The 71,668-nt window shown below is 44.0% G+C and overlaps 1 protein-coding gene across 1 annotated transcript; it reads right to left on the bottom strand.

Annotated features, from left to right (window-relative positions):
- Positions 1 to 27,124: 27,124 nt before the first annotated feature.
- On the bottom strand, positions 27,125 to 54,130 carry LOC119253926 (HLA class I histocompatibility antigen, alpha chain G-like). The gene is made up of 6 exons (XM_037521160.2): positions 54,070 to 54,130; positions 53,484 to 53,753; positions 52,982 to 53,257; positions 52,128 to 52,403; positions 51,800 to 52,006; positions 27,125 to 27,327 (listed from the first exon to the last, which is right to left on the bottom strand). Exons 1-6 carry the CDS (start codon positions 54,128 to 54,130, stop codon positions 27,125 to 27,127), a joined length of 1,293 nt encoding a protein of 430 aa, XP_037377057.2.
- Positions 54,131 to 71,668: the final 17,538 nt, after the last annotated feature.

The following is a 71,668-nucleotide window of genomic DNA, read 5'->3' as shown; positions in this document are numbered from 1 at the left end:
CACCACATGACATGCACCTCAAAGACATCTTTACAGACACATCACCCAAAGCAGTGATAGTGAAGGCAAAGATAAACAGCTGGGACTACATCAAATTAAAGAGCTTTTGCACAGCAAAAGAGACAATAACCAAAACAAAGAGAAACCCCACCGACTGGGAGAACATTTTTGCACACAACACTAATGATAAAGGACCGATCACAAAAATCTGCAAAGAGGTGATGAGACTCAATAAAAACAAAGAAAATAACCCAGTCAAAAAATGGGCAGAAGAGCTAAAAAGAAACTTCTCTGAAGAGGAAATGCAAATGGCCAACAGGCATATGAAAAAATGTTCAACATCACTTGTAATCAGGGAAATGCAAATCAAAACTACAATGTGATACCATCTTACACCAGTGAGAATGGCACATATTAAAAAAAAAAAAAAACTAGCAACAAGAAATGTTGGCGAGGTTGTGGAGAAAAAGGAACTCTTCTGCACTGCTGGTGGGAGTGCAAACTGGTCCAACCACTATGGAGAGCTGTGTGGAGATTTCTGGACCTACTAAACATAGAGCTTCCATATGATCCAGCAATTCCACTCCTCGGTAATTACCCAAAGGACATAGAAACAGTAATTCCAAAGTGCACCTGCACCCCTATGTTTATAGCAGCACTGTTTACAATAGCTAAGCTATGGAAACAACCCAAATGTCCAAAAATAGATGACTGGATCAAGAAGATGTGGTACATATACACAATGGAATATTGCTCAGCAATCAAAAAAAAATAAACACATGAACTTTGCAGCAACATGGATGGAGCTAGAAGGGATCATGCTCAGCGAAATAAGTCAGAAAGAAAAAGAAAAATACCGGATGGTCTCACTCATAGCAGGAATTTAAAAAACCTAAATAAGAGACCAGGAAAAATATTAATCAATACAAAGTAATAATAAAAATCAACAATCAACTATAAACCAGAGACACACTGGGGAGGAGGGAGGGAAAGGGTGAGGAAGAACTAGAGTTGATTTAAGGGGGGTGTGCAATTGTATGGGGAATATAATCAAAATGAAAATGCATACATTGTGCAAAGATGAAAAATGATGTAAGAATTACATAAAATAAAATATTTTAAAAAACAGGAATTAAAACATTCCTTGGGCTTTGTCACCTATGAAATATATAACATGTAAGACCAACATCATTAAAGATACAGAGTACAGGTGTCTAAATAGTTGCAAGATTCCTACACTTGTGTAAACCTATATGTTAGTACTAGGAAATGAACTATATATTCGTAACAGAAAGTTAAGGATGTGTAATTCCGAGGACTATAAAAACAGTTGTGCCTTTTCCTGGGCACTGCCTGCAGGGTCAGCAGGTGTCTCCTACCCATGCCATGGCTGCCTTTAGACCCCTCAGGAAGCCCGGTTTTGTCAAAGGAAACCAAAAAGTTCAGGCTGCACCAGGCAGACTGACAGGTCAAAATAAGGGTAATTGGAAAAAAAAAAAAATAAGGGTAATTGGAAGCAAGCGCCAGGGGCATGTATGGAACCGAATAGATAGCCTAGAAATAAGCCACACATAAATGGACAACTAGTCTTTGACAAAGGAGCAAAGAATATGCAATCGAACAAGGACAGTTTATTCAATAAATGGTGCTGGGAAAACTGGACCCCCACATGCCAAAGAATGGAACTAGACCACTACCTCTCACCGTGCACAAAAGTCAACTCAAAATGGATAAAGGATCTGGACATGAGGGGCCTCCCCGGTGGCACAGCAGTTGAGCGCTGGGTTGTGAAGCTGCCTGCAGCCTCTGCAGTGCTGGTTCAATCCCCGGCTGCTCCCCAGCCACTGGAGGAGGGTCCCGCATGGCGCGCAGACCTCTCCTGCCGCCCGCTGCTCCCCTCAGCAGTGTACTTCATCAGTCTGCCTGTTCTGTTCTCCGCTCTGGCTCTGGTGAATTCTCTCATCCTCCCATGCTTCTGACTGTACCCAGTGCTTGTATAAATAAATAAATAAATATTTTTTAAAAAAAGGATCTGGACATAAGACCTGAAACCATAAAATACATGGAATACAGGTAAAACACCACAAGACATACATCTCAGTAATACCTTTAAAGACTCATCACCCAAAGCAAAGAAAGTGAAGGAAAAGATAAACACCTGGGATTACATCAAACTGAAAATCTTCTGCACAGCAAAAGAGACATTACCCAAAACAAAGAGACTCCCCATTGATTGGGGAAAAAAAATCTTTGCCCTCCATACAACTGATAAGGGACTGATCACAAAGATGTATAAGGAACTCACACGACTGAACGAAAACAAAGTAAACAATCCGGTCAAGAAATGGGCAGAAGAACTTAAAGGACACTGCTCCAAAGGAGAAATGCAAATGGCCAAGAGGCATAAGAAAAAATGTTCAACATCCCTTAAAATCAGAGAAATGAAAATCAAAGTTACAATGAGATACCACCTTACAACAATGAGAATGTCACATATCAAAAAAAGTAGCAACAACAAATGCTGGCAAGGTTGTGATGAAAAAGGAACTCTCCTACTTTGCTGGTGGGAGTGCAAGCTGGCCCAACCACTATGGAAAGCTGTCTGGAGTTTCCTCAGTCTACTAAAAATGGAGATACCATATGACCCAGCAATCCACTCCTAGGACTCTAACCAAATGACACAAAAACATTGATTCAAAAGAATACCTGTCCCCCTACGATTATTGTAGCAACCACCCAAGTGCCCCAAAACAGATGACTGGATCAAGAAGATGTGGTATATATACACAATGGAATACTATTCAGTAATCAAAAAGATAAACTCATGCCATTTCAGCAATGTGGATGGAGCTAGAAGTAATTGTGGTCAGTGAAATAAGTCAGAAGGAAAAAGAAAATTATCGGATGGTTTCATTTACAAGAGGAATATAGGGGAACCAAATTAGACACTGGGGGGAGATAATAATAATACAAAACACACACAAAAATAAAACAAAAGAAAAACATACATACCAGAGACATCCTGCAGGCAAGGGGGAGGAGAGGGATCGGAAGGAGGGAGGGAGGAGCACAGGGGACTGAGGTGATGGTGCACAGGTGCATTGCTGGAGGAAATTCTATGGGGACTACACCTGGGAGGGGGGGGTGGAAGCAAACATTGTTTAAAAATGGAAAAATGATGTAAAGTATGTATAAATAAATTAATTTTAAAAAATAAAAATGAAAGTAACTTTACAGTAAAAAAAAAAATCTTACCTCCAATCCTGGTAACAAATACAGCAATAACATTATCTGTCTGTGCTCTCCCAGTGTGTCCATGGCTACAAGGAGATTCATTCTGACACTATAGTGGGGAGGAAGGTGGGGGAACCAGCCTGGGTTTATCGGAGATGCTCTCCCTGCTGCACATGGAGGGTTACCCTGGGGAGGTGGGAGAGCCCCAGAATGAGAAAAACAATAATTTCACCCACTCTAACATTACATCTTCTGAGGTAGAAGGAGCTGAGGTAGACCCTACTCCATCTCTCCCTCCCTTCCTGGACCTTAGACAAAGGCTCAACTCAGTAACTGGTGTGACCTGGGCTAATCCTGACCCTGGGCCAGGCCAGCAGGGCACATACTCCCTCCTTCCCCTGTGTGGCTCCCTCCAGCTCCATTCTAGAGAGAAAGTAGCTACAGCCCACAGAGGAAGTGAAAGAGAGGGGGTGCCAGGATGGAGCTCCCTGACTCTGAGGCCAGTTGGTTGTCCACAGTGACTCCAAAGGAGAAGAGCTTGAAATGAACGTTGGAGTCTGGGGGAAGGAAATGTCAGGTGCAACCACATCCCAGCAGGGACCATGAGGGGTCCCCACCAGCTCCTTCAGCTCAGTCCAACAATGACATATTTCTAAACTTCCTTCTATTCTGAGACCCAGTGCTTCTTCACGTCCTGCTCAAAGACAGCTTCTTCATGGAACTGTACTTATTGAGGTGTTGTGCTGACATTCTCCCACTCTGTGGGATTTGAATTTATTTATGCTGGGACTTGATGTATAATTCTCCCCCATTTTCTGATGTTGTGTGTCCCTTCTCGTCTGTAATAAACACACATGCACACACACACACACACACACACACACACACACACACACACACTCCCCTCTCCTTGGGAACCAGACCGTCACTCAGCACTGGGGTTACTCTGACCCTCTGTCTCTGGTTCCCCTCAGAGGCGCCCTCTCTGCAGTGTCTCTACTCAGTGGGGTCCGAGCAGCCCCAGGAGTCCCTGTACCTCCTGCCTCTGACCTTGTGGGAAACCAGCCCCTCACCCTGCATGACAGTGAGGAGGTGAAGGCAAATTCCTGAGGTCAGTGAGTGATGGGAAAGACAATTTATCTTTCTTTTGCTGAAGATAGTTTCTTTCCCTGGCCCCCATTATTGTATTATTTCTATTGAGGTAACATTGGTTTACACATTGTATATGTTAGAGGTCCAGGGTCACACCTCTTCAGGTGTTCGTTACCACTTCACATCCACCCTAAGGGCACCCACAGTCCTCACCACCATCTACCGGGCCCTCTTCCTACTTTGTTTCTTACATCAAACTCGCTCCCTCCCCTCCCACATAGCCTCAGTTCTGCAGTCATATTTCTAGAGTATGTTTGGTTTAGTTTCATCTGACCCTGCTTTGTTTCTTTATATTCCACTGAGTGACATCACTCAGGATTTGACTTTCTCGTTCTAACTTAATTAACTTAGCACAATCCCCTCCACATCTATCCATGTTGTTGCAAATTCAACTTTTTCACAGCTGAGTAGTATTCCATTGTGTCTGTCTACCACCTCTTCTTAACTCATCTGACATTGGGCACTGAGGTGTTTCCATAGTTGGTTATTGTGCACAGGCTGCAGGGAGCACAGGAGGTGTATATCCTTTAGAATTAGTATTTTTGCCTCCTTTGGATAAATACCAAGGAATGGAATGAATGCTTGACCATATGGAAGGTGTATTTTGGATATTTTGAGAAATCTTCCTTTTTTTTTGCTTAGGGGCAGGACTGTAACAGTGTGGTATCCACAGTAAAGGGAGGTTCTGTTACCAGGCAGAGTGAGGGAACCCAGGACCCCCAAACCTGCCCACACTAAATGGGTTCTGCCATCAGCCACATAAAACCAAACATACTCTAGTGCATAAGACATTTAATGGAAAAGAACTTTAATGCAATTACTGTGCAGAAAGAGAATGAAGGGAAAGAACAGAGACTATGGTTTTCCCAATCAAGCACCCAAAGTTACCCATCCCCTTGTGGGTCACCTCAGCCATACATTTTGGCCCAAAACAGGGACATTGAGGCCCAAAAACCTGTCAAAAGTCTAATGCACCTTCTGGTGGAGACCCATGGGAAAGGAACAGAAAGAGCGGGACAAGTCAGGAAGGAAAAGAGCAAATTCAAAATCAAGATAAATGTTGCCACTGTAATCTCCCCACAGGTCTCTCACCCACATCTGTTCCCAGTGTCTCCTTCCATGTCCCCTAAGTCTCTGGCACAAGCCCAAGGCTGAGACTCAATCGCAGCTTCTTCACCTGCTCCCAGCTTTGCTGCTTTTAGAGCCTGGAAGGGAAGGTGACGACCTGGAACTGAGCGCCTCCCTGAGCTGTGTGTGATGTGGGCAGTTTGTCAGGCCATTTGGCTACTGCAGCTGCGGTTTCAATGCTGATTGTCTGGTGCTGTGCTGGCTCCTCTCAGCAGCTCCACTGACCATCTCGTGTTGTGCCTTCTGCTGACTTAGCGAGCTGGATACTGGCCTATTGTCTGGATGCCACAGGCTCCAGGCCGTCAGTGGCAGGAAGATATTCTTTTGGGAGTGATGCCTTTTTTCAGGATAGGTTTGAACATCTTCATGGCAGATGGACGCCATTTCAGATGCCTTTTGTTCAGGACTTCAAAACTCTGGACACTGCTTGGGGTGAGATAAATCACCCTTCTGGCCTCAGTTATTCTTTGTTTTGCCTTTTTGTTAAATAAATCCCATTATTGTAGTTCCCTGAACATGAGTGCTGTTGCAATTGTGCATGCAGATGAATAGCTCAGAGAGTGACTCTACATTATTTGGGCAGGGTCCTTGGCCAGTTTTAGTGCCCCTTGCTGTATCATTTTTATTTTGCTCTTTTCCTTCCAGACTTGCCTGGCCCCTTCTGCCCTTCCTATGGGTCTCCACCAGAAGGTGCTTTCAGGCCTCAGGGGTCCTGCTCTGGGCCAACTCTATTTGGCTGGATATTTACATGCAATGGGATGGTAACTCTGGGTGTTTCATTTAGTAACTACTTTAACTATAGTCTTTCTGTTCTCTTTATTGCTCACTAAGTGTATTAAAGTCTTTTTCTTGACGATCATACACATTAGTGTATATCTTTATGTAATGGGTGGTAGAGCCCATTTAAATGTGCAGGTTTGAAAGTCTGGGGTGTCTCTCATGTAGCCCACTATCATATCTGCTATAGGCAGCAAGGGGCACTAAAGCTGGCCAAGGACACTGCGCAAATAGTTTACCAGTCTATCTGAGTTCTTCCCCCGTGCACACAATTACAAGACCACTCGGATTCAGAGGACAATAATAATAGGATTTATTTAAAAACCAGGGAAAAACAAAGAGTTACTGAGACCACAAATGGCTGATTACCTCACTTGAAGCACTGTCCAGATTTTTAAAGTCCTAAACACAAATGTTCCCAAGATGGCATCTTCATGCCACTGAGGGCCTGGAGCATGTGGCCGCCAGACTGTAGGCTGGGATCCAACTCATGAAGACAGCAGAAGACACAACAGGAGATGCTCAATGTTGCTGCCAAGATGCCCCAGCACAGCACCAGACAAGCGACAATCAAAATAGCAGCTACAGCAGCCAAAAGACCTGACAAATGGCCACACTCAAAGCTTAGAGAGGTGCCCAGCTCCAGGTCCTTGCCTTCCCTGCCAGGCTGTAACAGCAGCCAAACTGGGAACAGTTTTAGTCACTCAGCTACTTGCAAAGCCTCCAAACATTTCCTCTCTGAGGTTGGCTGCAGAAAGCTTCTCCAACATTCTTCAGAGGCCCACAACAGACTTCTGGATGATCAATATGGTGGGGGCAGAAATCGCTGACCCCAGAATCACTGAAGATCCAAAAATGCTGAAATCCCAATTGTTGTCCCGGAACACTGACTGCCCAGGGCTGCTTCTGCAGTCTCTGATGTTCCTCATCAGAGTCTCTACCCCCACCCATACTGTTCACATTGCGCCTGGGCCACCCATCCTCACCAGCTCCGGTAACAGTCTTGGGCTTCAGCCACGGGTTACAGGACCAGTCTCCATGCCCACCATGATGCATGAGAGTCCTTTTCCCCATGCCCTTGCAATGCCATTTGTTTTTGGTCCTTTTGATACAGGTCATTGTCACAGGTATGACATGGTATCTCACTGTGGATTTAATTGGCATTTTCCTGATGGAGGTAGAGAGTAGAAAGTTTGGAAAGGAGGCATCACAAGACCAGAAACTGGATCACACAGAGCCAATAGCTAGAGGAGGGGGTAAAAGTGATTAACAGAGTCGGTAAACTAGCTATAGAAAATATCCAGAGAACAGACTGGGGGAAGAGATACAAAAATTGAGGGCCACTGTAAAAAAAATCTCTGGTCTTTTTGAATCCACTTAGTGAAGTCAATTAAAGAAATTCTTTAGTTGCCAACTGATAGCCAACTTCAGGCTGCTATAAATCCCAAAGCCATCTGCTTAGCCAAACCAACTGACGACATTCTCTAAAAGGCCAACTGATAGCAAGTGTCAAACTGTTGTAATTTCAAAGCCCAGATCAGAGAAGGGGAAAGAGATCAGAGGAGGAGAAACAGATCAGAGGAGGGGAAATGAGGACTGAGAACCATCAGAGAATCTCAGGTTCTTTCAAATTCCTCCTAGTTATTCAAATTTTCAAACATTAACATCTCCACAAAGGAGTGAGCCCTCCCAAAGAGAAGACTAGATGAGTGCAGTCTCTGCACTGGCACAGGCCAGCCCTCCCTCTGCCCACCTGTGACTATGCAGGTACATCTTTTCAACAACTCTCTCCCTCCCCAGGGCAGCAGCTTCCTGCCTGCCTGTTACCTGCACCTGCCGGGGCTTCTCCTCACTGACCTCCCTCAGCAGGGACAGCTCTCCTCAAGGCCACCCGCCTGTGACCACGCAGGCCTCGCTCAGCAAATGCCCCTTTCTGGCACCTCCTTCTGCCTGCAAGTGTCTATGCACATGTCCTCTCCTTCCCTTCCCTTTTTGTAATAAACCTGCCCTTTTGAGTAGAACTAAAAATCTCTGCCTCCTGGGGAAACTCCCCGTGTGCCACTGAAAGGGGCGCTCTGATGCAACTTTGCTCAGAGGTAACCCAAGGACCCCACTATCTGAACCCAACACCGCTCCAAACCACATGAGCAGTAAGAAATCTGGTAAACTCCACCTTAGATAGTGTGGAAGGCCAACACCATCAGTGATCAGTCAGGTGGACATTGTCAGGGTACAGTTTATTAAGGTTCAAAGCTAAGTCCCCACTCCTGGCCTAGCAGGTAGGTGTCGGAGGCGGGAATAGATGAGGGAATGGATAAGGCTGCCTTGGGGACAGACCATAAAATGGACCTCTAGGACCAGCAATACCAGCCCAGCTCCATCCCAGCAGACAGCTGGTCCAAAGTGGCACCCCAAGTTAAAGAGCCCCTCCCGTCTTGTCCCTGCTCCCCTTAGCAGTGAATTTCAATAAATCCTCCCTTCTGTTCTCCATTCTGTCTTTGGTGAAACTTTCACCTCAGGGCCTCCAGCCTCACCCTGATTTTCTCCCCACGACAGGCATTATGTGCACTTATGTGTTGAATGGAGACTGTCACTCTCCTCTGCGGTCTTCTTTCCCAATCCCACAGTCCCATTCAAAAAAATCTGAACCTGAGGGACAATATACCTGCGAGTACTCCTTGATGGAGGCTAAGAGCACAAAATTTAGCACGGAGAGGTCACAAGACCAGAAACTGGAGGTGGGGTAGAAATGATGAACATTCTTGTTAAGGCAGTATAGGAATAAAAAAAAAATCCTTAGGCATCAACTGCTATAGCAAGAATCAGCACCTACTGCTATAGAAAGTATCTGGAGGCTCAGACCAAAGGTGGGGTTTGGGGGTGGAGGCCACTCAGAAGACTCACCTGTCCTTACAAATGAACCTAATCACTCCCTAGGCTCCCCATGAAAGAACCACATTCCCTAGAAGTAATTAATTTAGCAACAGGAATGAGCCCTCCCAACTAGAACAATACCTCAGTGCCCTTTCTGCCCCAGAAAAATGCAGCTCTGCTCCCAAGGTTGCCGCCTGGGCCTGCAGGCTTCTCCTCACACACCTGCCCTCTCCAGGGGCAGCTCCTCCTGCCTGCTGGTGTCTGCACAAGCATCTTCTTTCCTTTCTTTTTTTATTTTTCCATAATAAACCTGTACTTTTGGCTATAACTGAAGTTCTCTGCCTCAGGGGGAAACATGCTATGTGCAACTGAAAGGGGAACTCTAGTTAAACTTTTCTCAGAGGTGACCCAACACCCTGAAACCAACCCCTCTCCACAACAACATGACTCCTCAGCATTGGTGCAGTGCCAGCAAGCACAGAGCTGGTTCTCTATGAACCGAGTAGATGGGTAAAGGAGAGTCCGGGAGACTTCAGTGCCTTTTTTGGGCTTTTATTGAGTTTTACAGGTAGTGCAGCAACCAGGTACACGACAGGCAGGGGTGGTGGTGGGGGGGTGGGGCAGGTGGCTGGCAGGCCCCCCAGCCCCTGGCGAATCTTCACTCCTTACTGGGCTCTCTCCCATTCCCTCCTGGCCTCTGCTTCACTGGTTCCATCCACGATGCCGCCACGGCCCGCCCGTTGGCTGAGTGGCAGGTGCCGTGGGAGAGCTGAAAGCCTGGTACTTTTTTACTCACCCTACACATGGCGATGGTAAGAAGCGCATCAGCGAGAGAGGTGAGGAGACATGGTGGGAACTGGACAAGCACCCTGCATGGGGTTCATCATAAAATGGACATTGGAAAGAAGTCATGAAATTAAGTATGGAGTTTAGCAATTGTGTCAAGATTGCTTCATGACCTGTAAAAAGCAAACGTGTTAGTCATGTTCTAAGATGTTAACCAAGCGGAAATGGTGTGGGGGTAACAAGAGTTCTACTACCTTTCCAACATATCTGTAAATCGAACAGTATTCTTTAAATGTTATTTTTTTAAATACTCTCAATATTTAATAGGTTATAGAAGGAAATTTTTTTTTCTTTTCCAGTTTTCCCAGGTATCACCATCCAGGGACGGGAGAGAGGGGTTCTGGGAGAAAAGCTGGAAACCTCACACCCAGGGCAGGCTCCGGAGTCTCCTCTCCTCTGAGCCCTGCTGCTCTGACTCCTCACAGAGCATCTCACCCCCAGGTCGCCACCCTCCAGCATCCCCAGCTGTGCCCACCTCAGCCCCCGCCCCGTCCTGGCAGCGCCACCAAATCCGGAGCAGCGCGGCAGCGCCCCCGTGTGGCCACAGGGCTGAGCACAGGAGCCCAGAGCCGCCCTTTCTCCTGCTCAGCCAGGCCCTCCCCAGGCTCCCTGGGCCCCCAGCGGCAGGACAGGGATCTGCACACAAGGGGGCGCCCAAGTCTGTCAGTTTCAGTGTCTTTATTTTTAGTTTCCATTGAGTGACTGGACTCAGGACACAACCAGGTTTCCAGGACATAACAGCTGGTTCCTAGGTTCTGGGCATCCCAGATCCCCAAATGTAAAGGTTCACTCAGCCTCTTAGGATGGAAACTTGGACTCCAACATCCCTGTAATTTGTTTCTTCTTCTGTTTCCAGGGATGAAAAAACCTCCTCCTGGGAATCAACCTTAAATTCTCCATGTCTTTTTTTTTTTTTTAAGATTTATTTATTTATTCATACAAGCACTGGGTACAGTCAGAAGTGCGGGAGGGTGAGAGAATTCACCAGAGCCAGAGCGGAGAGCAGAGCAGGCAGAAGGACCGAGGTACACTGCTGAGGGGAGCAGCGGGCAGCAGGAGAGGTCTGCGTGCCATGTGGAACCCTCGCCCGGCTGGGCATCGAACCGCCGCTGCAGAGGCTGAGGGCAGCTTCGCAACCCAGTGCTCAACCGCTGCGCCACCAGGGAGGCCCCATGTCTTTTTTACTAAGCTTTATTTTATTTATTTATACATACACTAGCTGAGGGGTAGGCCAGACGTGCTGGGTTTGGGGATGAGAGGATTCACCAGAGACAGAACAGGCAGACTGACTGAAATACACTGCCGAGAGGAGCAGCAGGTGAGACAGGAGAGGTCTGCTGCTCCATGTGGGTTTCTCCCTGGCTGGGGATAGAACTTGTGCTGCAGAGGCCGGGGATAGCTTCATAGTGCTGCGACTTAACCCCTTGTGCCACCAGGGAGGCCCAAATTCTCTATGTCTTGAATGAGGGAAGGGGCCAAGGAGAGTCCCCAGTCTTAGAAGTATACAACCTTGTGAGGCCGAATCAGGAAGAAATAGAAAACCTGAACAGACCAATTACAAGGACATTGAAACAGTAATTAAAAGTTTCCCCAAAAAACAAAACCCGGGAGCAGACATTTTCACTAGTGAGTCTATCCACACATCATAGATGATCTAATACTTGTTCTTCTCAACTCTTAAAAAAATGGAGGACAAGGGAATGCTTCCCAACACATTTTATGAGGCCAACACTATCTTGATACCAAAAACAAAAGGATATAGACAAAAAGAAAGCTACAGACCAATATCCCTGATGAACATAAACACAAAGATCCTCAACGATATCTTACAAACCAAATTAAATAATACATGAAAAGGATCACATATCATTATTAAGTGGGATTTACCCCAGCAACACAGGATGGCTCCAAATTTAAAAATCAATCAATGAGATTTCTGCTCATACAAGTTAGAACATCTGTTATCAAAAAGTCACAAAATAATAAATGTTGCTGCTGATGATTAGGGGATAAAGGACCTTTGTTCAAAGGTGAGAATGTAATTGGTGTCACCATTTTGGAAAAAAAGATAGCAGGTTCTAAAAAAATAAAATAGAATTACCAGATGATCCAGTAATTCCACATTTGGGTATTTACATGAAGAATAGGAAAACCCAAGTGCTGGAGGACAGATGAATGGAATGACAAAGTATGAAATATAGATAGATAGATAGATAGATATGATGTACATATAGATATGATGTACATATAGATATGATGTACATATAGATGTGATATGCATATGATGCATATCACATCTATCTATAGATATATATATATAAACACAAGGAATGATACTCAGAAATTTTTAAAAAGATTAACAAAAAGTGATACACACATACACACAATGGAATAGTACTCAGATTTTTTTAAAAAAGATTAAATCTTGCCATTTTAAACAACATGGAAAGAATTTGAGGGAATTATGCTAAGTCAAATTGAGAAAGACAAATACCATGTGATTGCACTCATTTGTTCAAAAAATGGCAGTCACAAGAGGGGATGGATGGTGGAGGAATAGCTTGGTGGGGGATTATGAATGGGTTTTTGGTAGCAGGTGTCTGGAGAATCTGTACACCTAACATCTCTTCAGTGTGTAAATTAATGTTCCTTTAATTAAAAAACAAGTTTCCCCAACCTGTCCCCTAGTCAGAGCCCTTGACTGCAGAGGCCTAGGAAAGACAGGGCAGGACTGTGCTATCCTCAGGAGCCCCCTACACTTCCAAAGAGCCGCTTCTCACCTGTGCTGCCACAGCTTGGCCTGAACCCCTCCTCTCTCACCTGGAGACACACAGACTAGTCTCTCCTGCCACCCCCAGTCTGGGTCCCTTTCACCTGGGAGCTGAACCAGTTCTTGCTCAGCTCACAGCCTGGCAGGGGCTCCCCAGACCCACAGTCACCCCCAGCCCCACAGGGTGACCCCTTTCCAGGCCTCTGACACCCACTCCTGTGTCCCTCCCTTTCCCTCTGCTCCAGCTGATCCTCACCCCCTCTGTCCTTGCACACCCGGCACCAGCCAGCACTCCATGGGCAGTTCCCTCCATGGGACCCTCACCCTCCAATACCCCCTACCCATGACTTTGCTCCCATCCCACCATCACACTGACCCCCTTGATGGACACAGCTGCCCCCACACCGCTCCTTCCCCTGCTGCCCGACTTCCCTCCCCTGCTCCCTTCCTGTCCCTCCTCTTGTAACAGGGTGGTGACCAGGAAAAGGAGAAGTTCCAGGCTCCCTGCCCCACCCAAAGGAGGGTGGAGCTGAAGAGAAGAGAAGAAGCTGCAGAGGAGACTGAGGAAGGAAGGAAGCAAGATGGAGCCAGGAGGAGACCTGGAAGAGGCACATGGACCAGAGAGACACATGAAGAAACTGCGCTTGCCTCTTGGTTGTGGACTGGGTGACACAGATGTGAGTGAGAGACCCATGGGGAGGTGACAATGGTGGTTTTTGTCTTGATTTTGATTTTACTCTTTTCCTCCCAGACTTGTCTGGTTGTTTCTGATCTTTTTCTGTGGGTCCCCGCCAGAAGGTGCTTTAGACCTGTGGCAAGCTTTGGGGTCTTGCTCTGGGCCAATCCCATTTGGGTGGATTTTACCCATGAGGGGATGGGTGACTTTGGGTGCTTGATTTAGAAACTATATTCTTTGTCTTTTCTGTATTGTTCCCTAATTGTATTAAATTTCCTTTCCATTAAAGTCTTATTGTTTATTTTGATGCGGCAGATGGCAGAACCTATTTAGAGCAGGCAGTTTTGTGGGGTCTGGGCTTCCCCTCTCCCTGCTCTGTATCAATACCAACATAGTATTAAGCCTGGCTGACCTGTCTTCTCTCAAGGATTCTGAGCCTTTGTGCTTCTAGACCATGAGGTTTATTTATTATTACTGTTATTCTGTAAGTGAAACCGTCCGATATTTATCCTTTTCTCTCTGGCCTATTTCAATGAGTATAATTCCTTCTAGCTCCATCCATGTTGCTATGGATGGTATTGATGGGGTTCTTGGAGTTTTGAGTGCAGGGTCCTTGCGTTCACTCTGGGAAAAGTTTCACCAGAGCTTCGGTTTCAGCGGCACCAGTGAGTTTCCCAGGCGACTTTCTCTATGAGACAGAGACAGTAATTATATTTAAAGAGCAGGTTTATTAGAAAAAGGATAGGACAGTAAAAGACACTTGCGTAGACACAAACAAACAGGATGAGCTGCCCCAAAAAGGACAGGTTTGCTGAGAGAGGCCTGCATGGTTACAAGCAGGCAGCCTTGAGGAGAGCAGTCTTCACTGAGGGAGGTCAGTGAAGAGAAGTCCAGGCAGGTACAGGTCATGGGCAGGCAAGAGGCTGCTGCCCTGCGGAGGGAGAGAGTTGGTGAAAGGAAGCACCTGCATAGTCACAGGTGGGCAGAGGGACTGCTGCCCTGGTGTGGGGGCAGCATTAGGTTTTATCATCTTCAGGGAGGGGCTCATCTTTGTCGGGGGATGGTTTGTGCTCCTGACACTCCCCATAGCAGTCTCATAGTTTTTGGGTGTTGTGCCTCCTGATCCAGGTGTTGATGCCTAAGGGTCTTGGTTTCTATAACTGGGTTAATGGCTTACACTAATCCCCTCTACCTCTACCTCCTTGTGTGAGTTGGGTTCTTGGCCTTGTATCAAAATCTTTTCCTCCATCATTATGACTTTTATATTTTTGATTGCTGAATAGTATTCCATTGTGAATATATACCACATCTTCTTGATCCAGTCATCTATTTTGAGCTTTTGGGTTGTTTCCATATCTTACCTATTGTAAATAGTGCCACAATAAACATAGGGGTGCACAATAAACGTAGTGCCACAATATATGTAGGTATTCTTTTGAATTAATGCTTTTGTGTCCTTTTGGATAGATTCCTAGGAGTAAAATTGCTGAGTCATATGGAAGCTCCATTTTTAGTAGACTGAAGAAACTCCACACAGCTTTCCATAGTGGTTGGACCAGTTTGCACTCCCACCAGCAGTGCAGGAGAGTTCATTTTTCTCCACATCCTCGCCAATATTTGTTGTTGCCTGTTTTTTTAATGCGTGCCATTCTCAGTGGTGTAAAGTGGTATCTCATTGTGGTTTTGATGTGCATTTCCCTGGTTATAAGGGCTATACCTGTTGGCCATTTGCATTTCCTCTTTGAAGTGGCACTGGTAGCTCTTCTGCCCATTTTTTGACTGTTCATTTTTGACTGTTTTTTTTTTTTAAGATTTATTTATTTATTCATACAAGCACTGGGTACAGTCAGAAGTGCGGGAGGGTGAGAGAATTCACCAGAGCCAGAGTGGGGAACAGAACAGGCAGACTGATGCAATACACTGCTGAGGGGAGCAGCGGGCCCAGCAGGAGAGGTCTGTCGTGCCACGTGGGACACTCGCTGGGGGCCAGGGATCAAATCTGTGCTGCAGAGGCTGCGGACAGCTTCTCAGCCCAGCGCTCAACCGCTGCGCCACCAGGGGAGGCCCTTTGACTGTTCATTTTTGATTGTTCATTTTTGTTGAGTCATGTGAGCTCTTTGTAGATCTTTTTAATCAGTCCTTTATCAGTTGTATTGTGTGCAAAAATTCTCTCCCAATCAGTAGGGTGTCTCTTTGTTTTGGTTAGTGTTGTAACAGTGGTGCCCAGGAAAGGAGGAGGTTCCAGGCTTCCTGCCCCACCCAAAAGGAGGGTGGAGCTGAACAGGGAGAGAAGAAGCTGCAGAGGAGAATGAGAAAGAAGGAAGAAGAATGGAGCCAGAAGGAGACCTGGAGGAGGCAGATGGTGCCGAGACACACATGGAGAAACTGCGCTTGCCTTTTAGTCGTGGACTGGGTGACACAGATGTGGGTGAGAGACCGGTGAGGAGGTGACAATGTCAATTTTTGTCTTCATTTTGATTTTGCTCTTTTCCCTCCAGACTTGTCTGGTTATTTCTGATCCTTTTCTGTGGGTCCCACTGGAAGATGCTTAAGACTTGTGGTGGGCTTTGGGGCCTTGCTCTGGGCCAATCATGCTTGGGTGGACTTTTACCCACGAGGGGACGGGTAACTTCGGGTGCTTGATTTAGAAACTATATTCTTTGCCTTTCCTGTATTGTTTACTAATTGTATTAACGTTTGTTTTCATTAAAGGCTCATATATTTTGTGTTGATGTGGCGGATGGCAGAACCTATTTAGAGCAGGCCGGTTTGTGGGGTTTGGGGTGCCCCTTTCCCTGCCTTGTAACAGTGTCTCTCTTGCTGTACAGAAGCCTTTTTAGTTTGATGTACTCCCAGATGTTCATCTTTTCCTTCACTTTCTTTGCTTTGGGGGATGTGTCTTTAAAGATGTTACTAAGGTGTATGTCATGTATTTTCTTCCATATATTTTATGATTTCTGGTCTTACAGTCAATTCTTTTATCCATTTTTCTTGCATCAGCAACAATGGAGTAATAAAGAAAAGAAACAGGACTTGTTGAGCAGGCTGTAGGATGCAGGATGCTCCTTGATGCAAGATCCTTGCCTTTTTATTGACAGAAAAGGGTGTGTCAAACTGAACACTGGATTTTGGGCTTTAGGGAGGGTGAATATATACCCAACTATCACCCATGGCTCCAATCTTATTAACAAGGTGTTCCACTGATGAGTCTTTGGGGCACCAGTCATGCTTATTGCCCCAAGGCGATCAAGTCTGCACTTGTCTAGCTTGAAAGGAGGCTATACTTACTCATTGAGTTGGTTTTATGCATGGTGTGAAGCTAGTAGTCTAGCTTCATTTTTTGCATTTAGCAGTCCAGTTTTCCCAGCACCATTTATTGAACTGCCCTTGTTCCACTGCATATACTTTGCTCATTTTTCAGAGATTAGTTGTCCATGACTATGTGGGTTTATTTCTGGGTTTTCTATTCAATTCCATTGGTCTGCACGTCTGTTTTTTTTTTTTTTTTCCAGTACCATACTGTTTTAATTATGGATTTATAGTATAGTTTTGTTACAGGACAACCCTGATATGAAATGGGTTGTCTGTCTGTGGGTCCTCACCTGTGCACTTAAAAGGACTTATAAGACTCAACTGCAGGCACACACAAAAGGTTAATAAATGGTTTATTTACAAAAGAAGGGGAAATGAAGAAATGAATGACTCAGGGAGAAAAAGAGGGAGATAAATTGGTGAATGCTTCCTACCAGTTCTGCTGAGCTAGAACCCCAATAGCATGCTGAGAGCCAGCAAAAAACCAAGAGACCCAAGGCCCACATGTCTGGTTTTATACCAAACCTGGCTGCTTAACTCCACCCTCAGTTCCTAGCAATCCTCCCTTAGGTGATAATGACATTATGGGATTTGTAATTCTTGTTGTCTTGGATCTCTCTGATCTGGAGTGGGGGTGGAGTGTGTGGAGTTCATTCAGGTCATCCTTTCCCCCAATATACTTATGGTGAGGAAGGTCAAATGTGTGGATTCTGGGGTACAGCCTCAGATAATAATTTTTCAGGGTTCCAGTTTGAAAGAAAAACTACAGTCAGTCTCCAGGTATTGTCCAGTGTGGCAAACAAAAGTCTTCCATTCCTGGAGAATAGTTCATCAGTTCCAGCCAAAAGAAAATTAAAATCTGGAGGCATTAGCCGAAACAAAACAGCAAATATATCAAACTTGCAAGAAGAAAAATCATAAAACCGGTTCAACTTATCTAAAAACAGATTCTCTCCACCTTGATCACAATTTTATCCAATAGTACAGCAAAATATTTGCAAACTAAATCTACTTCAGACTTTTTTGCTTATTTTTGCATAAAATCACAGGGCAGAATAAACAAGCAGCATTTTTAGCTGGCTTTGTTGGAATACTCCACATAGGATCAGAGTGAACTCTTGACATTCAGTCTGTGCAGGCTTCAGGAACGAGGTGGGTCTCACCAGGCTCCTACTGGGCTTTCCTTTTCTTGAGGTTAACAGGACTTTTTCTTTTTCTAGGTTGTTCAGTCCTGCCATTGGAGGCAGCTTCCTCACCTTCTTTGGAGTTCTCTGGAACCCTAAAAACAAAGCAGCACTTTCTCCTTCTTTGTTCAGGTCAAAATCAACTCCCTGGAAGAATTTCAATCAAAGCCATACAATGAAACACATTTCCAATTCTCCATTTTAAACGACAAATTTCCCTATTGAAATTATACAAAAAGTAGACTACCACAAATAGTAAATATAACTACGTCATTTTTAATATTATGTTGGTATTGATACAGGGCAGGGAGAGGAGCAGCCCAGACCCTGCAAACCTGCCTGCTCTAAATAGGTTCTGCCATCTGCCGCATCAACATAAACAATAAGACTTTAATGGAAAGGAACTTTAATACAATTAGAGAACAATACAGAAAAGATAAAGAATATAGTTTCTAAATCAAGCACCCAAAGTTACCCATCCCCTTGAGGGTAAAAGTCCACCCAAACGGGATTGGCCCAGAGCAAGGCCCCAAAGCCTGCCCCAAGTCTAAAGCACCTTCCGGCGGGGACCCACAGAAAAGGGTCAGAAATAGCCAGACACATCTGGGGGGAGAAGAGCAAAATCAAATTCAAGATAAAAGCTGCCATTGTTAACCTCTCCACAGGTCTCTCACCCACATCTGTTTCAACCAGTCCATGACCAAAAGGCAAGTGCAGGTTCTTCACGTGTCTCTCTGCTCCATGTGCCTCCTCCAGGTGTCCTTCTGGCTCCATCCTGCTTCCTTCCTTCCTCAGTCTCTTCTCCTTTTCTCCTCTTTGCTCAGCTCCACTCTCCTTTGGTTGGCACAAGAAACCTGGAACTTCCCCTTTTCCTGGGCTCCACCCTGTTACAGTATCAAGGGGACAGCAAATGCAAACACAAGTTAGCTCTACTGGGAAAAAAAAAATGCAACATCTCTGCAGGTCCTGGTTATTCAAAACAAGAAAACTTTCTTTGAATCAAAACAAGATGCAAAAAAACCCACTAGTATTATTTGAAACAAAACTTATCAAGAATCAGGTTTATCTCATAGTCTACTCAGTCCTTTGTAGGAAATTTTCACTGTCAGAAGTTCCATCAATTGGGGCCTCCCTGGTGCCGCAAGGGGTTAAGACGCAACCTATGGAGCAGTCCGCAGCCTCTGCAGCATGATTTCGATGCCCAGTTGGGGAGCTACCCACATGGTGCAGCAGACCTCTCCTGACTTGCCTGCTGCTCCCCTCAGTAGTGCATTTCAGTCAATCTGCCTGTTCTGTTCCCCACTCTGTCTCTGGTGAATCTTCTCACCCCTGCACACATACACCTCTCGCCTGTACCCCAGCACCCATATGTGTAAATAAATAAATCTTAAAAAAAAAAAGTTCCATTAATTGGAATCAGTTGAGCTCTTTTTCTAGAAACAATTTCTGTAAATACAAACCACTGAAGTATATAATATTGTAGGACAACAATTAAAATTAACAATGTGCATACATATCAGGTACTGAAATGTTTTCTACAAGTTTCAGAAAAGCAATGTTAACATTTCTGTACATGCCAAAGTTTTACTTTTTCCCCAAGTGACAATGCTTCCCTTTCAGTTTTACTTCATCAGGTAAACCAAAGAGGACAAATTTATCTAACGCCTTTTGCAGGAGGAAAGGGAGAACTTTTAGGGAGTGTCTCACGAGCCCTACTGAGGTTCCACAAAATTTCCTTCTATCAGCCAACCAAATGACAGACTACCAAATTTTACCTCACTTTAAATTCCTGGGGAGCTTTGTCATAAATATCAGAAAACACAGCAGCAACAATATTCCCTTTTTAAAGCTCTGGCTCAGTTCAGCTGTACAACGTTGAGAGTCAAACCATAACCTTTCATTTTTCCTCATAACTGAAGTCTTCTTTTTTCCCAAGAACCTTAAATTTTCCAAACTCCCATTATTTCCGACACTTAAAAATGATTATGTACCCAACATAGTTAACCCAGGCAAGATAAAATTATACAGAAAATACAACCTTATACTTAATACTAAAATCAAGATGAAGGCCTTTCTGTATAATGAATTAAATTAGTAAAAAAAAAATGTACTGCCAGTATAATTGCATGATGCTAGATGTTATTCCACATCCCCTAAACTTTGAAAGGGAGAAGATGGGTTAGAGCATGTTTGTCCCCTCAGGGTTTTTTTTTAGAAAGTGAATCCCGGGTCATCCTGCTGCAGTAGCTGAAAAGAAGAAAATTCAGTAACATTTAAGTTTTTCTCTTTTTTCTTGAATAAATATCTCAGGTCCTCAATGGTTTCACAACTCCAATGGGTTTTTGATGTCTGGGTCAGTTCCTTCTAGGGCTTTCTTAACTCTGGAATGATGTACCCAGGGCTTCATGCCCGCAAGTTTTAAAGAAGTGTTTGTGCTTAGTAAAACGTCATGTGGACAGTCCATTTTTCTGACAGCTGGTTTTGGGCATCCCCGCTCTGCCAACTCTTGAGTAAGACCTGATCTCCAGGTCTGAAGGGATGCAATGGTTGATCAGGAGGCATAGAGATCCTTGAGGTTGCAAAGTTGTGAATTACTGACAGAACCTCTTGGATATGTTTCACATATTGTGTGATCTGGCAATCTTGTGCTATTTCTGGAGTGACTTTCAGAACCGAGGCCTGGAAGGGTCTTCCAAACACAATTTCAAAGGTTCTTAATCGTAGCCTACTTCTACGCGCCGCCCTTATCCAAAGGAGTACAAGGGCTAGTACCTGGTCCCAACATAGGTGTGTTTCTTGGCACAGTTTTGACAAGGTCTTCTTTAAGGTTTGGTTCATTTTTTCAGTTTTTCCAGAAGACTGCGGTCTCCATGCAGCATGCAATTTCCAGTTGATCTGTAACGCACTGCTTACTGCATGAGTAACGTCAGAGACGAATGCCGGCCCATTATCACTCTGGATGGAGTCGGGCAATGCGAGGATTATTTCCTTTACAGTTGTTTTGCAACCTCTGATGCTTTTTCCGTCCTGGTGGGGAATGCTTCCACCCATCTTGAGAATGTATCCACAAAACCAGTGGTATTTGAACCAGTGGTATTTGAAAACCAAAAACCAGTAGGTATTTGAAATTGTCTGTTGTCCTAGGCATTTATGTAAAGTCCACATGCCAGTCCTCAAAAGGGCACTTGCCCCAATATTGAACCCCAATGGCGTTAGGGTGTGAGTCAGTCTTGGGGTTATTCCTGGCACATAGTAGACAACTCCGGGTGATCCATTGTGCTATTTTATGTAAATATGGGCTCTTCAAATATGGGTGCACTGTTTCTAATAAGGCATTGCTCCCACAGCAGGATCTTTCATGCAGATGTTTTAGCACCAGATATACCAGGGCCTCTGGGAGGAATATCATCCCATGGGAATTTACTCTCCCAGTGGAGCTGGGGTCAAACTCAGTGAATCCCCATGCACGAGCTCTCTCCTCATCCTGCTCGGTGTATTCAGGAGCATGCTGAGTCAGGTCCACAAGAGGGATGAGTGCACCCTGGAGGGCAGAACAGGCAGCGGCCTTAGCCACCCATCAGCTGTCCTGTTACACTTTGCCATGTCAGACCCACCCTTTTGGTGGCCAGGGCAATGCATCACAGCAACAGCTGATGGTAAAGCTACTGCCTTTATCAAGGCCAGGATTTCTAATGGGTGTTTGACATCCTTGTTACTGGCAGTAAGGAGTCCTTGCTCTTTCCTCTTTCCAAATGGCCCCATGCGTGTAGAGAATGACAAAAGAGTACTTTGAGTCAGTAAATACATAGACTCTCTTCCTTTTAGAGAATTCCAAGGTGCGGGTCAGGACTATTCGGATTTCTGTGCTGATATAACTGCTGGAAGAGCCTTTGCTTCTATGGTGTCCTGGAGCGTCACCACTGCGTATCCCACACATTGACAGCCTTGCTCCATGAAGCTGCCGCCATCTGTAAATAGCTCCCACTCTGGATCTGGCAGAGGCTGGTCAGTCAGATCTGGTTGGCTGGATTACACTGTGTCAATGGTTTCTAAGCATTTGTGGTTTAAATTTTTATCCTCAGGTCCGTCTACATTGCTTGGAAGCAGTGTGGCGGGATTCAGGGAATTGGAAACTTTTAGTTTCACATTAGGTTTGTCTAACAGAGCTGCTTGGTATTTTCCAATTTGCCCAGCAGTCAACCAGAGTCCACCCTTCTGCTCCAGCAATGTCAAGACCTGATGTGGCACACACAGTAATGGGCTGACCCAAGGTAAACTTCTCAGTCTCGTGTAGATCACAAGTGGCAGCTACAGCACACAAACATAGAGGCCATTCCTTAATGCAACAGGTTGCATTTCTGGTCCTAACAATTGGATTAGCACTCCTAGGCCAACCCCCTGTCTCTCATGCAAATTCTCAATGGCTTCCTGAGATCTGGCAGCCCTAATTCTGTGCCGAGATCAACTTTCCCTTTATTTCATCAAAGGCTTTTTGACATTTTGGAGTCCAAGACAAAGCTTCAGAGTCCAGGCCTTTGAGAGCACCATATAAGGGTTATGCTATTAATCCAAAGTTAGGAATCCAAATCCTGCAAAATCCAGTCATTCCCAAAAATATGCGCAATTGCTTTCGGTTGCTGGGGATTTTAAGGGCTGAAATTACCTGTTTCCTTTCTGTCATCAGGCTTTGTTTGCCTTTCTTAATCTCAAATCCCAAATATGTTGCCGTTTGTTTACATATCTGTGCTTTTTGAGGTGACACCTTGTAGCCACATTCTGCCAGGTGGTTCAGTACCACTATGGTATTTTCCAGGCAAGATTCATAGCCTATACTTGCAATCAATAAATTGTCTGCATACTGTAATAAGATGCCCTAGTTTAACTGAATCTTCCTGAGATCCCTGGCTAGCATTTCCCCAAAAATAGTTGGGGAGTTCTTAAAGCCTTCTGGAAGCACAGTCCAGCAATACTGGAGAGTGCTCTTGGACTTAGGGTGTTGCCATTCAAAGGCAAGAAGCAGTTGATCCTGGACATCTATTGGGATACAGAAAAAGGCATCCCTAATGTCTAATATGGAAAACCACCCAAAGTCACCAGGTATGGCAGTTAATAAGGTGTAGGGATTAGGCACAATTGGATGCATGTCTTGGACAATTTCATTAATAGCCCTTAAATCTAGAACAAAATGGTACTCACCTGTATGGGGTTTTTTACTGGCAAAATTGGGAGTGTTGTATGGTGAGCGTCAGGGCCGAATGAGTCCAGATCAAAGGGACTTTTTATACTGGCTCAATTCCCCTCAAGGCCTCCTCTTTTAGGGGTTATTGCTTCCTCCTTGGGGTTTTGCTCCTCTCTATCACCTCTATCTTTACAGGTTCTGCTTTTTTCACACATACTGGGGTCCCATCACCTTATATGCATTTACTTACTCTTTTAATGATTTCTGAAGGTAAAACTTCATCTTTTGGTGGAACATTCTGAGTAAGTAATATCTGGAACTGCAGAGCATGTTCTGAAGGTACATGTAGGTGAATCCTCTGATTTTGGGGTAAGAACGTAATTTGTACCTTTAGCTTGCTTAAAAGGACACAACCAAGTAGAGGGATTGGACACTCTTCCATGTACAGGAAGCTGTGCTGGAGCTGTGTGGTGCCCAGCCGGCACTCCAGAGGTTGTAAGAAGGCTTTCTGTTGTGGCCTTCCTGTGATCCCAGTGACTACTGCGGTCTCTTTGCTCTTTAGTCAAAACGGAGTATGTCCCTCCAGTGTCCACCAAGACATCAATCAAATGGTCCCCCACAGTGGGTGCTACCCAGGGTTCTGAGGGGGTTTTCTAATGGTCTTTTTTAGATCTAGTGGAGCCCCTCGGCCCCCCTATTCTTCATCTGAACAGTCTGTCTGTACTATCATTATTTCTCCTTTCCTATGTACTTGACTCTTGATTTCATCTTCTCTGTCCGTATTCCCTCCTATCCTCATCTGAGCCTCTGCTCTGTGCTATCATTTCTCTCCTTTCCTCTCTCCTTGGTTCCAGGTCCCTTGTACTCCATCTATATTCCGTCCAGTAACCCCTGCGTGAATCATCATGTCATGGTGTCGTTGCCTTCTTTCCTGCCTTCTGTCATTGTTTTCCCGCCTATTTACCTGTGACCTGGGACAACTGTACTTCCAATGTCCCTCTTCCCTGCATAAGCACACTGATCACTCCCTAAGGGTTCGCTTCTCCTGGGTTCATGTCTCTTTCTGTTACTGTTTCCCTGAAGCCCTGTCCTATGCTCCCTCTGTACAAAAACAGTCACAGGATTTAGTCTCCTGTCATCTATGTAATTATAAACCCTAAATGCCAAGTCTGCTATCTGGGACACACTCATCTCTGTGATGCCATCCACCTTTGTTAACTTTCTCCCTATGTCTGGGGCACTAAGAGTAATGCATGCCATAGTGATCAGATGGGCATTTTCTGGGGCATCTGGATTTATATGTTTGCATAATTGGTTCAGGGAACTCTGATGGATCCTCATTAGCCCTCTGTTCAAACTGTAGAATTGTATTGAAATTTCTTTAGGAATTCCCTGCTGCAGTCCTACCAGTAGATACTTTTTTTACAGCTCCAACATATATATTCCCTCACTGCTGGGGTCCCAGTTGGGATATACCACTGACTGGGGCAGCCACCTCCTGTTCTGGGGATTCTGTTGGTAGAGATGATGAGCCTCCTCCCTGACTTTCCTGAAAACCATTCTCTGCTCAACCAAAGTCAATAAAGTTTGTAGCATTGATTGTATATCTAGAAAATAAATAAAATTAAATAAACCAGAAGATCCTGAAGTTACAAAATGGGGGTGAGAGAAATCCTATAACACTCAGTCCCACACAAAGTAGCTCTCTCACTCTATGAAGGAAAATAATATTGAAGAAATTCAAGTGAATGACCCTAAGTGTTGACCTTCTCCATAGGCCACTGCATCCTCAGAATGTCCCACCCACAGCTTCTCCATAACCCGGTCCCATCCTCTCTGCCCCAGCCCCTTCCACTGCAGGCCTCCAGGGTCTCACCTCAAGGAGCTGAGAGACACAAAGCAGCCCTGGGCACATCGCTGTCGGAGGAAGAACAAAAGAAAACCTGGTCAGAGCCCAGAGATGAGACCCTCATAGGAACTGATTAGGGTGACTCTCCCTACAGTTCCCTCTATGCTGTCCTCAGGGGCTCAGGGATCCAACCCCTGATCCAAACTTACCCGCACCCTGAATGTAGCTCCTTCCTTGTCCTCCTGTGGGAAGAAATAAGATGTGAGACAAGTGAGGAGTCAGCCCATGGAATCCTAAAGGAATCCCCTAGTTCAGGGCCACAGGGAAGTTTCTAGAACTGTGACTGTAGACCCAGATCAGGACTGGGATATATGAACAATGGATGTAAAGGGAACTGGAGTCTGTCCTCAGCAGGGTCCATCCCCTATGACATTTTCTGGAAAACAGATCCCCATCATCAGAATTACAACATGAACAATGGGTGATTCATTTTCATAAGTGCTTTACAAAAGAGTGAGTGTTAGCAATCAGCTCCAGACTGGGCAACACAAATGTGTGGATTAAACACTTCCTACTATCCAGGAAGGGCAAGTTCTCCCTGGGATACCAAAGCCCCCAGTGGACAAGATCCCCCACTCCCTTCCCTACCTAAGTGCTTCTTCCTCCACATCACAGCTGCAGCCACCGCAGCTCCAGTGAGCACAGCTCCAAGGAGAACCAGGCCAGCAATGATGCCCGCGGTGGGGATGGAGGACTGAGGAGGGGGCACTGGAAGGGAAGGGAAGGGGAGACCCTGAGCTCCAGGCTTCATCCTGACTCTTTGAAGTTCTCCAGAAGGGCTCTTGATTCCCCTGTGAAGAAGCTCAGTGCCCACATCCTCCTCATTACCCCATCTCAGGACTCAGGGCTCCAGTAGCCCCTCATGCTGCACATGGCACGTGTATCTCTACTCCTCTCCAGAAGGCACCACCATACCGCCCACTTCTGGAAGGTTCTGTCCCCTCCACGCCTAGTGTCCACCAGCAACGTGTCCTGGGTCAGGTCCTCCCCATCTCCCTGCCAGGTCAGGGTGATGTCCGCAGGGTAGAAGCCCAGGGCCCAGCACCTCAGGGTGACCTTATGCTCAGAGGTGGGGTGGTGGGTCATGAGTGTCTTTGGGGTATCTGAAGGGGAACAAATCATAAGTATCACACTTCGGGTTTCCTCCATTGACACTGAAGCAGGCTCACTGACCATCCTCAGAATGGACATGACAATAGGTTTGGAGGGAGGAAGCACAAAACCCAGAAACCAGCCTGGTCTGGAGAATCTGGGATAATCAGGTGAGAGTCCAGGGTAGGAGGATGCAGGTCTCTGAGAACACAGACTTTTGCTCCTGACCTGGGTGGAGGGTGAATGACACAGAAAGGCAGGAGTCAGATCCAGAAATGTTCTCAGACCAAAAACAAGACCTTGAAAGAGAAACTCATGGTTCCCAGGATGGCTGCCGGGTCAAAAGACCCAGGAAGAGTTATTTCCGGATTGGCCTCCCCTCCCTCAGGAGAAACTGGATTCCTTAAATGTCCAGAAAAGTGGTGTCTTCTGGGCGAGTCTCTCTCTAGCACAGAACATGAAACCCAGGGGGACTCTCCCTCTCTGCCCAGAAAGCAGCTGCTGTTCTGCCCATGATTCCATGTTCCCTGTGGGGCGCCAGGAGAGGGGAGGTCTGAGGCCTCGTGGCCCCTCTTACCTGTGCGCTGCAGCACCTCCTTCCCCGTCTCCAGGAGTCTGCGGAGCCGCGGGAAGCACCTGCTCTGCACACTGTGCCTGACGCGCTCGGCCCTGCCCGCCGCCTCCCACGCGCGCTGGGTGATCTGAGCCCCCGAGTCCGCGGGGTCCAGGAGCGCAGGTCCTCGCTCAGGGAGATGGAATCCGCGCCGTCGTAGGCGAACTTTTCATAACAGCCAAGGAGGTTCCCGTGATGCCCCACTTCACAGCCACACATTTTCTGGAGGGTGTAAGACCCTGAGCCCTGCCCTGCGGTCCGCCCAGAGGTCACTACGAAATCACCCCGCCCTCTCACCCTGAATAAACCTAAACTGAAAATGAAAGGGCAGGCGGGAGAGTCCCTTGCGGGTGGAGGGTCCTGGCAGATCCACCAGCCTCAAGGGGTCAGTGGACCCTGAGACTCGGGATACCCCGGCCTTAGGTTGGGAATGGGGAGGTGACCTGACCCTGGCACCACTCCTCGAAGCTCACCGTCCTCGCTCTGGTTGTAGCGGCTGCGCAGGTCCTTCACAAGCACTTTGAACCACTGAGCATTGTTCCTTTGGTTCTGAGTCTCTTCCTCCTTCATGCCTTTTTCATCTGAGAGAGACTTGGTATGATTTCAGTCCTCATTTATTTTTGATGTTTTTGTTGTGACCCCTGGGCATGGTTCATCCTGGAGAATGATCCACTGGTACTTGATAAAATGTATATTTAGGTTTTCTTTTTGGGGGGGGTAACAGTGTCCTATAGATGTTTATTAGTTCCATGTGGTCTAGATTTTCATTTAGGGCTATTGTGCCCTTGCTTATTTTCTGTCTTGTTGCTCTGTCCTGTGGTGAGAGTGCAGTATTGAAGTCTCCTACCACATGTGTTTCCAGAGCTGATAGTAATTGTCTAATGTATTTTGGAGCTCCCTTATTGGATGAGTATATACTGATGAGTGTTATGACTTTCTGGTGTATTGTCACCTTGATTATTATGTAGTGTCCTTTGGTGTCTCTTGTCACCCTTTTTAGTGTGAAGTCTGTTTTATCTGCTAGAAGAGTGGCTACCCCCGCCTTCTTCTGGGGTGTTTGTTTGTTTGTAGAATTGTTTTCCAACACTTTACTTTCAATCTATGCTTAATTTTAGAACTTAAATGTGTTTCCCGGAAGCAACAGGAATTTGGATTCTATGTTTGAATCCAGCATGCTACTGGTGAGTTTAGTCCATTAACACTTAGATACATGGAGTCTGTTGTTGCCATTTGGAGATTTTTTCATGATTTTCTTCATTACCTTGTTCAGTTCTTCCTGTTCATTTCTCTGTTGGTTTAGATTTTAAGGCTCCTTGTAATATTTCTTGGAGTGGGGGTTTAATCATAGTAAATTTCTAAGATTGTGTTTTATAAGAAAGTCCTTATTTTTCCCTCATAAAGGAAGGAGAGCTCTGCAGGATAAAGTATTCTTGGCTCTTTTCCACCATGTTGTTGACATCATTCTCCCAAACCTAATAAATTTAAAAGAACATAAATAATATAACACATGTTCATGCACAGGGCAGGAAATGCAACAGCTAAAAGAAATATGGGAAACTCACATATATGTGGAAATGCACTTCTACATAACCAAAAGATCAAAAAGAAATCAAAATGGAAATTAAAAAATACTTTCAGAATAATGATAATGAAGAAACATGATGTCAAAATTTATTGGATGTATTAAAGTCTGTAGAGGGAAATTTATAGCTCCAGGTGACTAAATTAATAAAGAAAATTCTATAATTAATTACCAAAAGATCCTCTTTAAACAAAGGAAAAAGAGGAGAAAGCTGAACCCAGAACAAGCAAAGGAAGGAAAAAATTAAATAAGTCAGAAATGAATGAAGTAGAGAAAAGAGACACAATACATTAAAATAACTAAGTCAAAGGTGGTTTTTTGAAAGGTCAATGCAACTGACACATTTTCAAGTAGACACACTAAAAAAAGAAAAAAAAGAATCAAACTTTTCATGTATGTAGTGAAAGAGGGACTTTATGTGACCACACAAAAACAAAGAGAATTATGAAAGAATGCCAAGTATTAGAGAACTTAGATAAAAGACAGATTCATAGAAAATATCAACTACTAAAATAGTTCAATATGAAACAGGGAATCTAAACATACCTATAATAATTACAAGATTGAATCAGTTATTAAAAACTACCCACATATAAAGCTCTGGCCCAATTTCCAAATATTTCCAAAGTGCAGTGGTGGTAAAACTACCCAATTCATTATATGGGGTGAATATTGTGCAGGTACCAGAACAGATCAAGACGTCACAAGAAAAGAAAACTGCAGGCCAATATCTCTTATGGATATAAACTCAAGAAATAATCAACAAAATATAGTAAATCCAGTCCAGGAACATATAAAAGGAATTATGTGGAATAAATAAGTAGTATTTATTTCAATCAATCAAGCCTGTGTTAACATCCAATTCAATTACTGTAATACACCAAACCAATGTAATAAAAACAAAAACCTCAAGCTTATCTCAGAATGTGTTATAAATGATTTGACAAGAAGAGTCTGGGAAGTTGGCAGCACAGTGAAGATACGGGGCTCATCTCCTTCTTAAACTCATACTAAATTGCAGCAGAACAAAATCATAACCGCTGAAAGAGAAACAACATCTGCAGCATGCAAGGAGCCAAAATCCAGCAAAACGGGATGGGGAAATATTTAATTGAACTGCGTGTGCAGTGATACAGGAGATACAACTCATGAGGGGGACCCTCCACAGGGCTTAACAGGTCTCCACAGAGACCTTCCACAGGGGCTAAACCAAGTGGGGACTGTGGAGATCCAGTACTGGGGACTTTGGAGGGGTGCCCAGAGTTGGCCTCCAGGACAGGGATGCGCTGTTGAAGAACCACAGGGGCAGGGGCAGAGTGATGACTGATGACACTGATGCTCCCAATAGAGAACAGCTGGAGCCCAAACTGGAGAGAAGTGCCAGGTGGATTCACTTGTCTCTCCTAGAAGAAACTGTTATTTGTAGTGAGAGGTTGTGATATTCTAAACAACAGCCATCACTCAACCTCCTTACTCCCCCTGCCCACCAACTCCCCACCCTCCCATACCCCCACTCTCCACACCCCCTCCCAGCTGCCCCAAACAGGGTCAAAACACAACTAAATACAGCCACTAGCTGGTTAATATCAATGGATTTTAACCCCAGCAGAAAGCAACCCGGGAGAAAGCTGTGCAACAGAGAGCTCAGTTTGTGTCCAGTGTTGAATTAAGTTCTCACACTTAGCATAGGGGTTGAGGGTGAGGAGTTGACCTAGAGGCAGGGATTACTGTTCACCCCTCCCCACATCTCTGGTACCTACAGCACAGGAGGAAGCTTGAGTCCCTGACTCTCACTGGAGCTGATTCTTCAGGCTTCCTGCCCTGGGTCCTTTCCACTAATACTCCTTGTCAGTGACAGCTCTCCAGTCACCCAAACAGTACAAAGGGGGCAGTCTGCAGTTTAGTCCTGGTACCTGCTATAAACACTACAATGAAGAAACAGAAGAACAAATCACAAATGCTGGCTCAAGCAACAACCAAAACCCTGAGAGAAGCCTCAGTCCAGCAGAACTGCGGCATCTGCCTGAAGAGGAGCTCAAGTGAACAGTTGTAACACCACCACTGAACTTAAACAAAAAAATGCATGATGTAAATCAGGAACAGAATAAAGACTGAGTAAATATGATACTATTACAGTTTGAAGCAGGATTAAAAAAATAACAACAAATTAAAAAATACAGGGCTAAAATAACAGGCAAACACAAGTAATGGAGAAAATGAATGAACTAAAAAAGGATAACATCACAGAAAACACAAATAGAACAACTAGTGAACAAAATTTTATTCTTTTTTTTTTTTTTTAATTTTTTTATTTATTTATACAAGTACTGGGTACAGTCAGAAGCGTGGGAGGGTGAGAGAATTCACAGAGCCAGAGCGGGGAGCAGAGCAGGCAGAAAGACGAAGTACACTGCTGAGGGGAGCAGCGGGTGGCAGGAGAGGTCTGCGCACCACGTGGGACCCTCCTCAGGTGGCCAGGGAGCAGCCGGGGATTGAACTGGCGCTGCAGAGGCTGGGGGCAGCTTTGCAATCCAGCGCTCAACCGCTGCGCCACCGGGGAGGCCCGCCAGTGAACAAAATTTTAAATGTAAACAGTGTAAGACTGGTAGAGTGTAGCCCCGGAACCATTGTTGTTGGAAGTCAGGGACCTCATGATTCCCCTTGAGTTGAGAGAGGGTGGGATCAACAAACAAAGGTGAGAAGGATGCTGTGCATGCTGAGCAAGGCTGCTGCAAGCCCCACATAGTGTTTTGGACTGAGTAGACTGGAGAGATCCGCCATTATGGTCAACTGTGGGTACTTGGAAAGTGCAGCCCCTGCGCTAGTGTTGGAAGCCCGGGACCCCCAAGATCCCTTCTAGAACTGAGTAAATACAGAGGAAGGGGATGTTCAGTGCTCATCAACATATCCACAACATCACTACCCTTGTGGAGTCTGCTGTACCAGTGCTGGACTCGGTCTGGCCACAAGTTCCCAAATCCTAGAAGGAGCACCCAAAAACGACACCTACAGGAATCAGTGGCACAGTGTCCCCATGCATAGAACAAATTAGAAAACAAACAACAGGGAGAAGGGAAAATACAAATAACCAAGCAAGCCCTCAGGGGAAAGACACAGCACAGCAAGAAAATCAGCCACCATAACTCAACAACAATGACATGGAAGAACTTGCCTGCTTGCCAGATAGAGAATTTAAAATTGCCATGATTTAAAAACATAAAAAAGATGAAAAGGAAAAGAATGATATGAGAAATATATTAAATGAATTGAAGAATGAAATTGAGGCCTTCAAGAGGGAAATGAAGGAAGCTCAAGAGATTAAAAAATTAGTGGAGGAGCTAAAGAACTCTGAGAAAAGCAACAAAACCAGAATTGATAAAATGGAAGAACAGATCAGTACTCTTGAAGATACAGAACTAAAAAAGAAAAAGAAAGAGAAGTACAAAGGAAAAAGAAAGAAGAAACACTTCAAGAACTATCTGACACCATGAGGAAAGGAAATATAAGTACTATAGATATCCCAGAAGGTGAAGAGAGAGACCAAGGCACCTGAAACTATTCAAGGATATAATTGAATAGAACATCCCTAGGATGAAGAAGGAGATGAAAATAGACATACAAGAAGCAAGAACACAAAATTACCAAAATGAAATAAAAACTACAGCAAGGCACATGATAGAAAGCTGGCAAGAGTGCAAGACAAGGAAAAAAATAATGAAGCTGACAAGGGGGAAGAAACCGGTAACATATAAAGGAAAACCAATCAGGCTGACATCAGAAATCTCTGAAGAAACACTACAGGTAAGAGGACACTGTAGTGACACATTCAACAAACTCCAAGTCAGCAAATACCATCCAAGAATACTTTACCACGCAAAGCTCTCCTTCCTCTATGAAGAAAAAATAAGGGCCTTCTCAGACAAATAGTTTCTCCAGAAATTCATTACTACTAAACTCCCACTACAAAAAATACTACAAGAAGTCCTAAAGCCAAAATCCACAGAGGAATGAAGAAGATGAACCTGATAAGTCAAGGAATACAATCACAAAAACACAAACAAAATGACAAATACAGAGGCAGGCCTATCTTTATTAACTCTAAATGTAAATGGACAAAACTCTTCAATGAAAAGACACAGAGTAGCTGGCTGGATTAAAGAACAAAATCCTACCTTCTGCTGTCTCAAGGAAGGATTAAGGGAAATACAGATTGTGTCACTTGTATGTGGAATCTAGGGAAACTAAAGAAAGGATCAGACAAAATCAAGTAGTAAGTCCTGACCCTAGAAATCAGACCTTAGATATGACCCACAGGAGCAGAAGGGGAAGGAAAGGGGGAGAGTAAGGAATGGGGGGCATGGCGGAGGAGGCTGTGTAAGCTCTGGTAGTGGAAAAACTGTATGACCCCAACTGGGGGGAGAAATTCTATATCATGAAAAAATAAACAAGAATGATTAACTAACTAAACAAACAAAAAAATGGCTGGAGAATATGATGCAGCATAGCACATGATCTTAAAAGAAGTGCCAAGATTGAATCCTAATTCTGCTCCCTCTTGTGTAGACTTGAAATGAGTGTTAGAATTTTTCCAGGCTTAGTTTTAAATAAGGGGCAATAAGTCCTTGAGGACACAGCTATGGGAGTGGAAAATGCAACCCCTTCCACCTGACGGAAAGAAAGGTCAGTCATCTGGTGACCCCCAACTCACCCCGTCTCAGGGCCAGAGGTCCTCAAGCCTGGAAGACCCTCCTGCTGTCATCTAGGAGGGGCCTTTGATAATGCAGGTATTTATGTTCACAAATAATTTTTAACAATACAATCAGATCAAAGAGATTCTAGTGTTACCAGCAGTATTGATTTGAGAATGCAGCAGTTTTTCTTTCTAGGATAGTGCCTGTTAATCGATAATAGAACAAGCCACCAAGACTTTCAAATTTAAATATTCAGAATAATAGTCATAGTTTGCCAATCACAAAGACCTAGAATCTTTTTTTTTCTTTTTTTTAAATTTTATTTTTATATTCCCCATACAATTGCAACCCCCTTATTTTGACACCAATCCCTCCTTTCCCCGCCCCTCCCCATAGTGTGTCTCTGGTTCATAGTTGTTTGTTGATTTTGATTTTCACTTTCTTATAGATATTCTTTTTCCTGGTCCCTTATTTAGGTTTTCTAGATTACTGCTATGAGTGAGACCATCCGGTATTTTTCTTTTTCTTTCTGACTTATTTTGCTGAGCATGATCCCTTCCAGCTCCATCCATGTTGCTGCAAATTGCATGTTTTTATCTTCTTTGATTGCTGAGTAATATCCCATTGTGTATATGTACCACATCTTCTTGATCCAATCATCTATTTTTGGGCATTTGGGTTGTTTCCAAAGCTTAGCTATTGTAAATAGTGCTGCTATAAACATAGGGGTGCAGGTGCTCTTTGGAATTGATGTTTCTGTGTCCTTTGGGTAATTACCTAGGAGTGGAATAGCTGGATCACATGGAAGCTGTATCTTTAGTAGGTTGAGGAATCTCCACACAGCTTTCCATAGTGGTTGGACCAGTTTTCGATCTCACCAGCAGTGCAGGAGAGTTCCTTTTTCTCCACACCCTCGCCAACATTTGTTGTTGCTAGTTTTTTTAATATGTGCCATTCTCACTGGTGTGAGATGGTATCTCATTGTAGTTTTGATTTGCATTTCCCTGATTACAAGTGATGTTGAACATTTTTTCATATGCCTGTTGGCCATTTGTATTTCCTCTTTGGAGAAGTTTCTTTGTAGCTCTTCTGCCCATTTCTTGACTGGATTATTTTCTTTGTTTTTGTTGAGTCTCATCAGCTTTTTGCAGATTTTTGTGATTGGTCCTTTGTCATTAGTGTTGTGTGCAAAAATTTTCTCGCAGTCAGTGGGGTTTCTCTTTGTTTTTGTTACTGTCTCTTTTGCTGTGCAGAAGCTGTTTAATTTGATGTAATCCCAGCTGTTTATCTTTGCCTTCACTATCACTGCTTTGGGTGATGTGTCTGTAAAGATGTCTTTGAGGTGCATTTCTTGTAGTGTTTCGCCTATATTTCCTTCTATGTATTTTATGGTTTCAGGTCTTATGTCTAGTTCTTTAATCCATTTTGAGTTGGTTTTTGTGCATGGTGTGAGGTAGTAGTCAAGCTTCATTCTTTTGCATGTAGCCACCCAGTTTTCCCAGCACCATTTATTGAACAAACTTTCTTAGCTCCAGTGCATATTCTTTGCTCCTTTGTCAAAGATTAGTTGACCATAAATCTGTGGGTTTATTTCTGGGTTTTCTATTTGGTTCCATTGGTCCTTGTGTCTGTACTGGTTCCAATACCACGCAGTTTTGATTATTATGGCTTAGTAGTTGCTGCAGGAGGCCTTGATGCCCCAGCCAGATAAGACACTGGCAAGCAGCGAAGCTAAAGGGCCTCACACCGTGGGGCCGAAGGTAAAGAGCCTCACACCGTGGGGCTGAAGATTCCTTGTGCCTCACACCGTGGGGCTGAAGATCTAACATTCCTTCACTTTTTGTTCTTGGTCATAAAAGGAGAAAAATTTCCCCAAAAGTACATTAGGCTATGAATTATATGTATCAGCAGACTGCAAGCAATTGGCACAGAAAATTACCTGTTTAGAAATTAGTTACTACACAGTTCGGCCCAATTCACAATGGGAGACAATTTATTGTATATATCTGACAAGCAATCCAGCATAACAATTATAGTATATCCTTGTTTCGTTTTTTAGAAGTTTCCTTTTTATTTAGAAGTTTCTTAGGAAAGTTTTTAAATAAAGTTAACTGTGTTAAAGAAGTTTGTAGGTAGAGAAAGTTCTGATAGCTGAGCAGCAGCTGGTCTCCGGCTGAAGGCCATGTGAATAGAAGAGTCTTTTGATGCTGGGAAGCACTGGCGGCTATCCACTGTTTTAAATAATTGTCTAGCTGAAATAATAAGTTTTAGTGTTAGGTCTGGTTTTTTATCTATTAACCTTGAAGGCTACCGTCTAGCTGGGACCCGTAGGAGCCAGAGTCCATGGAAACATAATACGCTAATTGTTTCTACTTTACACATAATAATATATTTTTTATTACTACTAATAATGAATAAATAAAGGCCTGCTGAGTCTCTCAGCAGAAGATACTAGCACCTCACCAAGTGCAGTGTCTCCTCATTCTACCTCATCCCCTTCCCCTCAGCCCTTTCGTTTTCGCCGACACCGTCTCATCCTTTCAGGAACCCCTGACACGACATTTTGCCGGAGGCTGGTCCCCGGCAAGTAGTATAGTTTGAAGTCTGAGAGAGTGATACCTCCATTCCCTTCTTTTTTTTTTCAGGAGAGTTTTGGCTACTTGGGGTTTTTGGTGGCTCCATATGAATTTCATCAATATTTTTCTATTTTATTGAAGAATGACATTGAAATTTTAATTGGAATAGCATTGAATCTGTGGATTGCTTTTGGTAGGATGGCCATTTTGATAATGTTAATTCTTCCGATCCACGAGCAGGGGATGTCTTTCCATTTGTTTGTGTCTACTTCTATTTAACAGTGTTTTATAGTTTTCTTTGTATAGTTCCTTTACTTCTTTTGTTAGGTTTATTCCCAGGTATTTGATTTTTTTTTTTTGCCTCAATAATAAAAGGAATGGTGTTCTTGATTTCTTCTTCTTCAGATGTATTGTTTGTGTATAGGAAGGCTACTGATTTTTGTACATTGATTTTGTATCCTGCCACTTTACCGAACTGATTGATTACTTTAATTAGTTTTTCTGTGGAGTTTTTGGGGTTCTCTATGTATAGTATCATATCGTCCACAAATAGTGATAGTTTGACTTCTTCCTTGCCTATTTGGATTCCTTGTATGTCTTTCTCTTGTCTTACTGCTCTGGCTAGGACTTCGAGTATTATGTTGAAAAGCAGTGGTGAGAGTGGACACCTTGTCTTGTTCCAGATCTTAATGGGAATGCTGTCAGCTTTACACCATTGAGAATGATATTGGCTGTGGGTTGTCATAGGTGGCATTTATGATGTTGAGGTATGTTCCTTGTGTCCCGAGAATTTCAAAGGCCTTTATCATAAATGGGTGTTGTACTTTTTCGAAAGCTTTCTCAGCATCTATTGATATTATCATATGGTTTTTATATTTCTTTTTGTTGATGTGTTGGATTACATTGATTGATTTTCGGATGTTGAACCATCCTTGTGTCCCTGGAATAAATCCTAATTGGTCGTGGTGAATTAACTTATGGATGCATTGTTGGATTCTGTTGGCAAGGATTTTGTTGAGGATTTTTGCATCAGTGTTCATTAGGGAGATTAGCCTGTAATTTTCTTTTTTTTGTGCGTCTTTCTTGAGTTTTGGTATTAGTGTAATGTTGGTTTTGTAGAACATATTGGGTAGTATTCCTTCTTTTTCAATTTTTTGAAAGAGTTTGTGTAGGATAGACACTAATTCACTGCTGAACGTTTGGTAGAATCCATTTGTGAAGCCGTCTGGGCCTGGGCTTTTGTTTTTGGGGAGTGCTTTGATTACTGCTTCAATTTCACTGCTTGTAATTGGTCTGTTCAGTTGTTCTGTTTTTCTTTGTCCAGCTTTAGATGATTATATCGTTCTAGGAATTTGTCCATCTCTTCTAGGTTGTTGAATTTATTTGCATGTAAGTGTTCATAGTAATCTCTGATTATTCTTTTGATTTCTACTGAATCTGTTGTGATTTCTCCTCTTTCATTTATAATCCTATTTATATGTGTTTTCTCCCATTTTTTCTTTGTGAGCCTTGCTAGAGGTTTGTCTATTTTGTTTATTTTTTCAAAGAACCAACTTTTGGTTTCATTGATCTTTTGGATTGCTTTTTAATTTCTAATTCATTTATTTCTGCTTTGATTTTTATTATTTTGTTTCTTCTACTGGCTTTAGGTTTTTTTTTTTTTTTTTTTTTTTAATATTAAATTTTATTTTTATATTCCCCCATACAATTGCAAACGCCCCATTCTGACACCAATCCTTCCCCTCCCGCCCCCCCCCCCAAAAAGTGTCTCTGGTTCATAGTTTTTTGTTGATTTTGATTTTCACTTTCTTATATTCATTTTCCTGGTCCCTTATTTAAGTTTTCTAGATTCCTGCTATGAGTGAGACCATCCGGTATTTTTCTTTTTCTTTCTGGCTTATTTCGCTGAGCATGATCCCTTCCAGCGCCATCCATGTTGCTGCAAATTGCATGTGTTTATCTTTTTGAATGCTGAGTAATATTCCATGGTATATATGTACCACATCTTCTTGATCCAGTCATCTATTTTTGGGCATTTGGGTTGTTTCCAAGCTTAGCTATTGTAAACAGTGCTGCTATAAACATAGGAGTGCAGGTGCTCTTTGGAATTGATGTTTCTGTGTCCTTTGGGTAAATACCTAGGAGTGGAATTGCTGGATCATATGGAAGCTCTATGTTTAGTAGGTCCAGAAATCTCCACACAGCTCTCCATAGTGGTTGGACCAGTTTGCACTCCCACCAACAGTGCACAAGAGTTCCTTTTTCTCCACATCCTCGCCAACATTTGTTGTTGCTAGTTTTTTTAATATGTGCCATTCTCACTGGTGTGAGATGGTATCTCATGGTAGTTTTGATTTGCATTTCCTGATAACAAGTGATGTTGAACATTTTTTCATATGTCTGTTGGCCATTTGCATTTCCTCTTCAGAGAAGTTTCTTTTTAGCTCTTCTGCCCATTTTTTGACTGGATTATTTTCTTTGTTGTTGCTGAGTCTCATCAGCTCTTTGCAGATTTTTGTGATCAGTCCTTTATCATTAGTGTTGGGTGCAAAAATGTTCTCCCAGTTGGTGGGGTTTCTCTTTGTTTTTGTTATTGTCTCTTTTGCTGTGCAGAAGCTCTTTAATTTGATGTAGTCCCAGCTGTTTATCTTTCTCTTCACTATCACTGCTTTGGGTGATGTGTCTGTAAAGATGTCTTTGATGTGCAAATCCCGTAGTGTTTCGCCTATATTTCCTTCTATGTATTTTATGGTTTCAGGTCTTATGTCTAGTTCTTTAATCCATTTTGAGTTGATTTTTGTGTATGGTGTGAGGTAGTGGTCAAGCTTCATTCTTTTGCATGTAGCGACCCAGTTTTCCCAGCACCATTTATTGAACAAACTTTCTTTGCTCCAATGCATAGTCTTCGCTCCTTTGTCAAAGATTAGTTGACCATAAATCTGTGGGTTTATTTCTGGATTTCTATTCGATTCCATTGGTCTGTATGTCTGTTCTTGTTCCAATACCATGCAGTTTTGATGATTATGGCTTTGTAGTATAGTTTGAAGTCTGGGAGTGTGATGCCTCCATTTCCTTCTTTTTTTTTCAGTAGAGCTTTGGCTATTCGGGGTTTTGGTGATTCCATATGAATTTCATCAATAATTGTTCTATTTCTTTGAAGAATGCCATTGAGATTTTGATTGGAATAGCATTGAATCTGTATATTGCTTTTGGTAGGATGGCCATTTTAATAATGTTTATTCTTCCAATCCATGAGCAGGGGATGTCTTTCCATTTCTTTGTGTCTTCTTCTATTTCTTTTAACAGTGTTTTATAGTTTTCTTTGTATAGGTCCTTTACCTCTTTTGTTAGATTTATTCCCAAATATTTGATTTTTTTTGTTTCGATAATAAAAGGGGTGGTTTTTTTGATTTCTTCTTCTTCAGATTTATTGTTTGTGTATAGGAAGGCTACTGACTTTTGCGTGTTGATTTTGTATCCTGCCACTTTACTGAATTGATTGATGAGTTGAATTAGTTTTCTGTGGAGATTTTGGGGTTCTCTATGTATATTATCATATCATCTGCAAATAGTGATAGTTTGACTTCTTCTTTTCCTATTTGGATTCCTTGGATGTCTTTCTCTTGTCTTATTGCTCTGGCTAGGACTTCCAGTATTATATTGAAAAGCAGTGGTGAGAGTGGACATCCTTGTCTTGTTCCAGATCTTAATGGAATTGCTTTCAGCTTTTCACCATTGAGAATGATACTGGCTGTTGGCTTGTCATAGATGGCCTTTATGATGTTGAGGTATGTTCCTTGTATCCCAAGAATTTCAAGGGCTTTTATCATGAATGGGTGTTGCACTTTGTCGAAAGCTTTCTCAGCATCTATTGATATTATCATATGGTTTTTATATTTCTTTTTGTTGATGTGTTGGATAACGTTGATTGATTTTCGGATGTTAAACCATCCTTGTGCCCCTGGAATGAATCCAACTTGGTCGTGGTGAATTATCTTATGGATACATTGTTGGATTCTGATAGCTAAAATTTTATTGAGGATTTTTGCATCAGTGTTCATTAGGGAGATTGGCCTATAGTTTTCCTTTTTTGTGTTGTCCTTATTCGGTTTTGGTATTAGTGTAATATTGGCTTCATAGAACGTGTTTGGTATTGTCCCTTCCTTCTCAATTTTTTGGAAGAGTTTGTGAAGGATAGGCACTAATTCGTCTCTGAATGTTTGGTAGAATTCATTTGTAAATCCATCAGGTCCTGGGCTTTTGTTTTTGGGGAGGTTTTTAATTACCATTTCAATTTCGCTGCTTGTAATTGGTCTGTTTAGGTGTTCTATTTCTTCTTTATCTAGCTTTGGGTGATTGTAGAGTTGTAGGAATTTGTCCATCTCCTCTAGATTGTTGAACTTGTTTCCATATAACTGTTCATAGTAGTTACTGATTATTCTTTTGATTTCTGCTGTGTCCGTTGTGATTTCTCCTCTTTCATTTATGATTCTGTGTATTTGTGCTTTCTCCCTTTTTTCCTTTGTGAGCCTGGCTAGGGGTTTGTCTATTTTATTTATTTTTTCAAAGAACCAGCTCTTGGTTTCATTGATCTTTTGGATTGTTTTTTTAGTTTCAATTTCATTTATTTCTGCTTTGGTTTTTATTATTTCTTTTCTTCTACTGGTTCTGGGGTTTTTTTGTTGTTCTTTTTCTAGATCTTTGAGCTTCGAGATTAGGTTGTTTCTTTGAGTTCTTTCTTGTTTTTTTGATGTGAGCTTCTATTGCTATATATTTTCCTCTTATTACTGCTTTTGCTGCATCCCATACATTTAGGATATTGGTGTCCTCCTTGTCATTCAATTCAAAGAATTTTTTAATTTCTTCTTTGATCTCCTCGTTAGTCCAGTGGTCTTCCAGTAGTGTGGCTTTTAATCTCCATGAGGTAGGATAGTTCCTTGCCTTCTTTTTATGATTTATTTCTAGTTTGATGCCTTCGTGGTCAGAAAAGATGGTTGGTATGATTTCAATCTTGGTGTATCTGTTGATGTTTGTCTTGTGCCCCAGTATGTGATCGATCCTGGAGAATGATCCGTGTGCGCTTGAGAAAAATGTGTACTCCGTTTTTTTGGGTTAGTGTTCTATAGATGTCTGTTAAGCCCAAATGCTCTAGGTCCTTATTTAGAGCTTTAGTTTCTTTACTTATTTTTTGTCTTGTTGATCTATCCATTGTTGATAGTGGTGTGTTGAAGTCTCCCACTACATATGTGTTTTCTCTGATGTCTGTTTTCAGAGAGGACAACAGTTGTCTGATATATTTTGGTGCTCTTTCGTTTGGTGAGTATATGTTAATGAGTGTTATTTCTTCTTGAAGTATTGTCCCCTTAATCATAATGTAGTGACCATTGGGGTCTCTTTTTATTTTTTTGAGTTTGAAGTCTGTTTTATCTGATATAAGTATAGCTGTTCCTGCTTTCTTTTTTGGCCCATTTGCTTGTAGGATTGTTTTCCATCCTTTGACTTTGAGCCTATTTTTATCTTTTGTAGCTAAATGTGTTTCCTGGAGACAGCAAAAGGTTGGGTTTTGTTTCTTAATCCAGGCTGCAACTCTGTGTCTTTTTATTGAAGAGTTTAGTCCATTTACATTTAGAGTTAATATTGATATGTTAGCATCTGTATTTGCCATTATGTTTGTCTTTCCTTTGATTTTATTTATTTATTCTTTTAATAACTTTTTTTTTTTTTTTGGTCTTCTTTCGTTGTTATTCGTCCCTCTGAGGTTCTGGCTTTAGGATTCCTTGTAGTATTTTTTGGAGTGGGGGTTTAGTCGCAATGAAATTCCGGAGTTTCTCTTTGTCTGGGAAGGTCCATATTCTTTCTTCATGGAGGAAAGAGAGCTTTGCGGGATAGAGTATTCTTGGTTGGCATATGTTTTCTTGGAGTCTGTTGACTATGTCCCTCCACTCTCTCCTTGCCCGTAGTGTTTCTTCAGAGAAGTCTGATGTCAGCCTGATTGGTTTTCCTTTGAATGTTATCTGTTTCTTCCCTCTTGTCAGCTTCATTATTTTTTCCTTGTCCTGGATTCTTGGGAGCTTTACTATTATGTGTCTTGCTGTGTTTTTCCTTTCGTCGTGGAAGTTTGGTGTTCTTCTTGCTTCTTGTATATCAATTTTCAGCTCCTTCTTCTCATTTGGGAAGTTCTCTTCAATTATATCCATGAATATTTTCTCTGTTCCTACATCTCTCTCCTCTCCTTCTGGAATTCCTATAACTCTTATATTTCCTTTCCTCATGGAGTCAGATAGTTCCCGAAGTCTTTCTTCATTCTTTTTCCTTTGTACTTCTCTTTCCTTTTCTGTTTTGGTTCTTTTTATTTCTGTGTCTTCAAGATTACTTATTCGTTCTTCCATTTCATCTATTCTGCTTTCATTGCTTTTCCCAGAGTTCTTTAGTTCCTCCATTAATTCTTTGATCTCCTGCATTTCTCTTACTTCCCTCTTTAGGGACTCAATTTCCTTCTTCTGATCTATCACTTTTTTAATCATGGCAATTTTAAATTCTCTTTCTGGAAGGCTCAGAAGTTCTTCCAAGTTGCTGTCGTTGCAATCTGGGGAGTGGTTTTCTTTTTGTGGTGTGCTTCTTTCCTGAGGAGTTTTTAGGTTGCGTGTGGTTCTTCTACTCCCTACTGTCTGTTTTCTAATTTGTCGTATGCGTTGGGACACTGTGTTGCTCAGACTGACTGACATCTTGGGTGAACTTCTCCACTCCCCTCTGGCTCTTCCAGGAGCCATCTCTGTCTTCTGGGGGAGCTTTCTGCTGGTTTTAGGCAGTTTTTACTGAAGAAATGTCCCTGTTCTCAAATGGCGAAGCGGGATGCAGTCCCTGCGCCTCTGGTTTCAGGCACACTCTTCTGTGCACCAGGTCTGCCCCGGACGTGGGTGCCTGCTCCCTCTGTGGGCTCAGACTGCTGGTCGGAACGGGCCTGGCGTGGGATAACTTCCCGGCTGGCCACTGGGTCCTCCAGAAACCTTCTGCCCTTTTCAAGCAGTCTTAAGAAATGTCCTGTTTTATAGGGTGTTAGTGACTTTTTTTTTCCTGGTCGCTAGGTGGCGCCAGAGATCTCTCCTATTGTCCTTGGGGGGCTGTTTTTCGCCTCCCCCACCCCGTGGGACAGAGAACAGAGCGGGAATGGTAGGGTACACCTCAACAGCTTTGGGGTGCTGTGTCTGCCTTGTGCCCCACCGTCGTGGAGAACCCACGCCCCGAATTTTCGTGCCCCGGGTCTCAGTTCAAAGCCCTCAGTTCCAGGACGCGGGCTGTAGCCCAGTTCAGTGGCGCGGGAATGGCGCCTTTTGCACCGCTCCCGTGCCTGGGCGCCTGGTTCCTGCTCACTCAGGGAGGGACCTTCACCTCAGTGAGGACCTCCGCGCGTCTCCCCGCAAGCCTAGGTCGTCTCCCCGCAAGCCTAGGTCGCAGGCGCGGGGACCTGGGCAGCAGCGATCCAGGTCTGCACTTGCTTTTCAAGCGCGCCGCTTTTCTGCGCCAGCTTACCGGCAGCCCGGGCTGTGTGCGCGTCTCCCGGAGTCTTTGTTGTTCTCTAATGGCGCCCGGAGCCGTTCGCTCACCGCCGCGGCGGATCCTGCAGGGGTGTGGTGGCTGCAATAGTTCCTTTCCACTCACAGTCCCGCTTGCTGCCTCGTTTGTTTTTTGTTGGCCGTTTTGGTTTGTTGTTTCCTCCTCTCTGCGGGTCGGAGAGTTGGCTTTAGGTTTTTTTTGTTCTTCTTTTTCTAGTTCTTTGATATGTGAAATTAGGTCGTTTCTTTGAGTTCTCTCATTTGTTCCTGTGAACCTGTATTGCTATATATTTTCCTCGTATTACTGTTTTTGCTGCATCCCATACATTCTGGAAAGCGGTGTCTTCCTTGTCATTCAACTCAAAGTATTTTTTAATTTCTTCTTTGATCTCCACATTAGTCCAGTGGTCTTCCAGTAGTGTGGATTTCAATCTCCATGAAGTAGGAGGGTTCCTTGTTTCCTTTTCATGATTTATTTCTAGCTTGATACCTTTATGATCAGAGAAGATAGTTGGAATGATTTTGATTTTCATGTATCTGTTGATGTTTGTCTTGTGGCCCAGTATGTGATCGATTCTGGAGAATGATCCATGCACACTTGAGAAAAATGTGTACTCAGATTTTTTGGGTGCAGTGTCCTATAGATGTCTGGTAAGTCCATGAGTTCTATGTCTTTATTTAAGGCTCTAGTGTCTTTGTTTATTTTTTTGTCTCATTGATCTGTCCATTGGTGCGAGTGGGGTGTTAAAGTCTCTCACTATATATGTATTTTCTTTAATATCTGCTTTCAGAGCTGATAATAATTGTCTAATATATTTTGGTGCCCCTTCATTTGGTGAGTATATATTGATGAGTGTTATATCTTCCTGATGTATTGTCCCCTTGATCATAATGTAGTGTCCATCTATGTATCTTTTTACTTTTTTAATTTGAAGTCTCTTTCATCTGATATAAGTATGGCTGTTCCTACCATCTTTTTTGGTCCATTTGCTGGTTGGATTGTTTTTCAACCTTTTACATTCAGTCTGTGTTTATCTTTTGTGGTTAAATGTGTTTCCTGGAGACAGCAGAAGGTTGAATTTTTTTTTTTAATCCAGCCTTCTACTCTGTGTCTTTTTATTGATGAGTTTAATCCATTTACATTTAGAGTTTCTGTTTGTCTGAGAAGGTCCATATTTTTTCTTCATAGAGGAAGGAGAGCTTTGCAGGGTAAAGTATTCTTGGTTGGCATTTTCTGTCTCGAAGTTTGCTGAATATGTTACTCCATTCTCTTCTTGCCCGTAATGTTTCTTCGGAGAAGTCAGAAGTTAACCTGATTGGTTTTCCCTTATAAGTTATCTGTTTCTTCCCCCTTGCCAGTTTCATTATTTTTTCCTTGTCTTGGACTCTTTTTTTTGTTTGTTTGTTTGTTTGTTTTTTTAATAGAGGCATGTTTTATTTATTTATTTGTTTGTTTGTTTTGTTTATACATGCACTGGGTATAGTCAGAAGCGCAGGGGGTTGAGAGACTTCACCAGAGCCAGAGCGGGGAGCAGAGCAGGCAGAAGGACCGAAGTACACTGCTGAGGGGAGCAGCGGGCGGCAGGAGAGGTCTGCGTGCCATGTGGGACCCTCCTCCAGTGGCCAGGGAGCAGCCGGGGATTGAACCAGCACTGCAGAGGCTGAGGGCAGCTTCGCAACCCAGCGCTCAACCACTGCGCCACCGGGGAGGCCCTGTCTTGGGCTCTTGCAAGCTTTTCTATTAGGTGTCTTGCCATAGCTTTCTTTTCATTATGGTAATTGGGAGTTCTTCTCACTTCCTGTATGTCTATATTCATCTCCTTTATCATGCTTGGCAAGTTTTCTTCAATTACCTCCTTGAATAATTTCTCAATTCCTTTGTCTCTCTCCTCACCTTCTGGAATGCCTATAACTCTTAGATATCCTCTCTTCATTGAGTCTGATAATTGTCTAAGAGTCTCCTCATACTGCTTTATTTGCACTTCTTTCTCCTTTTTTCTTTTGGCTCTTTTTATTTCTCTATCTTCGATAGTATTGATCCCTTCTTCCATTTCATCAATCCTGTTTTTATTGCTTTTCCCAGAGTTCTTTATCTCCTCTAGTAATCTTTTTTATCTCCTGTGTTTCTTTTCTTTCCTTTCTTAAGGTCTCAATTTCATTCTTCTGTTCAGTGATTTGATCAAATCATTTTTTTCCTTTTTGTTTTCTTTCTGCTTTTTAATCAGGATGATAATTAATTCTATATCTGATAGGCCGAGAAGTTCTTCCATGTCATTGTTGAGCTCTGGTGACTGTATTTGTTTGTGTGGTGTGTCCTCCTGCTTGCTTGCTTGATTATTTATATTTTTTCTTCTCCCTGTTGTTTGCTTTCTAATTAGTTCTATGTGTTGGGATGTTGTGCCACTGGTGTTGGCAGGCATCTCTTTGGAATGCTCCTTTAGGGGTGTTGGAAACTGTTTACCAGACTGAGACCAGCACTGGTAGGCCAAAACTCCACCAGGGTGTTAATGCTGTGTTGCTAGGCTCTGTCCCTTATAGTTCCCTCCCTCTGTATTTACTCAGTTCCAACAGGGAATCAGCTAGTTGGTGATTTAGTTCTGTTCACAAGTTGGTGCCAGAGACCCGTACTTGCTGATCAGTGCTTTTTCCCAGTGGTTCTCTGAGTAGCGGAGGGGGGGCAGAGGGGAGCAACTCAACAAGGGGCTCTTATTCAAGCCGGGTGCAGTGCCTGCCTGTGTTCACCCAGTGTTGTGTCCACAGCTGTATGGATCCGACGCCCTGAAGTCTGCACTCTAGGTCTCAGTTCCAGGGCTATCAGATCCAAAATGCTGGCTGTCACCCTGTGCAGTGCCCACTGCTATGGTGCGTCCCATGCCCCGGATCCTGTGCCTAGCTCTCAGTTCCAGGATGGGGTCTTGCTCCACACCTTATTTCCCCCCATACCCCCATTTGCATGGCCCACCCTCTCTCAGCACCTGAGGGTGTTTTTGGGATCCCTGGTTTCCAACTATAGGGTGTTGGTGATTTTTTTCTATCGCTAGGTGACTCCAGAGATCTTTCCTATTGTCCTTCGAGAACTGTTTTTTTTTTTTTTTTTTTAACCCAGTGGGTCCGGGGGAAGAGAGTGGGAGTGGCATGGAGCACCCCAAAGGCGTGGGGGTGCTGTGTCTTCCCTGTGCCCCACCGTCCTGGGGATCTCACTCCCCAAATTTTGTGCCCTGGGTCTCAGTTCCAAAGCCCTATTGTCCAGGACATGGGCTGTAGTCCGGTTAGTGTCCGCAGAAATGGCACCTTTTGCACCCAGCTCCTGTGTCCGGATGCCTGGTTTCTGATTACTCAGTGAGGGACATTCTCCTAAATGAGGTCTCCTGTGCGTCTCCCTGCAAGCCTAGGTTGCAGGCGTGGGGACCTGGGCAGCCGCCATCCGTGTATGCTTTTCAAGCACTGCTTTTCCTCACAAGCTTACCGGCTGGCCTTGGGCTATTTGTAGGTCTCCTGGGAGTCTTTTTTTTTTTCTCTAATGGCACCTGGAGCCCTTTGTTCCCTCACCTCCCCGGTGATTCCTGCAGGGTTCTCCACAGTTCCAGTTCACAGGGTGCGGTGACAGAAATAGTTCCCTTCCACTCACAGTCCCGGAAGCGTAGTTTGTTCTTGTTGGTTGTTTTAAGGTTTTTTTTTTGTTTGTTTTTTCCTCCTTTCTATTGGTCGGGGAGTGTCGACTTTGTGGGTGGGGGAGGGTAGCAGGGTTCTGAGCTTTCCTCCCTTCTAGTCTTCTTTTATGGCTACTTTCTTCTTCAGGCAGTTTGCCAGAGTCGCCTGTTTATCTTCGTGTCCCAGTTCTCGCAGGGACCTGCCGCTTTTCCTCCCTATTAACTTTATTTTTCATGGGAGGTCTTATTCGCAGCTTTTCCTCTCCACCATGTTGATCTGCCTTCTAGACCTAGAATCTTTGAGGAGACTCCATACTGTTTTCCAAAGGGGCTGGACCAGTTCCCACAATAGTGTGTGAAGGTTCCTTTCCCCCCACACCTTGCCAACACTGGTTGTCTCTAGTCTTTTTAATATGAGCCCCTCACAGGTGCGAGGTGGTGTCTCATTGTGGTTCTGATCTGCATCCCCTGATGATGTGTGATGGGGGCATTTTCCATGTGCCTGTGGCCATCTCCATCTTATTTGGAGAAGTGTCCACTTAGCTCCTCTCCCCATTTTTGATTGGGCTGTATTCTGGGTGTTGAGTTATTACATATAACTCATCTATCTTGGGTGTATGATATGCAAATTAGTTCTCCCACCCCATAGGGTGTCTTTACATTTAATGACAGTTTCCTTCCCTGGATGGAACTTGCAGTTTGATGTGGCTCCACTGGTCTCTCTTTGCATCTGCTTCCTTGGAGCACAGAAGACATCGAGGGCGGTGAGTCTACTATGTAGGACACAATATGGTGTTCACATCATTGTACATTTGTCTAAAACCCACAGCATGGACACCACCAAGAGTGACCCCAACGGGCCATGAGAGATGATGATGAGCAGGTTCATCATGTGGCAGACGGGCCGCTCTGGGCTTAGCATGTGATGCAGTTGAAGGGATTTTAGTAGGATTTAATTTTGAAAGTATTATTTCATGAGCACAGAAGAAAATTTTATACTCAAGAATTTATGAGCTAAATGAATAACACCCATAGTCCTCCAGTGAGCCAGGTCATCTGCTCAAAACCAGTTAGTAGTTTATCATTTCTCTTTCCAGAAAAATACATCTAGGTCTGTATCTAGTCACTAGTGTATACTATTGTATAAGTACAAGAGTGTAAGACACAGAGTGGGAGAAATGATTGCAAATCAGATCATGTATCTGATAAAGGACTTGTATCTTGAATTTGTATTATAAATGAAATCTTCCAACTCAACAATAAGAAAAGAAATGATCCAATGCAAACAATGGACAAAAGAATTCACCAATGAAGGATACAGATGCCAAATAACTGTGATGCTCAATATCATAGGTTATTAGGGAAAGACAGACTAAAAACAGTGATACCACTACATGCTTATTAGAAGGCAAAAGTCCCCCTAGAATGGGCAACACCAAGTGCTGACTGCAGCACAGGACCCCTCATCACTGCTGCCAGGATAGGATGACCCAGTCACCAGGGAGGATCTGACATTTCCTTTAAAGCCAAACATAGACCAACCATACAATCCAATGAGCACTGTCCCAGCTATTTACCCAACTAATCTGAAAACTTATATTTGCAAAACAACAAAGAAAACCAAACCCGAAAACCCTGCATGCAAGTAAATGTTTATAGCAGAACCCCCACTAAATGTGAGCTGCCCATAGTGACTTCCTTCCAAAGACAAAAATAACTAAAGAAAATAAAATAAAAGTGGATATTTAGGCACTTGTTGTGTTGATGGAGAACGACCTCAAAGGGAGGCCATTGTGCCTGAGCAGCTCTGCTCACAGGTGTCATCAGCAGAGGAAAGAACTGTCAGCCAGAGGCACAAAGGAATTATGGTTGGAACTTCATGTGGTGTCCTGGGTGGGATGTTGGAGCATGAAAACAGCAATAGGAAAATTAATGAAATCCAAATACAGTGCAGAGTTTAGTGAAAATGAATCAATATTGCTTCCTTAGCTGCTCAAATGCACTGTGGTCATGTGAGATGTTAACAATTTGGAAATGATGTGGGTTATAAAGGAACTCTACTACCTTTGCCACCTTTCTATAAATATAACAGCATTTTTTAAAATATTGTTTGAAATTAAATTTTAGATTAAAAATTTTAAAAAATAGCCCTCAACAAAGTCATAGGTTGTAGAAGGAAAATGATGAACTTCCCAGTTTTCCCAGGTATTGCTTTCAAGGAACTAGAGAGAGGGGTTCTGGGGAGAAAAGCTGGAAACCTCACACCCAGGGCAGGCTCCAGAGTCTCCTCTCCTCTGAGCCCTGCTTCTCTGACTCCTCACAGAGCATCTCACCCCAAGGACACCACCCTCCAGGACCCCCAACTCTGCTCACCTCAGCCCCCCCACCAACTGGTGGCTCCACCAGAATCCGTAACAGTGTGGCAGCGCCCCCATGTGGCCACAGGGCTGAGCACAGGAGACGAGAGCTGCCCTTTCTCCTGCTGGGCCAGGTCCCCCACCAGGGCTCCCTGGGGTCCCAGCAGCAGGACAGGTCCATTGTCACGTTAGGAGTCCTCCAATTGACACCGTGCTGAGTAACTATTGGTACAGGCCTCAGGGAAGAGCCAGGTGTCTAGGTCATAACAGTTGCTCCCCCAATTCTGAGTCCCCAAATTATAGTTTCCCTCAATCTCTTTGGATGGGAACTTAGACTCCAGAGTCCCTGTTATCTGTTCCTGTTTTCAGGGATGAAGGTCCCTCTTCCTTAGCATCAGCCCCAAATTCTCCATCTCTAGGGTGGGGAAGGGGCCAAGTAACAGACTCTCAGGCTCTGTTCTAGACCTTCTGAGTCTTCGTGAGTGTCCAGGTGACTCCCGTGCTCACTGAAGTGGGGCTCCCTGGGCTCTGTGTCTTCCCCATGTAAGGTCAGACTGTGCAGTCTGCTCTGGGGGGTGTCTTCTCAGATTTCTCATCACTGTGGAATCTGGGGTTCAATTCTGCTCCTTTCTCTTGCTTTGTCATCACTCTGGGTGACCCTTACATGCTCCAGACTTTAAATATCATTTATATCACATCACCTACCAGATATGTTTCTTACCTCTGACATTTCACCTGAGTCCCAGACTTGTCTGTCCAATTGCCATCATCACTTTCAATTCTAATAGATCTGATTCAAGTTTCCTAAAGTGAATGCCTAGGATCCCACATATGGGTCTTCTGGGGCCTTCCTCAAGTCACTGAGGCTCCACCTCTCTGCCTGCACAGCCTGAAACACTGACTGTGTTTCATCCTTGACCCCTTTCTCACAGCCCAGCAGTAGGAAACGCTGTAAATACCATGTCTACATATGCACAGTCCTGGGACCTGCACTGGTTTCCTCCATTTCTCTTCCCACTTCTCACCCTTCGATGCTGCACAGCAGCCAGACTGGGGCTACCAGAGAGAAGTCCCACAGGTATCTATCTGTTCAGAAGGTCTTGTCATCAAACATCCTCCCAACATCCTCAGGCCTGAATGACCTGGGTGCACACAGATCCCATCTCCTTGCCTCCTTGCTCATGTCAGTCATACAGTCACATTCCTGCTCAGGCATCTGCCCTGGAGATTGTCCTGAATGGACTAAAGTTCCCTGCACATCACATCCTTGTGGGCAACGTGTCCATCAAACTTCTTCTCAAAGGACACTTCAGTGAGACACACACTGATCATTCTGGGAAGAAAACCATCCTGTCCCCACACACTGACTCTGGTCACCTTCCCACATCCGTTACCCACTTCTAACCAGACACGCGTGGTTTACTATCTGATCCACTGTCACACAGTCCCCAGCCTCCCTTCCCTACTAGGACACACTCTCCACAGGCCGCAATTTGTGCATGTTTTTAGTTCATTGAGGTTTCCTAGTTGCATAAACAGTCAGTCACACATCTGGTGCAACAATTATCAGTTGTGTCATCAGTGTAGAGCACCTCCCTATTCTAGAGACAGTGTCTTTAGTAATGTGGTACATTACACAGGTGTTCTTCTTTTGAAAAGGGGTTCCTAGGTCCTTTTTTAAGGTTTATTTATTACTGCATAGAAGAACTGGGGTGTAGGTCAGCAGCACGGGGGTGGAGTTGATGAGAGGACTCACCAGAGACACAGTGGAGAGCAGAACAGGTGACTGACTGAAATACACTGCTAAGGGGAGCAGCGGGCCAACAGGAAAGGTCTGATGGACATATGTGGGTAGTACCCCGGTTGGAGATTGAACTTGGGGTGTAGAGGTGATAGCACTGAGACTTAACCCCTGGACCACCAGGGAGGCCCAGGTTTTTAGGCTATGCGTCCTGTTTTTCAGCCAACTATGAAGGTAACTGACTCCATCAACACAGGGGTCTCAATTAGCACCAACACTGGGGTTACTACACTGAAGCATCTTATGAGACCAGAGAAGAGTCAGGACACGATGTTCTAAAGGAATCCCAGGGGCCTCACCGGTGGCGCAGCGGTTGAGCGCTGGGTTGTGAAGCTGCCCGCAGCCTCTGCAGCGCCGGTTCGATCCCTGGCTGCTCCCCGGCCACCGGAGGAGGGTCCCACATAGCGCGCAGACCTCTCCTGCCCAGACCCGCTGCTCCCCTCAGCAGTGTACTTTGGTCCTTCTGCCTGCTCTGCTCCCCGCTCTGGCTCTAGTGAATTCTTTCACTCTCCCGTGTTTCTGACTGTACCCAGTGCTTGTATAAATAAATAAAAAAATAAATCTTTAAAAAAAAAAGAAGGAATCCCAAAGTCTGGACCACTGGGGAGAAGTTTCCAGAGCTGTGACTGGAAACTTAGGGCAAGACCAGGAAATACGAAGAAAGGAGATGACAGGGGACTAGACCAACAACCTCCTAGGTCTGCCTTCAGCAGGGACCATTCCCTGTGCCAGAATTATCAAGGTGAACAACTTGTGATTCATTTTCAAAAATGCTTTACAAAGAGTGTTAGCAATCAGCTCCAGACTGGGCAATACAAGTGTGTGGGTGGTGTTTCCCATTACCAGGCAGGGCATGTGCTACCTCAGGCCTGAAAGCCCCAGTGGACATGATCCCCCCACTCCCTTCCCTACCTGAGTGTTTCTTCCTCCACATCACAGCTGCAGCCACCGCAGCTCCAGTGAGCACAGCTCCAAGGAGAACCAGGCCAGCAATGACGCCTGTGGTGGGGTCGGTGGAGTCAGTAGGGACGGTGGGCTGAGGAGGGGGCACTGGAAGGGAAGGGAAGGAAAGGTGAGACCCTGAGCCCCAGGCCTCCATCTGATGCTCTGAAGGTCTCCAGAAGGGCTCCTGATGCCCCTGAGAAGCACTGTACCCACGTTCCCTCCTTACCCCAAGTCAGGACTTTGGGCTCCAGCAGCCCCTCATGCTGCACATGACACGTGTATCTCTGCTCCTCTCCAGAAGGTACCTCCACAGCCGCCCATTTCTGGAAGGTTCGGTCCCCTCCAGGCCTGGTGTCCACCAGCTCCGTGTCCTGGGTCAGGCCTATTCCATCTCGCTGCCAGGTCAGGGTGATGTCGGCAGGGTAGAAGCCCAGGGCCCAGCACCTCAGGGTGACCTTCTGGTCAGAGGTGGGGTGGTGGGTCACATGCGTCTTTGGGGCCTCTGAGGAGAGGGTAAAAACTTTCACAGTCAGGGTTTTTCTCTCATGGACCCTGAAAAACCCTCCTGTGACCATCCACAGAATGGACAGGGCACTGGGTTTGGAAAGAGGAAGCACAAAATCTAGAAACCAGCCTGGTCTGGGGAGTCTGGGATAATCTCTATTCCCTAGAAAGTTCTAGAATTAGGGCGACAGCTCTGGATAGGAGGACACAATTCTCTAAGCAGGAGAGCACCTAAATTTGCTCCTGACCTGGGGACTCAGAAAAGCAGAGTGAGATCAGAAAAATGTCCTCCGACCAATCACAAGACCCTGAAGGAAAAACTTAGGGTTCCCAAGAGGGCTGCCGCCTCACAAGGATCCCATGAAGGGTGCCTGATTCCAGGGCTGGTCTCCCCTCAGGCTCAGGAGACACTGGATTCCTTAACTGTTCTGAGGAAAAGTGGGGTGCTCTGGGAAGTCAGGAAACCCAGGGGGCTCCTCCTCCCCTGACCAGAGAGGGGGCGCTGCTGTGACCCTGACTCCACCCTCCCCGCGGTGCCAGCCTGAGGGGGTGGGGAGACCTCGCAGCCCCTCTTACCTGAGCGCTGCAGCGTCTCCTTCCCGATCTCCAGGTACCTGCGCAGCGACTCCACGCACGTGTCCTCCAGGTAGTTCCTGACGCGCTCAACAGCCCCAGTCACCTCCAACTTGCGCCGGGAGATCTGAGCGGCCGTGTCCGCCGCGGTCCAGGAGCGCAGGTCCCGGTTCAGGGCCAGGTAATCTGCGCCGTCGTAGGCGGACTGACTGTACCCGCGGAGGAGGCGCCCGTCGGGCCCCACGTCGCAGCCAAACATATTCTGGAAGGTGTGAGAGCCTGTCCCCGCCCCGTCACCCCGCGGTCACCCCGCGGTCACCCCGCCCGCCCCCGCCGGGAATGAACCGAAACCGACGCGGGAACCTCGCGGGGAACGTCCCGGGGCTCGTCCCGGGTCGAGGGTCCGGCGGGTCCCCCTGCCTCGGGGGACGCTCGGGCCCGGGGTCTGGGGTCCCCGGCCGCCCGCGGGGGTGGGGTCGTGAGCGCCCCGGGCCGCCCCGCTCACCGGCTGCGCTCTGGTTGTAGTAGCCGCTCAGGGTGAGCAGGTTGAGGCGGAACGTCTGCGCGTTGCCCTTCGCGGTCCGCGTCTCCCCCTCCCAGTACCCCGGGTCCTCCTGCTCCATCCAGGGCGCCCGCGGCTCCATCCTCGGCTCCGCCGCGTCGCTGTCGAAGCGCGCGAACTGCGTGTCGTCCACGTAGCCCACGGCGATGAAGCGGGGCTCCCCGAGGCCGGGCCGGGACATCGCGGTGAAGAAATACCTCAGGGAGTGGGAGCCTGGGGGCGGGATGGAGACCTGGGCTGACCCTTCTCCCAGCGGGTCCCATGGAGTTGGGGCGGGAGGGCAGGAGGTGAGGGGGCTCCTGAGATTGAAATGGGGCAGCGGAGAAGGCTGGAGACTCAGAGGGGCAAGAGGAGGCTGGAGGCTGGGAGAGACAGAAAAGGGTCAGGACAGGGTGGGGTTAAGGGGGACAACAGAGTCAGCAGTGGCAGAGAGGAGGCTTTCCAGGGGTCCTGCGCCCCCTCCCCCTCCTGCCTGAGTTCCTCTAGTCCCCCTGCCTCAGTGGCCTGTCCCTCCTGAGCCTGCACTCACCTGCCCAGGTCTCTGTCAGGGCCAGGGTCCCTGAGAGCAGCAGGAGGGTTGGGGGCCTCATGACTGGGTGCTCCTGAGGTCTGGGGAGCCTCTGAGTCCACACTGGTGGCAGCTGTGAGATTGACTGGCTGCTCTGGAGACCTCCAGGCATGGGGAAGTGAGAACTGCGGTGAGTCACCAGTGTCCAGGAAGGAGGACCCAACACAGGTTGTGAAAGAGAGAAGTGAAAGTGGGAAGATGGGGGAATCCCCAACAGTCACCTTCCCTGGCCCAGACACAGCCCTGGCTGCTGACACCCTGAGAACCACACCTGGCACCTGGGACTTTGTGGCTCCCTCCTCTCCTGCACCAAGACCTTTGTCACACTGTTGCCTCCCTGAGTCCAGGCCAGGGACTGGGTCAGCGATTTTCAAGAGTTTTTGTTTCAGGATGTCTGCACAGTTTTACAAATTTGAGAGGACCCCAGTATAATTTTAGGAGGCTATAGCTCTCAGTATTTACTACATGAGGAATAAAAACAACTTAAAGATATTTTAACTAATATAGAATATTATTGATAACCCAATGTGTGTTCTAAGTGTCTTAATGAAATAAAGATATTTAATGAAAATAATCAGGATCATGTGTGAATCTTTTACAGCTTACATTTTTGCTTACAAATTATTTTTCTTCTCTGTCTCGCTAGAAAAATGTTGGATTGTCCTATTTTCTCCTGCATTTACTCTTTGTTTTCATTGGCCAAAGAAAAGCTATACAGCCTTTCTGTTTTATGTATCAAAGATCCCCAAAGATAAGTAAGTGGCTACTGGAAGTTGTCAAGCTTATAGCAATGGGACACAATTTTTCACTATCTGGTTTTCACTTGGAGCTTGTACTTTATCAAGGCAGATAATTACTATCATTTATCAACTGTCAGTTGATTTTCTTAAAGGGACAGCTCACATTCATTTTCTAGAAAGTGTGTACAGGTTAACAAAAATTAATAATGATAGTTTTTGTCATTCATTTCAAGTAAAGTTGGTAGTACCCCCGCCCCAGCAAAAAATAAAGGTCTAATTCACCTCATGCAAATTAGTTTCCTTGGGACATAGCACTTTGGATTGTGGCAGAAGTGACTGATATGTGCTCTATGTCATCAGAAACTGGGTTTCCTCTGTCTCCAGAGTCTTTCTCTCAGGCTTGAGGAGATGCTCCCTGCTTTCCTGAGCCTCCCTGACCAGGACCCCACAGCTCTTCACACTGGACAGGGTGGTCTCTGTCCATGTCCCTGCTCCCTCCCTCCTGCTCCCTCCTGTGCAGCCCTTCTCCTCTGGGCTCAGGTGCTGGACCTGCTTGTGGAACCCTGACAATGATGGGTCATTTCAAAACTTGAAGCCTCATTTCAGTGCTTTTCTGTTCCTCATTGTTAACAACAGCTGACAGTGTTTGTCAATATCATCTGGTCTCAAAATGCTTTGTTTGCGAATGGCGTTATTTTATCTTTTTGGATTGCTGAACAATATTCCAAGTGTATATTATATATATCACATCTTCTGATCCAGTCATCTATTTTTGGGCATTTTGGGTTGTCTCCAGGTTTTACCTGTTGTAAATAGTGCTGCAATAAACATAGGGGTACAGGTGTTCTTTTTGAATCAATGTTTCTGTGTCCTTTGGGTAGATCCCTAGGAGTGGAATTGCCAGGTCATATGGTACCTTCATTTTCAGTAGACTGAGGAACCTCCAGACAGCTTTCTATAGTGGTTCAACCAGTCTGCACTCCCACCAGCAATGTAGGAGAGTTCCTACAGTTCTTATACCACATCCTCACCAACATTTGTTGTTGCTTGTTTTTTTTGATATGTGCCATTCTTACTGGTGTAAGGTGGTATCTGAATGTGGTTTTGATTTGCACTTCCCTGATTATAAGGGATGTTGAACATTTTTTCATGTGCCTGTTGGCCATTTGCGTTTCCTCTTTGGGGAAATGTCTTAAGTTCTTTTGCCCATTTCTTGACTGGATTGTTTATTTTGTTTTTGTTGAGTCTTTGTGTGAGTTCTTTGTATATCTTTGTGATCAGCCCCTTGTCAGTTGAATAGAGTGCAAAGATATTTTCCCAATCAGTGGAATGCCTCTCTGTTTTGGTTAATGTCTCTTTTGCTATACAGAAGCTTTCAGTTTGATTAATCCCAGGTGTTTATCTTTTCCTTGACTATCTTTGCTTTGGGTGATGAATCTTTAAAGATGTTTCTGAGATATATGTCTTGTAGTGTTTTACCTATATTTTCTTCTATATATTTTATGGTTTCAGGTCTTATGTCCAGTTCTCTTATCCATCTTGAGTTAATTTTTGTGCCTGGTGAGAGGTAGTGGTTTAGTTTCATTTTTTTGCATGTGGTGGTCCCAGCACTTTTTATTGAATAAACTGTCTATGTTCTATTGCATGGTCTTTGCTCCTTTGTCAAAGATCAGTTGTCCATATAAGTGTGATTTTATTTCTGGGCTCTCTATTCAGTTCTATTCGTCTGTATGTCTGTTTTTGTTCCAATACCAAACTGTTTTAATTATTATGGCTTTGTAGCATAGCTTGAAGTTTGGAAGTGTGATACCTCCTTTCTCCTTTGTTTTCATCAGTAGGGCTTTGGCTATTTGTGGTTTTTTGTTGCTCAGTGTGAATTTAATCAGTATTTGTTCTATTTCTTTGAAGAATGTCATTGAGATTTTTATTGGAATAGATTTGAATCTGTATATTGCTTTTGGGAGGATGGCCATTTAAAAATGTTAATTCTTCCAATTCATGAGCAGGGGATGTCTTTCTATTTCTTTGTGTCTTCTTCTATTTCTTTTAACAGTGTTTTTTTGTTTTTTTGTTTTTTTTTTTTTGTTTTATAGGTCTTTCACCTCTTTTGAATGTGGATGGAGCTAGAAGGAATAATGCTCAGTGAAATAAGCCAGAAGGAAAAAGAAAAATATTGGATAGTTTCACTTATAGCAGGAATATAGGGGAACCAAATAAGACATCAGTACAAAAAAATAGTAACAGTACAAAATACAACAAAGCAGGGCCTCCCCTGGTGGCGCAGGTAGTTGAGCGCCATGCTATGAAGTTGTCTGCAGCCTCTGCCACACCAGTTCAATCCTGGCCAGTCGGCGAGGGTCCCACATGGAGTGGCAGACCTCTCCTGTCTCACCCGCTGCTCCCCTCAGCAGTGTATTTCATCAGTCTTCCTGTTTTGTTCCCCACTCTGTCTCTGGTGAATCCTCTCACCCTCCCTCATATCTGGCCTGTACCCCAGTTCTTGTATAAATAAATAAATAAATCTTAAAAAAAAACACAACAAAGCAAAGACAGACAATTATAAATCAGAGACATACTTCAGGGGAGGAGGCAGAGGAGGGAGTTGGGGAGGGAGGAGCACAGGGGACTGTGGTGATCGTGCACAGGTGCATTGGTGAAGGAAACTCTATGGGGACTACACCTAAGGTAGTAGGGGGAAGCAAATACCGTTTAAAAATCAACAAAGACATAAAAATATTTAAAAAATAATTAAAAATAAAAAAATAATAAAATATGCTTTGTAACATTTTGTATTTTTATAGTGAACACAGATTATATCCTAAGAACTGCACAATACATATGTGTGTATACACACACAAACACACAGACATCGCAGACAGAATAAAGCAGGTCTCCCTAAATTTTGAAGGGATGGCAGGTGTTTGTCCTCAGACTCAGCACAGAGCTGAAGGGCTGGGCTCCATATCTGCTCTGGACGGGGCCCTCACAGCCCTTCCTCCCTCTTCAGGGCTGTTCTCGTGGGGTCCACGCAGAGTATCCTCCTTCTCTTCTGGGTGAGGGCATTTATTACTATATTGTCAGTTCTAATGCTTTTAAGAAGATGGTTTTGTGTCCACATGTATCTCATATTTTTAGCTCTTTTTGGTGGGAAGGTGTATCATCCACCTAGCCCACCTGGTCAGGTGGAAATTCTAAGGCAAAATCATTCAATGACAAGATGGCGGGTCTTAGAGTAGAGAGAGGCTCAAAGCCTGAGAACACGTGACTGAGGGGGATCTGCCAAGGGTTTGATAGTGTCAGGGATTGTTGTGTAATTTATTTTTGATAATAAATGATTTTGATAATAACTATTATTTCTTATTCACACACACAGGGGATTCATAAATACTCAAGAACATACACAAATATGTAAGTCACATCATCCTTAGTCAACCAAGTCCCCTCTACTGTGAACCCACTGCAGTCAGCAACTTCTCATTTCTCTTCCCAGAAAAGTCTATATATGCATTGATGTGAGTATTAGGTCTGTAAAACAGACCAGGAGAAAATATTTGCAAAATATGACTCTAATATAATACATGCTTTAGAATATGCATAGAACCCTTAAAATTCAACAAGGAACAGATAACTTTTTAAAGTTGAGCAAAACTGAACAAATTCCAAGGAAGCTATATTAATGGCAACTAGGCATATGTACAGAAACTCAACATCATATGTTGAAAGACATATATAAACACAAGTGCAAATTAAAGTAACAAGGACATGCTATATACACATATTATATGGCCTAAATCCAAATTCTAGTAGTGCAGCCCCTATTTATCCATGTGGGATGTATTCCAAGACCCCCAGTGGATACCAGAACCACCAGTAGTATGGAGACCTCTATACACGAAGATTTCTCTGCACATACATATATATGATAAATTTATTTTATAAAAAATTAGGCACAGGGGCCTCCCTGTTGGTGCAAGGGGTTAAGACATGGCCTATGAGGCTGTCTGCACGAGTTCTATCCCCCTGGCCAGGGAGCTATCCACATGGCGCTGCAGACCTCTCCTGTCTCTCCCGCTGCTCCCCTCAGCAGTATACTTCAATCAGTCTGCCTATTCTGCTCCCCACTCTGTCTCTGGTGAATCCTCTCACCCCCAACACCTCTGGCCTTTACCCCAGCTCTTGTATGCATAAATATGATGAATAACACAGTATGATGAATAACAATAACTTTAAAACAGGATTTAATAACTTTAAATCAGGCCTGCCTGGTGGCACAAGGGGTTAAGACGCAACCTAAGAAGTTGAGTTCGATCCACAGCCAGGGAGATACACACATGGTGCAGCAGACCTCTCCTGTCTCATCCACTGCTCCCCTCAGCAGTGTGTTTCAGTCAATCTGCCTGTTCTGTTCCCCACTCTGTCTCTGGTGAGTCCTTTCACCCTCCACACCTCTGGCCTGTACCCCGGTTCTTGTGTACATAAAATAAATAAATCCTTAAAAAAATAACAAAAAACAGGACAATCAAAATCACAACAATGTACTGTAATAAAAGTTGCATGACTGTGATCTCTCTCTAAATATCTTATTATGAAAAAAATGTTGAACCTAATTAATTTCAGGAAATTAATTTCAGGAAACTGAAACTTTGGAAAGTGAAACTTCAGATAAGGGGCAACACTGCGCACTGGTGCTGACCAGGATGGGGAATAAAAGGGACCCCTTTTCACTGCTGGAGGAAATGCAAAATCCCACAGTCACTATGGAAGAGATTTGGCAATTTCAAATCTTACTAAGTGAAATACAGTTTTACCCTAAAACCTGCTTATCACTCTCCTGGGTATTTACCCAACTCATTTGAAAACTTGTGTTTGCACAAAACCTGAACACAAATGTTTGTAGTAGAGCACCCCTTAAGTGTGGGCTCCACATGGTGACTCCTTCCAGTGACTGCTGTGTGGAAAGGGACGCAGGAAAGAATGAACCTCCCAGGGAGGAAGTGGACACCCGAAGGGGGAAGGTGACATCACAAGAGGAGCAGGTGCAGGTGACTCTCCAGGGCGCTGGGCTGAGAAGGGCCCTTCATGTTTCTGTTTTTCCCCAACCCCATCACCCCAGTCAACCAAACTCAACTTGAGGGACTTTCTGCAACACACCTGAGCAGTACTCCCCTAAATGCTAAGACCATCAAAACCAAGGAGAGTCTGAGAGACTGACTCAGCCAGAGGAGCCTCAGGAGACAAGACTGGGACTTAATGTGACATCAGGATGGGAGCCTGGAGAAGTCAAAAGAAATACTAATGACCCGAATCAGGTATGGGGATTATTCATAACATGTGACTATTGCTCCATTGGCTGTGCAGATAAGACAGAGATATTCAGAGAAAAGGGGTGTGGAATATACAGGAATCTTGTACCATTTTTTACATAGATTATTTTAAAATAAAAACAGTAAAATGTTGCCCTCAGAAAAGGCACAGGGTGTGCAAGAAAAAATCATCTGCTTTGTAGTCTCCAGGGTGTTGTCATCAAGGGGCGCAGAGAGAGGCTGTGGGGAGAGAAGATGGCGCCTCAGACTCAGGCAGCTCCAGAGCCTCCTCTCCTCTCCTCCACTCACCCCACCTCAGCCTGGTGCCAGGGCTGCTCCAGGGCATCTTACCTCCTCCCTCAGTGATGCTCAGCCCCAGCTCACCCTCTCAGCCTGAGTCACACACACCCAGCCTCTCCCCTGGCTGCCAGACTAGGACAGCGCCGCAGCGCCCCCGTGTGGCCATGGGCTGAGGACAGAGGGCGAGAACCCTGTGATCTCCCAGGTCTTCCTGGGGCTCCCAGAAGGACAGGGCTGTGCATACTAAGGGGAGACTCATTCAGCTTCAGGTTCTGTGTCTGACCTGTTTCCTAATACACGCTGACATCATGGTCCCTGTTAACTAATCACCACAGACTTTGGTTCAGGCAGGAGCAGATCCCCAGGCCACAACAGCTGGATCTAAAGACCAGCATGGGCCCCACAAACATACTAGGTGCCCTCAGTCTCCTGGGATGAGACCTTGACCCAGAGTCCCTGTCACTTGTTCCACTGCTGACTCCAATGATGGAGGCTCCTTCTCCAGGTAATCAACACTAATCCCTCCATTCCTAGGATGGGCTGGAAGAGGGGCGAGAGGAGAGACCCCCAGGGTCAGGGCCTAGGAAGAGGGGAGGCTCCTGGAGGAGTTAGAAGAGGGAGGAAATAGGGGCTTTAGGGGAGGGAGGCAAGAAGGAGTGGAGGGGGAGGAGCGTGCGGGTGGGGGCAGGGAAGTGTCAGCTTAGTGGACACTGGGGAGAGGCCCAGGGGCTCTGGCTGGGGCTGGGAGAGTCTCTGTTGTCAGTTGGGCTATAACCACACAGAGGTCTCTCTGTGATCAGCTGGGAAACTGTACTTAAATGTAAGGCCTTCTCCATGCAGAGACATATGGTATAATTCAAACGCACAGGGAAGAAAAGGTAAAGAAGAAAAAGGGGGTAATTTAGGGCTCCCGCATCCAGAGCAAAGCACCCTCATGCTGGGAGAGTCAAGAACCCTAGACAGCAGGGTCACAAGACCTGTGCTGCCTTCTGGAGGCAGCCCAGGGCCCTGACATGGGGTTCCAGAGCCCCCCTCCCTGTGCTGGGACCTCACAGCCCAATCTGAGTCCATCTCAGCTCACAGCCCTCAGCCTCTGGACACTATCCAGGCACCAGGAGCCCCTGCACCAGGAGGAATGGCCCAGGCCTTGGACTCCATGTTCTGGAGCACAGAAAACAGGAATAAGGAAGAGCCTGGGGTCTGAGGTGGCCACAAAGAGATCAGCCAGAGAAGGGGCTGTGACTGCTGACTCACTTCTCCCTAAAAGGGAATGTGTCTTCCCATCCTCATGCTCCAGGGCAGGTGTCCACACCCCATACCCAAGGTGCCCAGGGTGAGACCACCCAGCCTTTGGAGCCCAGAGAGTGGCCCCTTCTCCCTCTCCATACCTGGGAGCCAGAACCTGGTGTCCTGTCTCTTCCTCCCCTTCCTGGGCCAAAGAGATGCCTCTGGATCCCTCAGGCCTTGCTCCCTATGCTCTTTTCTCTTAAGTTAAAGGCCTGGAGATCCTGGGCCCACATCAACTTTTTGATCTTTAATATTGACCTGGGGTTAAGGGTCAGGGGAGGAGTTCCCAGGGCCCCATAGGTGGAAGCTGCACCGTGCCTACCAGCTGGGCGGAATCAACATATCTGGGCATAAGACTGGGGCCAGAAGGACTTTATTATTTTTTTAATATTCCCCATATAATTGCAATCCCCTTATTTTGACCCCAATCCCTCCTTTCCCCTCCCCCCCCCCCCCATATATATCTCTGGTTCATAGTTGTTTGTTGATTTTGATTTTTTCTTTCTTATATTCTTTTTCCTAGTTCCTTATTTAGGTTTTCTAGATTCCTGCAATGAGTGAGACCATCAGTATTTTTCTTTTTTTTTTTCTGGCTTATTTTGCTGAGCATGATCCCTTCCAGCTCCATCCATGTTGCTGCAAATTGCATGTGTTTATCTTTGTTGAATGATGTGTAATATTCCATGGTGCATATGTACCACATCTTCTTGATCCAGTCATCTATTTTTGGGCATTTGGGTTGTTTCCAAAGCTTAGCTATTGTGAATAGTGCTGCTATAAACATAGGGGTGCAGGTGCTCTTTGGAATTGATGTTTCTGTGTCCTTTGGGTAAATACCTAGGAGTGGAATTGCTGGATCTTATGGGAACTCTATCTTTAGTAGGTTGAGGAATCTCCACACAGCTCTCCATAGTGGTTGGACCAGTTTGCACTCCCACCAACAGTGCAGAAGAGTTCCTTTTTCTCCACACCCTCGCCAACATTTGTTGTTGCTAGTTTTTTTAATATGTGCCATTCTCACTGGTGTGAGATGGTATCTCATGGTAGTTTTGATTTGCATTTCCCTGATTACAAGTGATGTTGAACATTTTTTCATATGCCTGTTGGCCATTTGTATTTCCTCTTTGGAGAAGTTTCTTTGTAGCTCTTCTGCCCATTTCTTGACTGGATTATTTTCTTTGTTTTTGTTGAGTCTCATCAGCTCTTTGTAGATTTTTGTGATCAGTCCTTTATCACTAGTGTTTGGTGCAAAAATGTTCTCCCAGTCAGTGGGGTTTCTCTTTGTTTTGGTTATTGTCTCTTTTTCTGTGCAGAAGCTCTTTAATTTGATGTAATCCCAGCTGTTTATCTTTGCCTTCACTATCACTGCTTTGGGTGATATGTCTGTAAAGATGTCTTTGAGATGCATGTCTTGTAGTGTTTTGCCTATATTTCCTTCTATATATTTAATGGTTTCAGGTCTTATGTCTAGTTCTTTGATCCATTTTGAGTTGGTTTTTGTGCATGGTATGAGGTAGTGGTCAAATTTTATTCTTTTGCATGTAGCCACCCAGTTTTCCCAGCACCATTTATTGAACAAACTTTCTTTGCTCCAGTGCATATTCTTTGCTCCTTTGTCAAAGATTAGTTGACCATAAATCTGTGGGTTTATTTCTGGGTTTTCTATTTGGTTCCATTGGTCCTTGTGTCTGTTCTGGCTCCAGTACCATGCAGTTTTGATTATTATGGCTAAGTAGTATAGTTTGAAGTCTGGGAGAGTGATACCTCCATTCCCTTCTTTTTTTTTTTCAGGAGAGCTTTGGCTATTTGGGGTTTTTGGTAGCTCCATATGAATTTCATCAATATTTTTTCTATTTTATTGAAGAATGACATTGAAATTTTAATTGGAATAGCATTGAATCTGTAGATTGCTTTTGGTAGGATGGCCATTTTGATAATGTTAATTCTTCCGATCCATGAGCAGGGGATGTCTTTCCATTTCTTTGTGTCTTCTTCTATTTCTTTTAACAGTGTTTTATAGTTTTCTTTGTATAGTTCCTTTACTTCTGTTGTTAGGTTTATTCCCAGGTATTTGATTTTTTTTTATTTCAATAATAAAAGGAATGGCTTTCTTGATTTCTTCTTCTTCAGATTTATTGTGTATAGGAAGCCTACTGATTTTTGCATGTTGATTTTGTATCCTGCCACTTTACCAAATAGTGATAGTTTGACTTTTTCCTTGCCTATTTGGATTCCTTCTATATCTTTCTCTTGTCTTATTGCTCTGGCTAGGACTTCCAGTATTATGTTGAAAAGCAGTGATAAGGGTGGACACCCTTGTCTTGTTCCAGATCTTAATGGGAATGCTGTCAGCTTTTCACCATTGAGAATGATATTGGCTGTGGGCTTATATAGATGGCCTTTATGATGTTGAGGTATGTTCCTTGCGTCCTGAGAATTTCAAGGGCCTTTATCATAAATGGGTGTTGTACTTTTTCGAAAGCTTTCTCAGCATCTATTGATAGTATCATATGTTTTTTTTTTTTTTTTTTTTTTTTTTATTTATTCTTTTTTTTTTTTTTTTTTTAATCTTAAATTTTATTTTTATATTCCCCCATACAATTGCAAACGCCCCATTCTGACCCCAATCCTCCCCTCCCGCCCCCCACCCCCAAAAAGTGTCTCTGGTTCATAGTTTTTTGTTGATTTTGATTTTCACTTTCTTATATTCATTTTCCTGGTCCCTTATTTAAGTTTTCTAGATTCCTGCTATGAGTGAGACCATCCGGTATTTTTCTTTTTCTTTTTGGCTTATTTCGCTGAGCATGATCCCTTCCAGCGCCATCCATGTTGCTGCAAATTGCATGTGTTTATCTTTTTTGAATGCTGAGTAATATTCCATGGTATATATGTACCACATCTTCTTGATCCAGTCATCTACTTTTGGGCATTTGGGTTGTTTCCAAAGCTTAGCTATTGTAAACAGTGCTGCTATAAACATAGGAGTGCAGGTGCTCTTTGGAATTGATGTTTCTGTGTCCTTTGGGTAAATACCTAGGAGTGGAATTGCTGGATCATATGGAAGCTCTATGTTTAGTAGGTCCAGAAATCTCCACACAGCTCTCCATAGTGGTTGGACCAGTTTGCACTCCCACCAACAGTGCAGAAGAGTTCCTTTTTCTCCACATCCTCGCCAACATTTGTTGTTGCTAGTTTTTTTAATATGTGCCATTCTCACTGGTGTGAGATGGTATCTCATGGTAGTTTTGATTTGCATTTCCCTGATTGCAAGTGATGTTGAACATTTTTTCATATGTCTGTTGGCCATTTGCATTTCCTCTTCAGAGAAGTTTCTTTTTAGCTCTTCTGCCCATTTTTTGACTGGATTATTTTCTTTGTTGTTGCTGAGTCTCATCAGCTCTTTGCAGATTTTTGTGATCAGTCCTTTATCATTAGTGTTGGGTGCAAAAATGTTCTCCCAGTTGGTGGGTTTCTCTTTGTTTTTGTTATTGTCTCTTTTGCTGTGCAGAAGCTCTTTAATTTGATGTAGTCCCAGCTGTTTATCTTTCTCTTCACTATCACTGCTTTGGGTGATGTGTCTGTAAAGATGTCTTTGATGTGCAAATCCCGTAGTGTTTCGCCTATATTTCCTTCTATGTATTTTATGGTTTCAGGTCTTATGTCTAGTTCTTTAATCCATTTTGAGTTGATTTTTGTGTATGGTGTGAGGTAGTGGTCAAGCTTCATTCTTTTGCATGTAGCGACCCAGTTTTCCCAGCACCATTTATTGAACAAACTTTCTTTGCTCCAATGCATAGTCTTTGCTCCTTTGTCAAAGATTAGTTGACCATAAATCTGTGGGTTTATTTCTGGATTTTCTATTCGATTCCATTGGTCTGTATGTCTGTTCTTGTTCCAATACCATGCAGTTTTGATGATTATGGCTTTGTAGTATAGTTTGAAGTCTGGGAGTGTGATGCCTCCATTTCCTTCTTTTTTTTTCAGTAGAGCTTTGGCTATTCGGGGTTTTTGGTGATTCCATATGAATTTCATCAATAATTGTTCTATTTCTTTGAAGAATGCCATTGAGATTTTGATTGGAATAGCATTGAATCTGTATATTGCTTTTGGTAGGATGGCCATTTTAATAATGTTTATTCTTCCAATCCATGAGCAGGGGATGTCTTTCCATTTCTTTGTGTCTTCTTCTATTTCTTTTAACAGTGTTTTATAGTTTTCTTTGTATAGGTCCTTTACCTCTTTTGTTAGATTTATTCCCAAATATTTGATTTTTTTTGTTTCAATAATAAAAGGGGTGGTTTTTTTGATTTCTTCTTCTTCAGATTTATTGTTTGTGTATAGGAAGGCTACTGACTTTTGCGTGTTGATTTTGTATCCTGCCACTTTACTGAACTGACTGATGAGTTGAATTAGTTTTTCTGTGGAGATTTTGGGGTTCTCTATGTATATTATCATATCATCTGCAAATAGTGATAGTTTGACTTCTTCTTTTCCTATTTGGATTCCTTGGATGTCTTTCTCTTGTCTTATTGCCCTGGCTAGGACTTCCAGTATTATATTGAAAAGCAGTGGTGAGAGTGGACATCCTTGTCTTGTTCCAGATCTTAATGGAATTGCTTTCAGCTTTTCACCATTGAGAATGATACTGGCTGTTGGCTTGTCATAGATGGCCTTTATGATGTTGAGGTATGTTCCTTGTATCCCAAGAATTTCAAGGGCTTTTATCATGAATGGGTGTTGCACTTTGTCGAAAGCTTTCTCAGCATCTATTGATATTATCATATGGTTTTTATATTTCTTTTTGTTGATGTGTTGGATAACGTTGATTGATTTTCGGATGTTAAACCATCCTTGTGCCCCTGGAATGAATCCAACTTGGTCGTGGTGAATTATCTTATGGATGCATTGTTGGATTCTGATAGCTAAAATTTTATTGAGGATTTTTGCATCAGTGTTCATTAGGGAGATTGGCCTATAGTTTTCCTTTTTTGTGTTGTCCTTATTCGGTTTTGGTATTAGTGTAATATTGGCTTCATAGAACGTGTTTGGTATTGTCCCTTCCTTCTCAATTTTTTGGAAGAGTTTGTGAAGGATAGGCACTAATTCGTCTCTGAATGTTTGGTAGAATTCATTTGTAAATCCATCAGGTCCTGGGCTTTTGTTTTTGGGGAGGTTTTTGATTACCATTTCAATTTCGCTGCTTGTAATTGGTCTGTTTAGGTGTTCTATTTCTTCTTTATCTAGCTTTGGGTGTTTGTAGAGTTGTAGGAATTTGTCCATCTCCTCTAGATTGTTGAACTTGTTTCCATATAACTGTTCATAGTAGTTACTGATTATTCTTTTGATTTCTGCTGTGTCCGTTGTGATTTCTCCTCTTTCATTTATGATCCTGTGTATTTGTGCTTTCTCCTTTTTTCCTTTGTGAGCCTGGCTAGGGGTTTGTCTATTTTATTTATTTTTTCAAAGAACCAGCTCTTGGTTTCATTGATCTTTTGGATTGTTTTTTTAGTTTCAATTTCATTTATTTCTGCTTTGGTTTTTATTATTTCTTTTCTTCTACTGGATTTGGGGTTTTTTTGTTGTTCTTTTTCTAGATCTTTGAGCTTCGAGATTAGGTTGTTTCTTTGAGTTCTTTCTTGTTTTTTGATGTGAGCTTCTATTGCTATATATTTTCCTCTTATTACTGCTTTTGCTGCATCCCATACATTTAGGATATTGGTGTCCTCCTTGTCATTCAATTCAAAGAATTTTTTAATTTCTTCTTTGATCTCCTCATTAGTCCAGTGGTCTTCCAGTAGTGTGGCTTTTAATCTCCATGAGGTAGGATAGTTCCTTGCCTTCTTTTTATGATTTATTTCTAGTTTGATGCCTTCGTGGTCAGAAAAGATGGTTGGTATGATTTCAATCTTGGTGTATCTGTTGATGTTTGTCTTGTGCCCCAGTATGTGATCGATCCTGGAGAATGATCCGTGTGCGCTTGAGAAAAATGTGTACTCCGTTTTTTTGGGGTTTAGTGTTCTATAGATGTCTGTTAAGCCCAAATGCTCTAGGTCCTTATTTAGAGCTTTAGTTTCTTTACTTATTTTTTGTCTTGTTGATCTATCCATTGTTGATAGTGGTGTGTTGAAGTCTCCCACTACGTATGTGTTTTCTCTGATGTCTGTTTTCAGAGAGGACAACAGTTGTCTGATATATTTTGGTGCTCTTTCGTTTGGTGAGTATATGTTAATGAGTGTTATTTCTTCTTGAAGTATTGTCCCCTTAATCATAATGTAGTGACCATTGGGGTCTCTTTTTATTTTTTTGAGTTTGAAGTCTGTTTTATCTGATATAAGTATAGCTGTTCCTGCTTTCTTTTTTGGCCCATTTGCTTGTAGGATTGTTTTCCATCCTTTGACTTTGAGCCTATTTTTATCCTTTGTAGCTAAATGTGTTTCCTGGAGACAGCAAAAGGTTGGGTTTTGTTTCTTAATCCAGGCTGCAACTCTGTGTCTTTTTATTGAAGAGTTTAGTCCATTTACATTTAGAGTTAATATTGATATGTTAGCATCTGTATTTGCCATTATGTTTGTCTTTCCTTTGATTTTATTTATTCTTTTAATAACTTTTTTTTTTTTTTTTTTGGTCTTCTTTCGTTGTTATTCGTCCCTCTGAGGTTCTGGCTTTAGGATTCCTTGTAGTATTTTTTGGAGTGGGGGTTTATTCGTAATGAAATTCCGGAGTTTCTGTTTGTCTGGGAAAGTCCATATTCTTTCTTCAAAGAGGAAGGAGAGCTTTGCGGGATAGAGTATTCTTGGTTGGCATCTGTTTTCTTGGAGTCTGTTGACTATGTCCCTCCACTCTCTCCTTGCCCGTAGTGTTTCTTCAGAGAAGTCTGATGTCAGCCTGATTGGTTTTCCTTTGAATGTTATCTGTTTCTTCCCTCTTGTCAGCTTCATTATTTTTTCCTTGTCCTGGATTCTTGGGAGCTTTACTATTATGTGTCTTGCTGTGTTTTTCCTTTCGTCGTGGAAGTTTGGTGTTCTTCTTGCTTCTTGTATATCAATTTTCAGCTCCTTCTTCGCATTTGGGAAGTTCTCTTCAATTATCTCCTGGAATATTTTCTCTGTTCCTACATCTCTCTCCTCTCCTTCTGGAATTCCTATAACTCTTATATTTCCTTTCCTCATGGAGTCAGATAGTTCTCGAAGTCTTTCTTCATTCTTTTCCTTCGTACTTCTCTTTCCTTTTCTGTTTTGGTTCTTTTTATTTCTGTGTCTTCAAGAGAACTTATTCGTTCTTCCATTTCATCTATTCTGCTTTCCTTGCTTTTCCCGGAGTTCTTTAGTTCCTCCATTAATTCTTTGATCTCCTGCATTTCTTTTACTTCCCTCTTTAGGGACTCAATTTCATTCTTCTGACCATTGTATTCCCTCTTTAGGGACTCAATTTCCTTCTTCTGATCTATCACTTTTTTAATCATGGCAATTTTAAATTCTCTTTCTGGAAGGCTCAGAAGTTCTTCCAGGTTGCTGTCGTTGCAATCTGGGAGTGGTTTTCTTTTTGTGGTGTGCTTCTTTCCTGAGGAGTTGTTAGGTTGCGTGTGGTTCTTCTACTCCCTACTGTCTGTTTTCTAATTTGTCGTATGCGTTGGGACACTGTGATGCTCGGACTGACTGGCATCTTGGGTGAACTTCTCCGCTCCCCTCTGGCTCTTCCAGGAGCCATCTCTGCCTTCTGGGGGAGCTTTCTGCTGGTTTTAGGCAGTTTTTACTGAAGAAATGTCCCTGTTCTCAAATGGCGAAGCAGGATGCAGTCCCTGCGCCTCCGGTTTCAGGCACACTCTTCTGCTCCCCCGGTCTGCCCCGGACGTGGGTGCCTGCTCCCTCTGTGGGCTCAGACTGCTGGTCGGAAGGGGCCTGGCGTGGAATAACTTCCCGGCTGGCCACTGCAGAAGCCTTCTGCCCTTTTCAAGCAGTCTTAAGAAATCCTGTTCTATGGGGTGTTAGTGACTTTTTTTTTCTTGGTCACTAGGTGGCGCCAGAGATCTCTCCTATTGTCCTTGGGGGGCTGTTTTTCGCCCCCCCACCCCGTGGGACAGGGAACAGAGCGGGAATGGTAGGGTACACCTCAACAGCTTTGGGGTGCTGTGTCTGCCTTGTGCCCCACCGTCGTGGAGAACCCACGCCCCGAATTTTCGTGCCCCGGGTCTCAGTTCAAAGCCCTCAGTTCCAGGACGCGGGCTGTAGCCCAGTTCAGTGGCGCAGGAATGGCGCCTTTTGCACCACTCCCGTGCCCGGGCGCCTGGTTCCTGCTCACTCAGGGAGGGACCTTCACCTCAGTGAGGACCTCCGCGTGTCTCCCGCAAGCCTAGGTCGTCTCCCCGCAAGCCTAGGTCGCAGGCGCGGGTACCTGGGCAGCCTTGATCCCGGTCTGCACTTGCTTTTCAAGTTCCCCGAGCGCGCTGCGTTTCCGCGCAGGCTTACCGGCAGCCCGGGCTGGGTGCGCGTCTCCCGGAGTCTTTGTTCTTCTCTAATGGCGCCTGGAGCCGTTCGCTCGCCGCGGCGAATCCTGCAGGGTTCGCCTCAGCTCCCGTTCACGGGGTGTGGTGGCTGCAATAGTTCCTTTCCACTCACGGTCCCGCTTGCTGCGTCGTTTGTTCTTGTGGGTTGTTTTGGTTTGTTGTTTCCTCCTCTCTGCGGGTCGGAGAGTGCCGCCTCTGTGGGCGGGGGAGGGGAGCAGGGTTCTGCGCTTCCCTCCCTTCTAGTCCTCTTTTATGGCCACTTTCTTCTTCGGGTAGTTTGCTGGCGTCACCCGTTTATCTTCCGTGTCCCAGTTCTCACTGGGACCTGCCGCTTTTCCTCCCTATTCACTTTTTTTAATGGGAGATCTTACTCGCAGTGTCTCCTCGCCGCCATGTTGCTCCGCCCCCAGCCTCATATGGTTTTTATATATCTTTTTGTTGATGTATTGGATTTCATTGATTGATTTTTGGATGTTGAACCATCCTTGTGTCCCTGGAATAAATCCTACTTGGTCGTGGTGAATTAACTTACGGATGCATTGTTGGATTCTGTTGGCAAGGATTTTGTTGAGGATTTTTGCATCAGTGTTCATTAGGGAGATTGGTCTGTAATTTTCTTTTTTTGTGCTGTCTTTGTTGGGTTTTGGTATTAGTGTAATGTTGGTTTTGTCGAACGTATTTGGTAGTATTCCTTCTTTTTAAATTTTTTGAAAGATTTTGTGTAGGATAGGCACTAATTCACTGCTGAACCTTTGGTAGAATTCATTTGTGAAGCCGTCTGGGCCTGGGCTTTTGTTTTGGGGGAGTACTTTGATTACTGCTTCAATTTCAATGCTTGTAATTGGTCTGTTTAGTTGTTCTATTTTTCTTTGTCCAGCTTTAGATGATTATATCATTCTAGGAATTTGTCCATCTCTTCTAGGTTGTTGAATTTATTTGCATGTAAGTGTTTATAGTAATCTCTGATTATTCTTTTGATTTCTACTGAATCTGTTGTGATTTCTCCTCTTTCATTTATAATCCTATTTATATGTGTTTTCTCCCATTTTTTCTTTGTGAGCCTTGCTAGAGGTTTGTCTATTTTGTTTATTTTTTCAAAGAACCAACTTTTAGTTTCATTGATCTTTTAGATTGCTTTTTTAATTTCTAATTCATTTATTTCTGCTTTGATTTTTATTATTTCCTTTCTTCTACTGGTTTTAGGATTTTTTTGTTGTTCTTTTTCTAGTTCTTTGAGATGAAATATTAGGTTGTTTCCTTGAGTTCTTTCTTTTTTGTTGCTGTGAGCCTGTATTGCTATATATTTTCCTCTTATTACTGCTTTTGCTGCATCCTATGCATTCTGGAAAGTGGTGTCCTCCATGTCATTCAACTCAAAGTATTTTTTAATTTCTTCTTTGATCTCCACATTAGTCCAGTGGTCTTCC

This window comes from Talpa occidentalis, unplaced genomic scaffold (genome assembly GCF_014898055.3).
Source record: "Talpa occidentalis isolate TD23 unplaced genomic scaffold, MPIMG_talOcc4v2.1 talOcc4.24, whole genome shotgun sequence".
NCBI classification, from domain to species: domain Eukaryota; kingdom Metazoa; phylum Chordata; class Mammalia; order Eulipotyphla; family Talpidae; genus Talpa; species Talpa occidentalis.
Note: the sequence above shows the minus strand (reverse complement) of the source record. Positions and strands in the feature narration are given on the sequence as shown.

What these genes read in the sequence shown, in the direction of transcription:
- LOC119253926 (XM_037521160.2), bottom strand. Translation starts at nt 54,130, where the DNA reads ATGAGGCCCCCAACCCTCCTGCTGCTCTCAGGGACCCTGGCCCTGACA. An exon ending in CCTGACAGAGACCTGGGCAG is followed by an intron (nt 53,754 to 54,069) that starts GTGAGTGCAGGC and finishes TCCCGCCCCCAG; the next exon opens with GCTCCCACTCCCTGAGGTAT. An exon ending in CTACAACCAGAGCGCAGCCG is followed by an intron (nt 53,258 to 53,483) that starts GTGAGCGGGGCG and finishes GGGCGGGGACAG; the next exon opens with GCTCTCACACCTTCCAGAAT.